This window comes from Wyeomyia smithii, chromosome 2 (genome assembly GCF_029784165.1).
Source record: "Wyeomyia smithii strain HCP4-BCI-WySm-NY-G18 chromosome 2, ASM2978416v1, whole genome shotgun sequence".
NCBI lineage: Eukaryota > Metazoa > Arthropoda > Insecta > Diptera > Culicidae > Wyeomyia > Wyeomyia smithii.
Window position 1 is genome coordinate 15,640,635 of NC_073695.1, and position 72,089 is coordinate 15,712,723.

Consider the following 72,089-nt stretch of genomic DNA (forward strand, 5'->3'; position numbering starts at 1 on the left):
GTAAGACATCAACTCAATCAGAGTTTTCGTATTGGTAATTGAAATTGTCGATATTGATCAAAACTCAGGAGTTTGAAGCCCGTTTTCATCGACTTATTAAAATAGGCGCCACTGCTTAAGCCGTCCTTACCCTACAATCAAAACATAAAACCAGTGCCGACCACGCGGTTATAACAACCTACGAACAACAGCTATAAACATGTGTCATGGCTAGTTGGCCCAGGCTTATTGCAATCAACAAAATTTCATATGCGCTCCATCATAGGACCAGATCAGGTATGCCAATGGTACAGTCTTTTTTTACTGTTTTCTGAGGATATGTTTTCTGTTGCTGTTTGTTCGTGATACCTATCCGCGCTGACAGTCCGGTAGTCACATCAAGAACGTATTGGCAACATAGCATCACAAAAGAAAACGAAAAGTGTACTCCGTGTGTCGATTCGGCATTATTCAGTCTTCGGGATTGCGGAAATAGAAAAGAGAGGAGCTGTCTTTTATACAGACGTTCACTACACAACCCTAGTAACAATACTAGTTCTATCAAAGTTTTATAGCGCTCAATACAGCCAAAATAGCATGTGTGTAACGCATACAAAATCTATACATATAAAAATGCAGTTCGGTCTGTCTGTCTGTCTGATCCAGACAGGCTCGGAAGCTACCGAACCGATCGACGTGAAAATTTGTATGTAGGGGTATTTTTGCACATCTCGAGAACTAACCAACTAATTGGAACCAACTTTTGCATGTGAATGTTTCTAGGGATAACAAATATGTCCATAGTAGTTGGACACCCCTCCCTTTTCTGGAAAGGTGTTTTTTTTTTCACAATGAGAAATAATCAAGAAATTGAACCAAATTTGATATGTTGAGGTTTTTGAGAGCAAGAAAAATTCGCATGGTGGTTCGACACCCCTTTCACTTCTGGATGGGAGGGCTCTAATACAAATCAAGCAAAAATTTCTATGGTGGTTTGACACTCCTACTTACTTTAAGGGAGGTCTCCTATACAAAATAAACAGATATTTCAACCAGGTTTTTCGGAAAACAGCCTAAAGTGATCGGGTCGATGCACAGGAGCCAAAGCTCGACCCGAGAAACAGCCGAAAATGAACAATTATCATTCAATATGAATGTTTCCGGAGCCTGAATGGTGCCCAGAGGACAGAAATTGATTTCACATGCCATTTTCAAATTCAAGATGACGACTTCCGGTTTCTGAAAAACAGCCTAAGGTGACCAAACACCAACAGTTATAATAGTATATCCGGAGCCAGGATGATGCGAGGAGCTAAAAATTGACCTCAGACACCCTTTTGAATTGTGAGATAGCAACTTCTGAGAAAAAGCCAAAAATGACCGAATAATACTTAATATGGATATTTCCGTAATCGAGATGATGCATAGGAACAAAACATTGACCCTGGACACCATTTTGAATTTAAATGAAATTATGAATTATGAAGCAGTTCGATTTTAGTTTTCACAAATGAAACAGTGGACCCTATTGCAGAAGTCGGAGCGAGCAACCTGCTTCACTCGCAATCACTGACAAAGCGAGCAAAATGTTGTAATAGAGAACGCGAGTGAAACTTGGCTGGTGACAGCTGAGTGACAGACGAGCTACTCGTCCAAATTTAGCCGACTTGCCATCTGCAATATCAAAATTGGTCAGACGAGTAAATCGCCGCTCGCCTCGTCTCCAGCAATGGGGACTAGAGTTTGATTTGAAAACACCAACGACAAAAAAAAACACTGTACACACATTCTAATGCCACTTCTGAATTATTCTTTTTTCAACTAGAGTAGCAGTGTAGTACCGCCGCACAAACGTGTTTGTTTATTTGACGACCACCTTGACAACGACGCTACCTTAACCGGACATATTCCAATTTCATAGTAATCTGATGGTGTTATTTGCGTAGCGAAAAGCGCATAAAGTCAAGAATTGGCTTTCAAAGGGGTGTTTTTTAGTGATCTCTTATCGCAGTTGAAAATTCGTAATTTTTAATAATTAGGACTTGTTTGCTTTCGCAATTAGGACTTATCATTCGAAGGGATTTAAACCTACTTGTCAAGAAAGGGAAGTAATCTTACAACTAACTTAATTACTAACTTATTGGCTATAAAGAGAGCTTATCGTAGCAATTGAGGATTGCAACAATTTTTGTCGAAAATTTTTAATAATATTATTTGACATAGTTTCTAATGTTTCAACACCAGTAAGTCTATGTAATTCGAGTGTACCAAACCAAAGAGGACGCTTCGAAATTATTTTCAGAGTTTTATTCTGAATCCTTTGAGGCGTCTTCTTCCTTGCTAAACAACATCTTGACCAGATCTGGCCTAAAAATTTGTTTGTAAATCAAAAGTTTATTCTTTAAGCAAAGTTTAGAATTCCTGTTAATGAAAGGTTATAAAAATCTCTTATATTCAACACTCTTTGCCTGTATACTCTCAATGCTTTCGAATATGAGCTTTGTATCGTGAATTAGTTCCAAGTACTTAGCCTTGTCAGACTACCCAACAAACATTTGGGCTGAATAAAACAGCTAATAATTTAAAATAGCTGAATAAAGTCTGCATACAGGTGAAACGGATTGCCACAACACTCAGGTTGATTTATCAGCTGAACAAGCGATAAATTAAGGGTTAAAAAAACTTGTGAAATACTCCACGCCATTATTCAATTGTTGACTGGTTAAGCGCTATTTAGATTTAAAAACTAGCTATTAGACAACATTAATCAAACACTAAACGAACTGGTTGAATAAACGCTTCTTGATACTTGCCAAGTAACATTTTTTGGCTAAAAAAGCGCTTTTATAACTAATCTTATTCAGCTGACGGCTGAACATAGGTCGAATAATGTATTTCTAAGTGTTTAATCAGCTTTAAATCAGTCGATTTTGGAGAACTAAATCAGCTACCTGTTACATTCGGCTTCCTAAATAGCCGAACACGGGCTAAATAAGAAATAACTCAGCCATTTGAACAACTTTTATACATGCTGATCGATTCTGTAGAAGCGATTATTCATTTTTTGTACAGCTTGTAGAAAAACTCTTTTACAGCCAACAGCAGCTGGCTTATAATATAAATAAGCGCCTATATGACAATTCCATGGCTAAAATTGTACATTCTGTTTTTCTTTAAACGTGCTTTTTCAGCTTTATTACAGCTACGATTAATATAATTCAAAATATATATTCGTCTAAATTAGACAATTTTTTTTATTGTATAGGCGAATCGAACACATCTAAATCTTTCGATTTTTTGCACTTCTGTGTGTATTTTTCATCGCTTATTTTCCTATTATTGTTAGTGAAAATTACCTTTTTAGTATCCAATTCTCCAATTCCAATTGCAAAAAAAAAAATACTCGAATCTCGAACTCATGCTCATGAGGTTCCTGGTAGAACACGTTGCCGATTCGTCTATCTTGACATACATGCATAGGTATCGATTTAACCCGTACATATATTTCCAGTTTATTTCATAAACAGTTTTACAGTGGCTGTATATATACTGAATTGTAGCTGAACAAGCGCTTAGCATTTCCATCCCTAACTGTAGAAATCATTGCTAGTGTATCCATTCCGTAAACAGAAACAAACAGTTCAAACGAAAAATAATGATAGTTTGAGCAGCACGGTTAGCCGTACCCACTAATATTAAAATTCTACAGTGTCTTGTCACAGTCACTTTGACAAAACGTGTTCTATCGTGTTCAAGGGATACGATACAAATGCTGAAGCGCTTGTTCAGCTACAATTCAGTATATGTACAGCCAATGTACAATTGTTTATGAAATAAACTAGAAATATATATACGGGTTAAATCGATACGTATGCATGTAGGTCAAGATAGACGAATCGGTACCGCGATCTACCAGGAACCTCACGAGCATGAGTTCGAGATTCGAGACTGGCAGTAAATTAATTGGATAGGTAATTTTCACTAACAATAATATAAAAATAAGCGATGAAAAATACACACAAAAGTGCAAAACATCGAAAGATTTAGATGTGTTCGAATCGCCTAAGTAAAAAAAATTCTAATTAAGACTGTTATATATTTTGAATCATAGCTGTAATAAAGCTGAAAAAGCACTTATATAGACTATAAGCCAGCTACTGTTGGCTGTTAAAGAGTTTTTCTACAAGCTTTACAAAGTATGATTATTCGCTTCTATAGAACCGATCAGCATGTATAAAAGTTGTTCAAATGGCTGAGTTATTTCTTATTAAGCCCGTGTTCGGCTATTTAGGAAGCCGAATGTAACATGTAGCTGATTTAGTTCCCCAAAACCGACTGTTTAAAAGGTGATCAAACACTTAGAAATACATTATTCGACCTATATTCAGCCGTCAGCTGAATAAATTAGTTATAAAAGCGCTTATTTAGTCAAAAAATGTTTCTTGGGTACACCTGCCTTGACAGAAAATCTATCAATTTTTGCATTCTGGTAAACAACCTGCAGAGTTTGATCAGTCTCTTTTTAAGTTCTATCCCGGCTTCTTCAAGGTGTATGTATTTATTGGTTTCTGAAGCTAATCGAGATTGGACATCGAAACCAAATGTCAGGAAAGTGATGACAACGGATCTCAATGTGACATTTGAAGGGGCCGCAAAAAGAAAAGTTTTTCAGTATGAAACAGCAAATCCTCAACAACGTCAGGATCAAAAAACAACATCGATATCGCGGTCCGTTTTTCGAATGTGCAATGGCAAACTCGCAGCCTTAGCATACACTCAGAATTTACTACCGAATCTCGGTAATTTGTTATTAAGAACGGCAATACTGAGTGCTCGGTTAAAAAAATTGAGCGAGAAATTTTTGACCCAAATGCGACTCTGTTTAAAAGATTTATTGGCCTCTACTGTTTAGTTCAATTTGTTTCGACACCATCGCCGTTTCGCCATTCGTCCATACTATTCATAAGATTGCAAACCGTTCTTCGTTAGAAAAAGTAATCTGCATTATTTGTTCCGTGCGTAGACCCTATTTTGAACTTGGTTGGAGTGGAAGTAGCTGAGTCTGGTTTGTAATCAGCGGTTATACTCCTTTTCTACTTTTTTGCAGAACCTCTCAGCTGGTTGCTTGGTTGTTTTGACCGAATCTACATAAGAGTGAACCGACCATTTTTGGCTGCTCAAGCTAGAGATGTTGATAACGCTTCAAATGCATGTTAGATGACAGGCTTGCCATTCCGGTGGATTTTATTGATAACAAAATCAGGTTTTCAGGAACTTTGAAACCTGAGACCTTTGCATTCAATATTGTTTAAACCAAACACCACACAACTCCTTCATTTGAAATCGAGCACCGAAGTGAAAGCGCTTTTCCTTTGCTGCTGCTAATATGCTTTCGGCATTTGTGAGCAAGCTGGAATTCGCTATCGTACGGTAATCACCAAATAACCCACTCTATCTGTCGCTTGTGAGTTCTATTGCGCTGGCGCACTAGTGTGAATTTTGTCGCGCACCCACACTTACGTACACGTACAGAATAGCTCGCGATGGCTACCGTCGTTGCTGTCGCCAACGCTATTTATCAGGCTCCTTCACCGAAAAATGCGGGGTTTTCCAACACATGTCCACAGGGTGGTGTGCTGCTGGGAAGCCGTTAACTACACTGACGAAGGAAAGTAAAGTGTACACAAGCGCCCCCTTTCGTTCTACGCAAGAGCTAGGCATCACAGTAGCAGACTGCAGCGGTGGAGGTTTGTTATCAAAAGGAAGATTGCCGAAGCCTACGCGATGCTGGCGAATTTGGGACTGATTAACTATTTTTGGTGTCGTTGTTTCATGTTTCACAAATAGTGCAGGTGCGTTTTGTTTCGTGATTATCCGATCTGACTTTTGGTCGTTCCATATATGTCGGAAGGTGTTAAATGCTAGAACAGAATAGTGCCACTAGTCACGAGAGCGCGACACGTACACGTACCGAAAAGGGAACCGGGCATGCGGGTGTGCGGATGGGGTTTCCTGACTGCTGCTGCTTGTGTGATTTTGTTTTGATTACTCATAACCACCGTGTGACCGTCCAACCGGGAGCCATAATCAGAGTGTTCTGTAGAAATAGTCGGAGCGGATTCTGTAAATAAATAGCAGCTTTATAGTGGAGCGCGTTTGGAGGCTGAATGTGATAAAATAAGTGCGGTCGCAGCAATTCTAAGGTAGGAAACAATTTCTGTTGTTTTTAAAGCTGTGATCAGACGTCAAGGTCAATAATTGTATTAAAAAAATTAGCGCTGTTGTTGATACACCGAGAAGAATAGAATTTTTGCAGCAGGACTCAAACATGCCTCAAAATTTAATTTGCTAGAGATGAGCATTTTTGAGCGAAAACCATTTGTATAAAAAAGTGTTTAGCACTACAATTTTAATAATTAGTAGTGAAATGTTTGCTTAGGTAGAGCATAATTCAATTTTTTTTATGCATTTATTTCTATTGCTCAGTAAAAATACATATTTTTGAAATCGAAAACTTTCCAAGAGTCTTCAATAATGACAATAATGATCGGCAAAACTAACGGCAGAAACGGACAAAATGCATAATTTGATCTATTCAAAATACAATAGTTCTTCAACGATTGCGTTTGAAATAATTAATCAAATGGTGTATTCGAATCAAAACCAGTTTTATCATCATAAAACACGGTGCACCTAGAAGAATGATTGCAAAAGAGCAGTGAAAGTGTGCTCGATTCGCAATCTTTTATTTTTCCTTTTTCTTGTGCAGTTATTACAAAGCTATTAGAAATCTTCCTCTTAATTATCGTTGCTCAGCAATGTCGCGATAACGATTGTAACCAAAAAGGTCAACAAAAATGTCAAATGTACAGAATGTAAAAATGACTATTGAAAAGCACGAAAGAGTGATAAATAAAAAACACGTTGCAATAGATAGAAAGTGTAGTGAGTACTAATAATGCATGTCTGAATATAGCAGTTTCAAAAAATGCAGAAAAGGTAGAAAATGTTTAAAGTTTCTCAGGAAAAAAAATGAAAAATTTTAAAAAAGCTCGAAGCTCATTTTTTAAAATCCTGTTTTATTTTTGTTATACAAAACAAAGGTTTGTACGTATGTATCACGTGGAATGTGGATGGCCAACGCAAATACAAGCTTCAGAACTCCTTGAAAATCTACTGATCGATTTTTTATCGGTAGCTTAAACTTAAGAATATTGACCAAAGAATATTTTAGACATGGGATATATTACTTTTTGAATAATTTCCCTCTCTCTCTCTCTCTCTCTTTCTTTCTCTCTCTCCCTCTCTATTTCTCTCTCTCTCCCTCTCTATTTCTCTCTCTCCCTCACTATTTCTCTCTCTCTCTCCCTCATTGGTTCTCCTTCTCTCTCACACAATGATTCTATTTCTTCTTCTAACTCTTTTACTTTCTCTCTCACACTCTTCCTCCCTCTTACTCTGAATCCTTCTCTCACACACTCTTTGCCTCTCTTTCACTCGTTCTCTCTCTTTCACCATGTCTCTCTCTTTCTCTTTTCTACTTCATCTTCCTCTTTTCCATTTTCTCTCTTTCTTCCTCTCTCTATTTTTTTTCTCTCGCTTTTCTCCTATAGCTATTTATTTCCCAAAAGAAACTGAGAATCATAGATAACAATTTTCATAACACAACAATATCGCACGCTTGCCTTGGGGCTAATAGCGGTCTCGATCAACTAGATTAGTTGAGAGAATTCGTTATCGATATTGTTTTTGGCACATTTTGTATGTGCAGGATGAGTACAACGATACACCGTGCCCCAGTGCTGAGTCGAGAAAGTTTCCAGCTCGAAAAGATCCTCGACTCGATCGGGAATCGAGCTAGCCGACCGACATCGCTAACCACAGAGCCACGGGGACCACAACAATTTTCATACTAAGGTGTAAATAAATGAACCTTCCATTTTGAATGGCTTATTATTACCAATTTGAAATGGACTTACAGAAAACTGCAATGTTTTTTTTTTTTTTTTAAAGGGGGGATTTGTTAGTAGCTTAAGTATTTATGATAAATATTAGTAAATAATGAGTATGTGTGTCCAATCACAAATGGTGACTTCTCAACACTGTTAGAAATTTGTAATTTTAATTGTTAGGATTTGTTTGCGTTCGCAATTAGGACTTATCATTCGTAGGGATTTAAACCTACTTGTCAGGAAAGGGGAAGTAAACTTACAACTAACTTAATTGCTAACTTATTGGCTATAAAGAGAGCTTATCGTAGCAATTGAGGATTGCAACGATTTTTGTCGAAAATTGTTAATACTTTTATTTGACATAGCTTCTAATGGTTCAACACCAGTAAGTCTATGTAATTCGAGTGTACCAAACCAAGGAGGACGCTTCAAAATCATTTTCAGAATTTTATTCTGAATCCTTTGGAGCGTTTTCTTCCTTGTTGAACAGCAACTTGACCAGATCGGTACAGCATAAAGCATTGCTGGTCTAAAAATTTGTTTGTAAATCAAAAGTTTGTTCTTTAAACAAAGTTTAGAATTCCTGTTAATGAGAGGATATAAACATCTCGTATATTTGATGCACTTGGCTTGTATACTCTCAATGTGCTCTTTGAAAATACGTTTTTTATCATAAATTAGTCCCATGTACTTAACCTTGTCAGACCAACTTAAAATAACCCAATTCATCTTGACAGCTTGATTATTGTTTGGCTTGAGGAAAGAAGCCCTAGGCTTATGCGGAAAAATTATCATTTGAGTTTTAGAAGCATTGGGAGAGATTTTCCACTTTTGCGAGTAGGAAGAAAAAATATCTAAACTTTTCTGCAATCGACTGCATATGACACGAAGACTTTTTCCTTTTGCGGAAATGCTTGTGTCATCGCAGAAAAATGACTTTGTGCATCCTGGAGGCAAATCAGGAAGATCTGAAGTAAATATGTTGTACAGGATTGGACCCAAGACTGACCCTTGAGGTACACCTGCTCTGACAGGAAATCTATCAGATTTTGAATTCTGATAGACAACCTGCAGAGTTCGATCAGTAAAATATTTTTTTAAAATTTTGATTAGGAAAATTGAAAAATTAAAAGTTTGCAATTTCGCAATCAAACCTTTATGCCAAACACTGTCGAATGCTTTTTTATGTCTAAAAGAGCAGCTCCAGTGGAATAACCTTCAGATTTGTTAGCTCGTATCATATTAGTAGCTCTGAGCAATTGATGAGTAGTGGAATGCCCATGGCGAAATCCAAACTGTTCATTTGCAAAAATTGAATTTTCGTTGATGTGTGACATCATTCGGTTAAGAATAATTCTCTCAAACAGTTTACTTATTGAAGAAAGCAAACTGATTGGTCGGTAACTTGAAACTTCAGCTGGATTCTTATCCGGCTTTAAAATTGGAGTAATTTTTGCATTTTTCCATAATTTGGGAAAATATGCAATTTTAAAGCAGCAATTGAAAATTTTCACTAAAAATTCCATTGTGCTCTCAGGGAGATGTTTGATTAGTATATTAAAGATTCCATCGTCACCAGGTGCTTTCATATTTTTGAAATTTTTAATAATTGATTTAATCTCATTCAAGTTAGTTTCAATTATTTCTGAAGGTAAAAAATTCTGGGAAGAAATTAAATCAAATTGACGTCAAATGAAGTCACCATTTTCAATTGGACTCACAAAATTCAAATTTGAGTTATGAACACTCTCAAACTGTTGAGCAAGTCTTCGAGCCTTTTGTTCATTGGATACAAGAAAACGTTCACCATCTTTTAAAACTGGAATAGGCTTTGAAGGTTTCTTAAGAATCTCCGACAGCTTCCAAAAGGGTTTTGAATATGGTTTCAATTTTTCAACTTTGGTCTCAAAATTTTGATTTCTCAGAAGAGTAAATCTATGTTTAATCTCTTTCTGTAAATCTTTATAAATAGTTTTAAAAACAGGGTCACGAGAACGATGATCTTGACGTCTGCGGACATTTTTCAAACGAATTAGAAGTTGAAGATTTTCGTCAATTATTGGTGAATCAAGTTTCACTTGAGCCTTTGGAACAGAATAATTCTGGCATCAACAATTGCACATTTTAATGCTTCCAAAGCGGAATCAATATTCACTTCGTTTTGCAAATCAAGCTCATTATTGAAATTTTTCTCAATATGAGTTTTGTATCTTTCCCAATTAGCCTTGTTATAATTAAAAACAGAGCTCATAGGGTTTAAAACTGATTCATGTGATAAAGAAAAAGTTATTGGAAGATGGTCAGAATCAAAGTCAGCATGTGTGATCAAATCACTACATACGCGACTTTGATCTGTTAGCACCAAATCAATTGTTGAAGGGTTTCTTACAGAAGAAAAGCATGTAGGACTATTTGGAGACAAAATAGAATAGTGTCCTGAAGAACAATCATTGAATAAAATTTTGCCATTGGAATTACTTCGAGAATTATTCCATGAACGATGTTTAGCGTTAAAATCGCCGATTATAAAAAATTTCGAACGATTTCTGGTGAGTTTTTGTAAATCACCTTTAAAATAATTTTTGAGCTCGCGTGTGCATTGAAATGGTAAATATGCTGCGGCAATAAATAAAATCCCAAGTTCAGTTTGAACTTCAATTCCCAAAGTTTCTATAACTTTCGTCTCAAGATGGGGAAGAGCACGATGTTTGATTCGGCGATGAATAACAATTGCAACTCCACCGCCGGAACCCTGAATCCTATCATATCTATGAACCACGTAATTGGAATCATATTTTAATTTATGTTAGGTTTCAAAAATGTTTCAGTAATAATTGCAATATGCACATTATTTACTGTTAAAAAATTAAAAAGCTCATTCTCATTGGCCTTCAATGAGCGAGCATTCCAATTTAATATTTTAATTGTTTTATTTAAAATCATTGCTAAATTTCAATTTAGAAACAATTTTAATAGTAAAATTTGTGCCTATTTGAATGGCTTCAAACATTGATTTTGCCTGCAACATGGCGTTCATAAGATCAAACATTGCCTGTTGCAAAAAAGAAAGTTTACCTGCCGTAATAGGCCCCAGGCAGTTGACATTAGAAAAAATATTTTCGGCAGCAATATTAGCTGGAGTAATAGGTGTACAATTATTTTCTAGCGTGTTTTGCTTACCCATATTAACGGTCATTTTCGAACTACCAACACTAGGCGGTATAATGTTCGAACTACCTGTAACCTGTGCATAAGTTAAACGGGTATGCAAAGGAGTAGGTAAACTAAGCGTCACTGGTACGCTTGGAGAATTTTGTTTTTAAGTTGGTTTTAATTGAGAAATTGAATTTTGTTTACCTTGCCTTGCCTTAACAATTGCTCTTTCACAGGACATGTGTCCTTTTTGTGAGCAGAGTCTCCAAAATTAAGACATTTTTGGTCCATGTTACAGAATTTGGAACCATGGCCATAACGTTGGCAAGTACGGCATTGGGTGATATGCTTTTCACCTCCGCCATACTTCCTATAAATTTCCCACTTTACACGCACATTATACAAAGCATGTGCTTTTTCAAAAAATTTTAAGTTGTTAACCACATTGCGGTTAAAATGAATTAAATAATTAACAAGGGAAATTCCAGTTCTCTGACTGTTATCGCCTCGTGATTTTTGTTTCATCAGAATTACTTGGATAGGGGCTATGCCAAGAAATTCTGTTAAAGTAAGTTTGATCTCATCAACGGTTTGATCGTTGGTGAGACCTTTCAATACGACCTTGAACGGCTTGGTGCTCTTCGTGTCATATCAAAAAAATTTATACATCTTTTCAGTTAAATGCCGATTTTAAATTCAGAACTTTGTCGAATACACTGTAGCATTTAAATGACATTTTTATACTCAAAAGGCTGACGATCAAGTTTTTCGCGTTTTAAACCACTGTGCTGCCCTTCCTATTGCACCTTCCAAAGCTATGTTGAACAGCAAGTTCGAAAGCTTCAGACCATCTAACGTCACAAACGCGTCCGAGATTTCGCCCGCTGTCCTGACGCATGATGTGAAACCGTCAAGCGTCGCATGTAACAGTTTAATCAGTTTTGTTGGGAAACCCTGTTCTAGCATTATTTGCCAAAACTCGTTGCGTTTCACTGTGCCATACGCCGCCTTAAGTTCTCGAACGCCGCAAGTTGTGTTCTCGAAACTTGTCAAGAATCTGTCTCAAGGTAAACATCTGGTCCGTTGTAGATCGCCCCACTCGAAAACCGCATTGGTATTCTCCAACAAAGGCTTCCTGCAACGGCCTCAGTCGCTGGAACAGGATACGGGAGAGAATTTTGTAAGCGGAATTGAGGAGGGTTATGCCTCGATAATTACTACACTCGAGTCTATGTCCCTTCTTGTAGATAGGGCATATGAGTCCTTCCAACCAGTCCGTAGGTCTGGTTGGAAGGTTCTAGATTATTCTAGATTATTCTAAGGGTATGGTCCTCAGACCATACCCTTAGAATAATCTGGTGAATTGCACTACACAGCCGCTCCGTCCTTCACAGCGGCTATGTGGTTCTTTAGCTTTTTGCAAGCATTCTTCCCCTCGTCCCAATGTTGGTGGGTCCACAGCTTGTCCGTCCTCCCGAATTCCTATCCTGTTCCCCTCGACGACTCTCCTATTTTCCTCACCGTTCAACACCACTTCAAAATGTTGCTTCCAACGCCTGGCCACCTGCGGTTTATCGGTAATCAGGTTCCCCTCCCTGTCATTGCACATGGCAGGTACTGGCACGGTTCGGTTTCTGATTCCATTGATCGTTCTATAGAAGCTCCTCGTGTCGTGCCTGGTGAAGCAACTCTCCGCCTCCGCGAGGACGCGATCGCGGTGCTCACGTTTCTTACGGCGATAGAGCCTCTTTTCGGCAGCTCTTGCCTCCTGGTATTTCTCCCGCATGTTACGCGTAATACGATCAGCTACTACTGTTGGTGTAAGCTCGGTTCTTCTCCTCCATCACCTCTAGGCACACAGCATTGAACCACCAGTGGTGTGGTTCCCGTTGTCATGCCTATCACTTCTCGCGCTGTTTCGCTGACCGTATCATGGATGTGCTTCCACTGCTCGTTCAGGTCCACTCGAGCTGGTTCACCGATCCGTCTATCAACTTTCCGAGTACACCCTGCAGCAACTCTTTCCGCTGATAACCTCTGGATGTCCAGACGTATCTTCCTCGCCGATCTCGATTTAAATACGTTGGACAAACGTGCGCGAATCTTGCCTACCACGAGATAGTGATCCGAGTAGATGTTTGGCCCTCGAAAGGACCGCACATCTATGACGTCTGAAAAGTACTGGCCGTCGATCAGCATGTGGTCGATCTGGGAGCAGACCTCTCCATTGGGGTGTCTCCAGGTGTGCTTCCGAATATTCAGACGTGTAAAATGGGTACTACAGATGACCATTCCCCTGGCCGCGGCGGAGTTCACTAACTTCAAGCCGTTGTCGTCGGTGGTAGAGTGAAGACTTTTCCTACCAATAACGGGACGAAAGAACTCCTCTCGTCCGACTTGTGCGTTTCAATCTCCGATGACGATCTTCATATCGTGCTGTGGGCACTCTCCATACGTTTTCTCAAGGAGCCCATAGAACTCCTCCTTTACGTCATCGGTTTTATCGTTTGTCGGCGCGTACACGTTGATAGGGCTGTAATTGAAGAATCTGCCCTTGATCCTCAATACTCATAGACGGTCATTATAGGGCTCCACCTAATAACACGCTTCATTTGGTTTCCAAGTAGCACGCAACCAACGCCCCGTTCAAGCAGTGTCCTAACATTACAAGTGCCAAGTTTCCAATCGTTGTCCTTTTTCGTTTGCCTAGGTCCGATTGTTTCGATTCGTATCATTCTCTGGATTGTTCGATTGCCTTACTAGGGCTGCGATGCCTAGTCTCGCGACGGGGCAGTCGTCTTGGGTGTAGCTGGCGAGACACCGCATTTCATTGTTCATCCATCTGCTCTGGATCAGTCGCTGTTTGAGCCGCCCCTAACCTGGGGAACAGACGCTCAGGCAAGCTGCTCTCCAAGGAGAACAGCTCCCCCTTCCCTGTCAGCATACGACCAAGTTCCCAACGGTTCACCAATCTTTTCTTGGTTGCTCGTATTCCAGTCGGCACCACGTGGAGGTAGGGATAGGAGTTGCTGGGCATTATGCTATGGACCACACTGGGGTCTATTTTGTGCCAACTAGTACGGGTGTACTGCTGGTACGCATTGCCCACCAACCACAAAATAGGTCCATATGAACAATAAATATAACATTGATCAGAGTTTGTAGACAAAAGTTCTGTTGTTATATTTTTTTTACTCACGTTCGCGAATATTGATAACGACCTCCCGAAGTTCACTACAGCGTGTTGGAAACGAATGACAGTATGCAAAAGCTTACTGTGTTGATATTCAGTACGCACTGAAGGTAAATGACTACGTGAACTTTTTGAATTGAAACAAACATTGGTGTTTTCACAATCAAAGTAACCTCCTGAGATTGCTGAAATATTGAATTCAATTTTCTACAGAGAGTATTGACAACTAAAAGCTCTGAGCACTGCAAAGGGTGAAATTGAGTGCACACTTATAGCGAATTTCTTTATTCCACCAGCTCACCTCGTTTTGACCTGGAAGCGCACTAACTGCTGTCAAAACCCTTTATTATTCGCCCGATTTTGACCCAGTTTTGACCTGCCGTGCTGCCCGAAGCGCACTGTAAGATTTGTCAGCTTCAACCAAGGGGGTGAAGTCAAGCAGTTTTATCGTAACTCAATATGGCGTCGTTTGTTTACGACAATTAGGAGAGAGCAGCTATCTGTTGTAATTTTGAATATTCTACTCGATAGATCCAACTCAGCGATGTTTTCTACAAGCTATAAACTTGGAACAGTATATTTGTAAAATACAATCGGATGTGCAGAAGAAGCGAGAACACTGATTCCTGCCGTTGTTTGGCAGATTTCATAATTTGCAGGTGGATATAATCCTGCATCACCGACGTTTTTTTTTTTTGTTCAATCGTGGGGAACCTTGAAAATTAAGCTATTAGTACGTTTTTTACTCAATATTAGCTGCATTATTCACATGTGACACCTTTACTATTTGCAAAATTGCGGCTGTATTATCCACCTGTGTGTTTAAATTCAACCTTGACTCCACGCAAAATTAACGGATGAAATAAAAAGCGCATTTTTCTTCAGATCACCTGATATGCTCAATACTCAGAAACAATAACTTAACAAACAAACTCGAAAATCTAGCTGCTAACGCGGTTATTCTCTCTCCCCTACTGTTGCTTGCGCATGCGAGAAAACGTCAAAGCACCAACGTAGGCGATGTTGGGTACGCTGGTTTAATAGGCAATCTGACAGCCACTTCTACCCCCTGGCTTCAACCCACCACCGCACGTGCTAAGTTCGTAAACAATTATCTGGCATCTCTTTTTCTTACTTGCGTCTTAAATGGCGATGACGTTTTATTATTCTTCGGCAGTTTTGCCCGCACACAGTGGATTAAGGTGAAACCTCATTGAATCCAAAAATGGCCGACTTCGAGTCACCGCTTCGAATTTTCAAAAGCACAAGACTCGGAAATACTCATTGCGTTCCCTATGATAATTCTATTTTATGTTTGCTTCACCACAGCAAACATAAAATAGCATTTCCACAGGGAACGCATTAACTATTTGAGCAATTCTCGCTGAAACTAGGCCACTAGATGCACAAGGTCTTTTAAATTTGATATAAATGCACATAGTTATTAGAAATAGAGAAAAAATGATAGTGCCATTTTTGTTTGATCGAATTTGTTGACCCCTTGGTCACCAAGGGGTGAAACAGTTTTCAGAAAAGTTGAAATTTTGACAAATCTTGATGTATTATTTGAGCTATATCTCTAAAATTCGTTATGTAAAGTACTACAAGTAGCACTTTTCTGTAAAGAGGAATGATATGGTTTTCATTTGAAGTAATCAGAATTCAGGCCGCCATCTTGAATTTGGCCGCCATCTTGGATTATATCAGAAAAATGCAATTTCGACCGAGTTCGCAACTACCGATTTTCGATTTGAGACCAGCATTGGAAAGCTGAGAAAAAATGCTATAAGATGCAAGAAAAAAATTAGGTGAGCATTAGTGTTAACCCATCAATTGAACCTATGTTCCAAGCTGAGTATTAAAATATTCAACGTACACCGCGTGATCAACGTAGTAACCTGTCTACTGCGACCCTCTACTGTTTTTTTTTTCAGTTTAGTGAGAATAATGAATACAACACTAGCATGTTTGATACTAACAAAGCGATAGGTTTTTTATTGCTGAGCAGTTCCATAAAAAATGTCCCAGTTTTAATATTTTATTTAACCGTTATGTACTCGGCAATTTTAACACACGTAAGTACTCGGCAGGGTACCCGGGTACCCACAAAATGGAATGCCTCTTGCTTTTTCATTTCTTGACCGATTTTCGATCTTGACCCGTCAAAAGATTGGAAAATTTGGCTATATTTTCAAAATTTTTAATCTTCGTAAACATTGTTTACACAAACATTGTTTGTCTGATGATGAAAAATGATTTATTAGAAGCATTCCATAAGTTTTAGCTGGCTGAGTTGAGGTTATCCTCGTTTTTTAAAGCAATAAAATCTGAAAAGGTACCCGGGTACCCTGCCGAGTACATAACGATTAAATTGTCATTTTTAATTTGGCTGAAACTTTGCATAGATATTTTTATAGGCAAAAGATGACATTTTGTGCTATTGTTTTAATTTTTTAGAGTAAGACTTATTTTTTAGAAGCTATTAAAAAATGCTTTTTTGGGAAGGTATTGATGATGACAAATATTTTTAGGGCCAGAACGGTTTGTTTGATCGGTATGACCTCTTCGATAAAGTTGTAGATAATAATTTTGTTTTTCTGAAAAAATATACACTCTATAACTTTTTCTTTGGTTGCAATGTTGAAATAATCCTTTGTAGTCTTAATAAAAAAATAGATTTTCAAAAAAATGAGCTTTTAGATAGGTATCGGCTCTATTATCGTCAAGTTTTATCGTCAAATAAATGATGTCGTAGAGCGTTAATTTTTTGCATGATGGTACTTCATGATGCAGAGCATCTTCCTACAAAATATTAGTTCTCTATGTCTTCATTAACCCCCCGGCAAAACTTGACGATAATTTTACATTTTTTTAAATTTGTTTTTCAAAAAAAATTTTTTTTTTGAGGTGTAGATTTTATCGGAGAGACAAAAATATTATCTACAACTTTATAGAAGACGTCATACCGATCAAACAAACCATTTTGGCCCTGGAAATATTTGTTATCATCAATACCTTCCCAAAATAGCATTTTTAATAGCTTCACAAAAATGAGTCGTGTTGCAAAAAATTAAACCAGCAGCACAAAATGGCATCTTTTGCGTATAGAAACGTCTATGCAAAGTTTCAGCCAAATTAAAACGACAATTTAAATAAAATATTAAAACTGGTACATTTTTGTGGAACTGCTCAGTAGTAAAAAAAAATTATCGCTTTGTTAGTATCATACATGCTAGTGTTGTATTCAGTATTCTCACTAAACTCAAAAAACAGTAGTGGCGTACTAGTTGTAGCATCAATCGATTACGATATATGGAGCTAGTAGGGTTATAACATGTGCATCCACTTGATCTCAATAGACAGGTTACTACGTTGATTGCGCTGTGTACGTTGAAAATTTTACTCAGCTTGGAAAATAGGTTAAATTGATGGATCAACACTGATGCTCACCTAATTTTTTTTCTTGCATCTTATAGCATTTTTTCTCAGCTTTCCAATGCTGGTCTCAGATCGAAAATCGGTAGTTGCGTACATGGTCGAAATTGCATTTTTCTGATATAATCCAAGATGGCGGCCAAATTCAAGATGGCGGCCTGAATTCGGATTACTTCAAATTAAAACCTATCATTCCTCTTTACAGAAAAGTGCTACTTGTAGTACTTTACATAACGAATTTTAGAGATATAGCTCAAAAAATACATCAAGAATTCCTATAATTTCAACTTTTCTGAAAACTGTTTCACCCCTTGGTGACCAAGGGGTCAACAAATTCGATCAAACAAAAATGGCATTATCATTTTTTCTCTATTTATAATAACTATGTGCATTTATACCAAATTTGAAAGACCTTGTGCATCTAGTGGCCTAGTTTCAGCGAGAATTGCTCATTTCCGAGTCTTGAATAGGTTTGCCACCTGATAGGAATATCTAGCCCGGAGTTTTTTAAAGTAGCGTGAAGGGTGGCCCCCATGTGCATTTAGGTCCGGATTTGAGGAGGGGGCAAAGAGGGCAAATGCCCCGGGCCTTCCGACATTAGAGCCCCCTCTAGGCCTGGTCCAGACGTGAAGACAGAGCTGAGACCTTCTTTTGCTCGTCACCTTCCAGCGAAGCGTCGATTATTTCAAAATTTAAAATTTCCTACCTCTAAAACTTTTCAGAAAATAGGGCCCCACGAAAATATCTGCCTCGGGCTCCCCAGCATCTAAATCCGGCCCTGTGTGCATTGACATGCTTGTTGTGATTTATTTTCACCAAATGATCTACACCATTTACATACTTTATTTATTTTAGCAATTCTTAACAGCCGATCGAATTCGGTGGTTTTGGTAACAATCGGGTCCTGAAGCTATACCAGTTTTTATATATCATATGATAAAGCCGCGTTTTCTGAGCAAGTCGTGGTTTTTGAAAATGTTTATCGTTTTCCTTCGATTTTTAAATGAAGATTAAAAAACTGCTCCAAAGGTCTTAAATGGCATTTCGCCCATGAGAGAATGAGAAATTTCACTTTCACCCAGAGACCCGGAAATTACATCCCAGACCCGGAGAAATTTCGCGTTCACCCGGAGACCTCCCAAACCCGGAGACTTCGGGTGAAGCCCGGAGAGGTGGCAACCCTAGTGTTGAAGTCGGCCATTTTTGGATTCAATGAGGTTTCACCTTAAAGAAATTCGCTATTAGCTTCACTTCAGGTGTATTTCAAGCATTGAATGTGAGATTTCGGAGCTCTGGTTCTGCCTCAACGACGATGTCATTTCCATCGCCGTTTTGGTCCTCTTGCTGTACGCCATCAAGTACTCATCGAAGTGCTGCCTTTCGGTCATCTCACGATCGTCATACATAATACTCCCTTCCATTGCGGCTCGCGGGACAAAGCCCTTGCGAGATGCGTTGAGTTTCATATCTGTTTCTGGAGGTTCATGATGAAAAAAAAAATCACAGGAGGGTTGTGTGCAAAGCCACGACCGCAAGGTTGAAGTAGAATACTTTCACACAGCTCTACTTACGGCTGTACATTAACCTACGGCCGGGCGAATCGGTTCGCGCCGCTTTTCGCGTTTAGCCTGGCAGAGGCCTAATGCGCACGGCCAACACAGTAGAAAGGTGTTTTCACATTGAAAATTAGACTCGGCTTTACTAAAGTAAGTGTTGACAAACGATCTACCGCTTATACCGCCGCTATCGTACGAAAGCGCGTCGTTTCATGTGGGGAATAATATCAACAACGAAAAATGACGCGCGTCTAAGCACACCCGACCTGTTTCGCCGTGCTGCTTCCATTTACTTCCTTATAACATCCGCCTCATGGAAGAACCGGCTGCACCTACCGCTGAGAAAACTATTAACTTTTCAAATTAAGTGTTTTATTTGTCCTCAAAAGAACAATTGTTCAATTCCATATCGGATATAATGCAATCGCATCTCTGTAATATTACCGACAGTAATATTTTTCTGAACAAAATGATCCAACTTTTCCATTAGAGGAAGTGCCGGCTGATGTACGGCAAAAATCTCGCCCGATCGCTCGCGTTGGCGTTCGTTTTCAGGCAGAGGCCTGAGACGTGGTGACCAACCACAGGGCAAGTGATTTGTGAAGTAATTTGAAGGCAGCCACAGGCGCAACCCGGACGGTCCATCCAGCTCACCTTCCGACTAATGAATGTAGCTAGTTTTCCCAGAAACACTCTTTTATAGCCGAAGGGCGCTACGAAATAGGCCACGCCTTTCAGTTCAGTTTTACCATTTCCAAATGTTCTTTAGACGAATTATTCCACATTTCGCATTTAATTTTTGTATCCAGCGAATAAACACCGATGGTGCTCTCACACACGCAACGGTTTTAACCCGTATCTTATTGCGGTTTGTAACATCAAGCGATTTCGTTTGCTCGCTGTTGCAACTTGACAGCTGGGAGACGACGAAATTCTGTTGATGCTGATTGATTGAATCGACTTCATACTAGCTCTGCATAGTCGAACTAACTGCTTTTGTGAATGCGTTCTAACAGGGCAGTTTATTATTCAAAGTCGGTTATGCTGATCGCAGCCTTTGCGTTGCCCCTACCGGGGGGGGGGGGGGGGGGGGTTTTACTGAATAAAGTAGAAATTAGACAACTACAACAGAATTTGATTGCACCCCGCACAGAATGTCCGCTTGCGTTGATGCCAGAAAATTATTAACCTTAAATTATTTGTTTATTTGCTGATCGCAACCTTTGAACTGCCCTAACAGTGGAGGAATTAGGATACACGGACAACCTGCACTGTGGAAGCTATTTAACTTTCAGTAAATTAGACGGGTGCGACAAATTTAAATTGCTAGGTTCCAACAAAGAATCTTGCTTGCGTTGTCGAAAATTATTAACTTTCAATGACTTGTTTATTTGCCTTGAAAAAGGCATTTTTATGTTCAAAATTTGATTTCCCAATGCCAATCTTCATGCTGCCCCAACACGGGGGGATAGTGGCAGTCTGGCGACACACGCTGAGAGGAACCGCGCTGCTCCTGAGACGTGGAGACCAACCACAGGGCTAATGCTGCTGCTAAGGAAGGATGACTGCTGTTGTCGCTGTCTAGAACTATTATGAGCGGCTCCGGCTGATACAGGCTCTTATATAGGCCAAATAGCATGTTTTCAATTGCAAGGTATATGATCCTGTCGACCGTGCTTGAGAAGCAATCATATAACGACCAATCAGAGGTCGAATTTTTCGTTTTGACAAGGCTTGACTATTTTCAATAGTACAATAGTGTGAATAATAAAATTACAATTATCTTATTTTGGGATGAATCTTAGAAGATTTTCCAATCTATTGCTGCAAGAACGAAGGAAATCCATCGGATACTAACCGATTTATTAGCATTTGAAATTGGACATATTTTTCACTTTTCTCGGTTTTAGATTTTCATTTCACATCCCTATGTAGCCGAACTTCCTGAGAGAAGTATTCTACTTCAAAAAACAGATGAAGCGATTGAATTTTATCCAAAGCGGATATATACACAATGTAAAAAACACGTACTGCTTAAGCTGATATTTCAAGTGTCAAACACCTTCACTTATCTCGTGCTCAAAAGTAAACTGTTCATAAAATAGGGCAACAAAAACAGCTTTTCTGCATTCTCAGGTTCATAACCGATCCATTAAATCGGTAATAAGCAGAAAACAAAAAAACTTTTTTTTTCTATTTTTGGCCTATGGGCGAACCAGGTCAGATTTTTTCATCTTAATATATTTTTTGTTGATTCTCTAGTTTATAAAGTTACTCATGGATGACCCATAGTTTAAAAATTAAAAACGTCAGCACATTCTACAGAAATAAAACTCAGCTATATCATAGATGTGACTTGTGTAATTAAGACCCATCAAGTTTGTTATAAACAAACAAACGAACAATGGTATAAGGAATGGTATGGAAAAAAAAAATCTTGAATGTCATATCAAAAAATGTGAATGTTTGTTACAGTTTGAGTTCGACCGCAATTTTCTGCTCAGAATATATCAGCACCTAGCTAGATTTCTTTAAATCTTTAAGAAATCTGGGTTATTTGTTGGCAAATTTCTTGGATTGTTATTACCAAGATTGAACTTATCTTGAATGAAAATTGCTGTTTACTCAAACCAAACCCGGGATCGATTTGGAGAACTAAAAAATGAATCAGCTGTTGAATGGTTTTGATAACGTGTTGTATATTTTAGTCAATGATAACAATTACAACAGATAGTAGAAAGTTAGATAACGAATTACAACAGATAATAGAAAGTTAGACCGAACGGTGAAGGTTGTCACTATCGATAATGATCCGATCATCGACCTTTTTTATATCATTCTGTAGCAAGTCTAATATGATTCGTTAGATTAAAGTTATCCAATTGGCACATATAAAACATTACATCGTCAGAGTTGTAACAACGTTGGACCTTTACTATGCTCAGATTCACCACGCTGCTCAAATTATACTCGATTCATCGACATGACACTGACACCTAGATAAGATAACGTTCCTTTCGCTGTGGCAATGTGTTAATTTCTTTCACTGCTGTCTATCGGTTGAGCACCCGTTTCGGCTTTTGGGCTGCTGAACCCAGCATAACCGATCATCGTAAAAAAAACTAGGTCTAGGCCTTGGAAAAATTCGTTTCACAAGGTCTCTAATGGGTGAATGTTTAATCAACCGCGAAAGCTCGGCAAGACGAAAACGACGATGACACACGCACTCCGTCTCCGTTCGACTTCTTATCAATCATCGTAACCTGGAGCTTGCTCGCGGGATGCTCTTCTCTCGGGTGAATTGAGAGTTGACGACGGTTACAAGCGTAGTACGTACGAATACGAACCTCACTCCGTTCAACGGTAGTCTTCGTGACTGCATCACTTTGTAGGTCATAGTGTTTACTTAGGGCGCCGGTTGCCCGGTTATAGCTATCAGCCCCTCAGCCTAGAATGATAGTAGTATCGTGCGGCCTGACGCTTTGTTTATCCCAACGCGTGCAAACAGAATCTTCGCAGTGATAAGCTCCGAGTGATCGGAGATTTACTGGTGTGGTGTGGTGTGTAGAAGAAAACTTAGTGCTTTGTCAGGAGTGAGAGAGAAAAAAAACGAGAAAGAAGTAAGTCAAATATGCAGATTTTCTGATAAAACTAGATGCTGCTGCGGTGCACCTTGTACAACACATTACGTTAAAATTATTTATTACCCACGGTGCACTTGAGTACAAGTGCCATAGGAGGTGAAGTCAGACGGGTCGAGGATTCTTTTATTTTGTACATGTGACGATTGCACCGTATTTCATCCGTCAGTCAACAACGGAAAAGAGAAGAAAACAGAAGAAACAGACGGAAAGATGATGACAATATAGTGAGCACTTGCACTTGCTGCTCATTCGAAATCCCAAATCCCGCGGGTTCATTCTGGTAGCGATGGTCACCAGTGTCATAACGGTTGTTTCAGCGTTCGCCTCCCGTGCAGGTGCTCTTAGTGGATACAGTGAGCTCGAACTAGAACTTGGTTCGGTGGATCGTGACGAAAACGACGACAACACCGCCAAAGGTCGAAGACGGTCGTCAGCGCTGAAGAACTGGTTCAGACGGGATACGAACGGGGCAACATTGGCGCCACAATCGAGCAAAGTTGGAACCGCGTCCAAGGTATTGTGAAGAGTGCGACTTATGCTGAGTTGAGTGATTATAGAGAGGACATTGTCTCAGTTTGTTTGTATGGTTGGAAGTCACGGCCGAGCCTATTTTTGTCCTAATCACTTGGTTCGATGCTAGTGTAGGCGAAGTGAAAAACAGTCGTTAAGTGCGATTAAAAGTGATCAAGTTAATAAACAAATAATTTATCAACTGCGAAAATATTTTACTAGTTTTAGTTTTGTTGGTATTCTCAATTAGTTCTACCATGCAGTGAAAAGATGATTCCGGTCTTGGTTGAGCAATGAAGGCGACGCATGATGATAAAGTTTGGTTGAAAATCTTATGAGTGTCGCAAAAATTCATATTTAATCAATATTTGATGCCGTACTGTTAACACAGCTCAATCTTGCCCGGTTATTTGCTATATTCTGTACTACATTCATTTTTACCCTTCTTTGAAGCTTGCTATTCTACTATACCGATATCGTTCCTCCTGCTAATGACATAACTCTTTATAATTCATTGTAGCGAGTCCTTTTTGTCCTTTCTTTGACCAGAACACCAACTTTAAGATGATCAGGTTTTATGGACATCCTGAAAATGAAACCTTGCCTCCCAAGTCAAGAATTCGAACCCATGTGGTTACGAAGGCCTCCAAGCGTATAATCATACTTTCATCGATGTTTTGGTTAGTAAAACCTACTGCAACGCCGTAATGATTTGTGGTAGCTGCATCCTTTTGAAGTTTTGTACTAATATTGGTGAAATACTTCGAACAACTGAGTAGCTCAAAACTAGCTAAATATGTAAGTTTGACAACCATTATTCAAAATCTTAAAAAACTAAAACTAAAACTCATGTTTTGTAAATGCATCAGTCCATCAATTCAAGAGATGGATTATTCTAGTGGATTTCTGGTAAATTAGGAACATAAAAAACTAACTTGAAATCTGATATAATACTCAGGCATAAACACTCAATCATTCAGTAGTCTACAAAAACATCAAAACTAAATGTTTTTAAACAGCAAACAAGTAATTTTGAATCCGACAGCACTGAAGTGGTTTGATTACGTACAACATCGGTAACCTAGGTAACCTACCTTTCTTTACGAAAAACATAAACAGTAAACGGTGTAATCGTTTACTGGTGTAAACGTTAATCATTCTCAAACAGTTATAATCCAGTTTGCAAGAAAGAGAAAAATAGGCAGAGCCGGATTCATAATTGTGGGGGCCCAGTCTTGTGTAGGGGCACCAGTATGATGTCTATATTTAGAACCTTTATTTATCTTTGCAATCTGAACACAAATTTATCACGAAATTTTAGAACTTTCAATGAGATTTCTTTGCTGAAAACTTATCAATTGCCAAATTTGACAGCCTTGCATTCTTTAAAGTCGTAAAAAAGCAAGGCCTTGGTGCTACATTCCGATTCGAAACTCGATCTTCTGTTTATATTTATACACAAGCTTCACAGCCAACTGTTTAGTGTACGAACAATTGCGGGGCTAGCGCTTCGATCCTACTGACACTAACAGTTTTTTCTCGAGCCGAGACTCGAACTCACGACGCCAGCGGACAGTGGTCCAATAAGGCAAAAAGTGGAACTTAATTCCATAGCGCCTTTCACCTTCATCCTAGCTTGAAAGTGTCTTCAGAACAATTGTTTGTATGAACGACCCACATAATCGCAAATTGTCAAAAAATATAAAAAATTTACTATACTAAAAATAAAAAAAATAAAAAAAAATGTGTTAAGAGATAGAAGAATAGTTTATTCAGCAAAGTTGTTAAAAATTCAAAAATATGAAACTTTGTTGAACAACTGAAAATCCTATCTTTTTTCGGTACAAAGTTATAAAGTGTAATACATGGGATTTACTTAAAATTTAGTTTTTCGTACTCAATTTTTATTAGTTGCATTTTACACGAAAGTATTGTTCGAAGGAATTGTTGGGGCACACAAAACACACATTTTTGCCAAAGACCATATATCACTAGGACATTTCCTTACAAAGTTTTATCATGTTTTAGCTTATTTTTTCGATAATTTCAAGAACGTATAGGTTAAAAAGGGGCAAGTGGAATCATGATGTCAATACTTTTCCTTGAAGTTAAGCTGAAGTACTATAAACTCCTTTAGATTCCTTTTGTCCCAATTCACCCATATTAAAGTACGGCGAGCATATGTTACAGTAGGTTTTCATATATCAAAAATACTAACTTTTTTGTGTTAAGAGATAGAGGAATGGATTATTCGGCAAAATTTTAGAACGTGCAAAAATATGAACAAATGAAAATCCTATCTTTTTTCGGTACAGAGTTTTTTCTGTAAAAGTTACTTAAAAGTTAATTTTTTGCACTTAATTTTTGTTAGTTACATTTCACAAGAAAACGTTATTGTAGAGAAGCATTTGGACTTACAAAACACACGTTTTTGTTGAAGGCCACACATCTCCAGGACTTTTCTTTACAAAGTAATAGCATGTTTTAGCTTATTTTTTCGTTAACTTTAAGAACGTATAAAGTAAAAGGGACAAGTAGAATTATGATGTCAATACTTTTTCTCGAAGTTTAGCTCGAGTGCTCAAGTCTGTTATAAATTCCATCCGTCCCAATCCACCTAATTTTTATTCTATACGTTGTTGAAGTTATCGAAAAAATAAGCTAAAACATGCTATAACTTTGTTATCTTTATCTTTGGTATCTTTGTTGTCATCTAAAGAAGAACCTTGAAGCAGTTTAGATGGATTTGGAGGCAAACTATTGAATACTGTTTCAAGAAACTGGGTTTCATTAAATCGCTGATGCGTGCCTGTATGTGCGAACTACGGGCAACAAACAAGTATTCACCGTATTATATGTGAACGACAAGTATTTAGGCATACAACTCCAGCGTGCAAATGATGGACGGTTTCTGTTGAACCCACAAAGCTGCATCCAGCGACTAGCATAACGATTTGGGCTCGAAATGAAAAAAACAAATGAGAAGGAAGGTCGCTTGTCGATAGCAAATTAAGGTTTGCGGAGCACATTTCTGCAGTCACGGCTAAAGCTTACTCTCTATTGTTTTTTTTGAAGCGAAATTCGAAATTCTTCGACAATATTTACACGCTGAAGATACTGTATTGCTCGTTCGTGCGCAGTGTCCTGGAATATGCGGTGCAAGTGTGGGCGCTGTATCATGCAACACACATCAACCGGTTAGAACAAGTTCAGAAACACTTTCTCCGATATGCTCTTCGATCTCTAAACTGGAGGGACAGAACTAACCTACCATCGTATGAAAGCCGCTGTATGTTGATCGATTTGCCCACGTTGTCGAGTAGACGAATTTTCCTCCAACGTATGCTAATATTTGATGTGCTAACAGATCGAATAGATTGCGCGGACATTCTTGGAAAATAGCGATTCAACACACCCCTTCGATTGCTACGTCAACCTGAGTTTTTCCGCCGACCAAATCACCGCACTCTCTATGGAATGAATAACCCATTGGATGTCTGTTGTAATTATTTTAATGATGTGATAAACATGTTTGATTTTGGTGTGTCGAAATATGTGTCTAGACTAAGAATTAGTAGGGGAACTGCTCCATTATTCATCTCAGCCCGTATATTCATCTCATTCAACATGTAAACACAATTGAAAACAGGAAAAAAACGGAGGAATGGATTCATGGAATGGATTCTTCTTAGTTCACTTTAGATTCGTCATAAAGTATAATCTTAAAAAACTCACTTAAAAGCACTAAATTTGATATTATAGTCGGGCATCAGCACTCGAAACTCATTTAATCCGCGCATCGTTCTATACGGCTACAACGGGACTCGTTCTGCAGCCAACTAAAGTTTTTTTCACAAGCGGACCACTATTCATTTTAATCACTAAACAAAATCACTCACTACACTAAGAACACTTCAATCTTTGAAATGTTCACCTCAAATTTCCTAAAACAAGCTTGAATTAGCAGAAATATATGAGATGAATTCCTGTAATTCCTAAACTTCAACTGTATGTATTTTCATCTGTTCTCACTGCGTTGAAGAAAATCAAGAGTTGCCAAATCAGTTTCTGTTAATACGAAAAAATCATACTGAAAATGTTGAATTATTCCGACATAATTGACATAAATCTACAGCACTGTAGTGGTTACCTAGGTTACCAATTTTTCACGTAAACATCTGCAGCGGATATCTATGTAACCTACTACGACGAGCTGCGGCTACGTTCATTCATGATAATGTGATTCATTCATGATTAACAGTGAGATGAATATAGGGGCATTGTGAGATGAATAATTGAGCAGTGATTCAAGTTTTGAGATACATATGGAAGCGTTGTGAAAAATGGTTTATTTTCCAAAATTCAGGATAAATCTAGCTAATTTTACTAAATATACAATGCTAAACGATTCCATAAGAGCACGTAAGCATATTTAGTTTATTTGCTCAATGATTTCTTGAAAATTTGGTGTTTTATCCGTGCATCATTCGTGAATATCGGCTTAATGAGATGAATAATGGAGCAGTTCCCCTTTAATAATAAAAGGTGGCAAGCTACTAGATAATAAATCGAACTCTAGTTTGGTTGGTAGTTTGCAGCGATGCATACAAGACCAGACGCAGCAATCAGCGAAATGAATCATGGGGTACTTTCTGGCGACAAGGCATCTCCGCCTTAATTTGGGCAACAACAATGACGACCCAAAGGAATCGTGAGTGCTGATTGGGCCGGTGATCACTGAGACCGAAAAACCAACAGCGGTTACATAATCTCTTGCGGTGTGGTGCGATTTGTTGGGCGGTCAGAAAGCGAACCTGCGTTGCATTATCATCTACCAAAGCCGAGTTCATTGCTGCAGCGTGTCAAGAACTTCTTTGGAAACGGATCAGCTACAGCGACGATCCAAACGCGTATACAGTAGAGATGTTTGGGTTTGAATTTTTGTTAAATGCCAGTTTGGTGGAAAAAGATATTCAGGCTCGGGTAGGGTTCAGGTTTTTGATTAAAACATAAATTCGGATTTGGGTCGGGTACGAGTCTTGAATCCCGATACCCTACCAAGTTGAATAAGCGTAATAATGTCTAATATCATGCAATTGATAAAACTGCTAACATTTTGATACCGTACGAAGTTCGAAGCTTTGGGGTAGGCTCAAATTAATATAAAAAATCGACCCCAAAAAAATCTCGGTCCCATTTCGAGTTCGGGTTTCACCATTTCGGGTTCAGTTTTGGATCTCTTGAAAGAACAAATTTTGGACAGTTTTTAAATTCATAGTTTTATTGTAATTTGAATGCTTTTAGTAAACACATTTCTAAGTGTAAACTTTTTTTTAAATTTTTCAGGAAACATTTAATTTACCTTATTTTTTTAATTTCACATACGCCTTTTTACATCTTTTTCCTGTTGTACCACCAGGATGTAGAAAATTATAATGATCTAACCTCTCTACGAGTTTTTTGTGTATCTAGAAGAAAAGTTTTTTGTGATTTTGGATTCATGAGCACTAATTTGAATCATATTTCGTCTTCTTCTGGAACATTTGGTTTTGTTTTCAGGGATGTATTGATTGGTAATTATCAAGCAAGCTTAGCATTCTTTTCTTAATTTTTTTCTCCTTATCTTCCCTGGGATTGTTTTTTTTTGAAGAACGTGAAATCACTTCTAGCTCTTAATTATTTCAAAATTTATATTTTTTGTCAGAGAGCCCTCAAGCCTCTTGCTGTTTTTAAAAGGTGATTCAGAAGATAATTTGAAAATATTTCACAATTTTTGATTATAAATGTATATTTTTATTTTTCTGTTTTCAGATTTTTTTGTATTCAAATGATCGAAAATAGAATTTTTCAGAAAACGTGTGGATTTTTTAATTAACGCGCAGTGACTGCTGTTTAACTAAAGCTGAAGAATTGTTGTCTCACATTATGCTGTTGGCGGTTTTTTTAGAATTTGATGCCAAGATTTGAGTAAGATTCGGTGGAAAAAATGCCCATCTACTGCGTATATATACTTATTCATAATCTTGAGTAATAATCTATGCTATCTATCTAGCTATGCTTTATTTATGTACATTTAGCGGGGTGCATATTTGTTGAAGTATATATTATCAGTGATGCAATACTGCAGCTGCACTGCACGAATGTCATCAGTCTGGGCGCATTAACCGTCCGGAATAGTCGGGAAAGATTTACCATTTGGCAGCTTATCTCTTGCCAACGAATTACAAACAAGCAACTTGGGTACTTGGTCTTAACTTTATTATAGTTTTTCTCAATCATTTTCTACATAGTTGTTCATTTACATATTATTTCGACTGATTGAGGAAAATTTGAAAGGAAATGTTTTTTTTTTATTCAATCATTCTATAATCGGTATGACTGCAGATCCCTGGGCTCAAATTCAAAACAACAAGGAAGGAAACAACGTCGGCTTAGAACAGACAATCTTTGAGTTCATTCATAAAAACAAACAAGAAACACAAAAGCTACATGCGATCATTCGCACGTTTCTTTAAAAGCGTTCAGAGTGTTCAATGTTATCAAACATGAAAGTATTAAACATCCGGAAGACTACAACGATTGCAGAGGCTACTGCAACTCTGACATCAAACACTCGCTTTCCGATGTGTTTGCCGGCTAAGCATGAAACTGCGTCACTTCATTCTTAACCCTTAAATGCGCAATGTTGTTTTAAAACAACACGACTAAAACGTCTTAAAATACACGTATTCCAGTATTTTTGGGAATACAATTCATTAGAATAGCTCTCTAGACTCTAACGAAGAAAACTTAACTGCTGGAAGTGCTGTATTTGAATGTTTTGTTTTTATTTTTGCTGTCAAAATCTCGGAAACGAAAAAAACATGGCTAGATTCTCGACTGGTGCTGACTGTCTTTGAAAATGAATTTTAAAATGAGGTTAGTTGTTAATGAAAATGTCTGAATTATCAGTAATTATACTAACAAAAGGTCACTTTTAAAGTTACTGTTAACAAAAGTAATTGTTCAGACTATATTCTGCGATAAAGCCACAACGTTGTTTAAAAACAACATGGTAATATTTGTATATTGAAAAGTAAATCTTTCAATTTTTTTATGCATATTGGTTAGTTTTAGAGCAGTAAACGTGTTAAACATAGATTTTATGGTTTAAGATGCTTTTTAACGTCGTGCGCATTTGAGGGTTAATGCTGGCTGAGGAATCTCGTTCTCAAAATACCCGCAGCCAATCGCGCTCATTTGATTAATAATGAGTTTGGAAGACAGTTCATGCGGTAAGCCACTAGGCAACAAATTACCACTGATAAGCGGCTTAAAAAAGTGTCCAGCTTGAAGTAATCACTCGTTTCGCTTGGCAGCAGTTTTTTTTTTCTCTACTGTAACCTGTACGAGTCGTACTTTCATTGGCTTCCCGGTTTGGCTTTCCAACCTTCATGCAATCGTGAAGTCGATTCATCGTGACAAATGAAATGGAAACATGTATGCATCGAAACACAAACCGCGTCTTGGAAATGCGTACTCGAAGTCGAGGCTGAGAAACTGTAGCCCGACGAACGGAGACACTCGCTGTTTACGCTTGATCCGTTCCACCGGGGCTGGTGTTGTATCGTTTACCAAGCAAGACGAAATGCCAATCCAGCGTCGGAGGATATCGCATTTCCTTTCCATTCCAGTAGAGCCCAAGGTGCACTTTTGAGCGAGAACGACAAGAAACACGCACACAGGAAGAACTTGTTTGTTTTCTTCTTGCTGTAATTTGGTTGGGGGAAAGGGGTACCGGGAGGAGTCCTTGTTCCGTGGTCTCGTGGGTCACTGCTGGAAAAGGATACAAACGGGTTCGTATGTTGCATTTTATGCAATTGGCCGCAAGGGCGCGCGAAAATGTCAAGTGAATGTGATATTCTAGTTTTTACTGACAGGGCCAGAATGCGGAAAATTGATTTAAAAAATCTTTAAACAGTTATGAAGGCCTTACCCAACAACAGAGTGCAATACCTCAACTATTTCTATCAAACGACACTTGTGTGCAGGAGTTCTGCACATGCGTTGTCCCTATTCAAAAAAATTCATCTGATTTCGCACAAAAATTGTGCCTGAAACAATTCTGGATAGTTTCTCAAGATCAGCATTATTTTTTTACCTCATACGTGTCCAAACCCAAATTTGCTGCTCTCGTGCTTTTGGTCATTTTCATCCAATTTCGAGAAATTTGGCATCATGAAACTCAGCATCACCATTAAAATCAGTGTCAACAGTGCTGCGACTATTGTTTTATTCTTTTGTGATGTTACTTAATAATAGTTTTATGTGTACAAGATTCTAAAAAACAACAACAAAGAAACAAGTATAATTTCAATTTTTTTTCTCTATGTTCAACTGACGAAAGAATCATATATTGGAGGAAATAGTACCAAGAATCAACATTTATAATCAATTTTGCAAACTCTGTTTGCTTCTTTTTTAATTTTTGTCAATGAAAATAAACGGATTATCATTAAATAGTAAACACAAATGGAACAGTGACTACATTATCAGTTAATAGTGAAACAAACGAAGAAGGTTTCGTTACTTTTGAGATTTGAGACACAAAAAATAATAAACTTTTTGTGCCTTATGACTGTGCATTAGGAAAGAAAGTAAGAAAATATATGACAGTTTTGCGCTCATTCACACATACGCAAAAGAATCCCGGAACGTCCTTGGCTCTAATTCTGAAACACCCACTGTTTAGATCCCCATTGTTTACTTGGGAATGAAAAGCTGTGATACCGTGTAACCAAAACTGAAATAAAAAAAAATTGCCTGGATGCTCTTGTCATAATTTTTCTCTACTCCGTATACGATCGACGAACAAACTGATACACGCACACCAGAAAAATTTCAGAGGGAAGAAACCAGTAACATGTGCCAAATATGTGTGACAGTATGTGTTGTTTCTTGACTGGAGATGAATGTAAGTAACAAAATTTTTACAAAAGGAAGAATTTTCCGTTATTACTTTTTTCAATTGTTTCGAAAATTTTGCGTGTGGTTGTAAAGGCCATTATAAGACAGTCATGACCTAGCAACAAAAATCATCGAGTTGAGGAAACAGCGCTTTTTCTTGTTTCGGGTATTTCACCTGTTTGGGGTGGGTTATTCTTATTTTTTCGACATAATGTCGTGAAATAGACCCTAATCATAACTTCTTCCCTGAAAAATTGCCTTTTTCGTGAAAATTACAATGAAAAATAAGAAAGAGAATGATATGCGATTATTTAGGCCATCGAGTAGCAAAATAATCGCATACCAGTCTCACTCTCAACCGCTCTGTGTAGGAGTAGTCATGTTTTTCTCAAGTATTTTGGATATGGGCACACGTTTATGACTGCAGACAGCTTCTATGCTGCATGTAGAATGACGGAAACGTCCACCTATCACTTACTCCGATTTTTAAGGTCGTCGTTGAAAAAGCGAAATATAAGGTTGTAGTCTTGGATATGCTGCTAGATAGTTTCCTTTCTTACGTCTTCGGTGTTTCGCAATACGTGCTGAATAAAATGATTTCACATTAGCCCTTGCACTTAGCATATTGGAGAAGTGGTATTGAGAAAGACAGCTTTCCAATTTCATTACAACAGTGACTCGATGGAAGACAACGGCGATGAAAAGAGGTACAAGCTGTTTTTAGCTAAGCAACTAAAAACGATTTCTTCTGAGTTCTGACAATTTCAACTCGAATGATCATTTGGAGCGAGCAGATCATCCACAGGAAATGAAACATAACTATAGGCTATTATCCCTCTGACTGACGAACCAATAACCTTTCGGGAACGAGCTTCCAGAATAGGTTGCAGTTCCAGTGTCTTAGAATAAACTTTCGTGCGGAATTGATTTGAAACAACTTTGCATTCATCAATTATCTGTAGATTTTTTTAACAGTACAGAGCTAATAAAACAACACCAAGTATTTGGATTGGAGAAAAAAAATATCGCCCATAGTCAGGAAAAACATTTGGTGGGACTGATATGCGATTATTTTTAAGATGAGACAATTTTGCCTCACATTGTTTTCTAACTTTTTCGAATAAAACATACAATTTTGTTTTCTTAATCGATAGTAAAGCAAGAAATAGATGGAATCTGATATTCAACTCAAAAACGATGAAAATCCATAGGGGGCTGATATGCGATTATAGGTAGCATATCTCATCAACAAACGCAATACACCATTCCAGTGCACATTGAAATTTGAGTGCACGCTTTGACAAATCATGTTGTGTCAAACGAGATTTGTATGGAATATGGCATATGGAAAAGTTGTATCTACCAGATACGACAGATGAAAGACTTTTTTGGTGGCGTTTACAGCGGTGTGTGTATTTTACAAAGGTGTTTACACCGACGAATTCCGAGCTATGTTGGCTTTGTATTGAATGATTTTTCGCAGCCATTTCTGAGTCAGGTTTCCTATAAAAACCAGATCGCAACTTGTCAATATTGCACTAAGGAGGTGCATTTCAGAAAAACATGCACTGAAGCAGCGACACAAAGGGCAAGAGCAGAATCCACGGCAGATCGTATCGGAGAGCAGTGAAGCTGCAGGCATGAACTCGGATATCCCATTTTCTGAGGTGATAAAAGCGAAGGCTGCCTCGCCTCTCCGGAAAAAAACCCGATCTAATAAACAACAATAGTTTTGTATCTGGCACCGTAGAACCGAGTTGCATAGTGCAGAGTTGAATAAACGATTTAACAAAACAAATATATTGTTACTTGACTGGAGAAGATTGTCACTGCTGTTTAAACAACAAATTGGTGACAAAAAGGAGAGTTTTTCGTTATTACTTTTAAAGTAACGAAGAAAAATTCTGCGTGTGATAAAAACCAGCAAAGGCTAAGTTGTTGAGCATTTAAAAAGATACATTGATGTCATGAAACGTACCATAGTCATTCTGAGTTCTCTAGAAAGGAAAAAGCAAAATGTACGTTTTTCCCATACGAATCTTACGCAAATTTAAAATGCAATAAGCGGATACAAAATCAACCATCGATATCCGATTTTTGGGGCTGGGAAAGGTTCTTATGATAGTTCGAGACCCTCCCCTACTGTAAAAAGGAGAGCTCCCATACACTCCGAAACACAAATTTCTGCTTAACGTTTGCGGTAAAAAAATGGACATTGCCGATTTTTCATGGATTTACCTTTAATCGCACTGACGAAACTACTCATGCATCATCAATCATAGTGACGCATGAGTTAGCAAAAAAAATTTGACAGCTCTATCAGTCAAACTCTAACTGTGATGGCGAAAAAAGTAAAGCTACTCTGTTCAGGAGTGTGCGCGTTTAAACAACGATACCCCGCCGCGTCAAAAACGGACATCGTGCGGCACTTTGTGGACACCGGGTAAGCCCGTTCCGGCATCTACAATATCTTGACACTATTGGACAACGATCAGAGCATCGAAAGAAAGCCCGGTTCCGGACGGCCAACGACTCTGTGCGACAAAAAGCTTCAAAGGATACTGAAGAGGAAGACGGAGGGAAAAGTGGCTAAATCGCTGCGTGCACTTGGCCGGGAGGTTGATGTATGCGGTAAAACAGTGAAAGAGTATCTGGAGAACATGGACATACATGTCAGGAAGCGGCAGTGCCGTCCACTGGTCTCAGGGCTGCAGGCAATGACGCAGCGCCAGCGGTTGAATAAAATGGTCAAGTCGATTTTCCTGGCGAATCGCGACTTGGCAGTGGTGATGGACTACGAGACCTATCTCACCCTGGATGGCAACGACTGGCAGGGTACTTCGTATTTCACTTCTACCACGAAGGAAGTGAGCTCCAAGGTAAAAGTTATTTCACACACCAAGTTCCCTTAGAGGGTGCTGCTGTGGCTGACAATCAGCGAGAATGTGTTGTCTAAGCGGCTCTTCTTTCGCTCCGGGCTGGCCGTGAACGGGGAAATTTATAGTACGAAGTGCCTGCTAGAAGTTACGTCGTTTATCAAGAAATACCATAAGGACGAAGACACGGTGTTCTGCCCAGATTTGGCGATTTTTTTGCGAGGAAGCTAACATGATTACCTTCCATAGGAAATTTATCAAACTCAATTATCTGTCTTATTTTTCTTTTAATCACCATCCGAAAAAAGTCCGTTTATTGTAAGATTTGGACAGCTGCGACCATTGCACACTGGGAAAAATGAACAAAAATTCCCACTAATTAGAAGCCACTGGGCTGACAACCTTAAATATAGCATTTCTTATTTAAAGTTGGTCAATAAATCGATTGGTAATGGTTTCTTTTAGTGCAGGGCACGGAAAATGGTCTATTTTGCCCCTTTTCACCCTAGTTTTGCGTACATTTGGAAACATAGACCTTTTCCGTGCCCTGCACTAAGAGAAACCATCACCAACCGATTTATTGACCAATTTTACATGAGAAATGCTATATTTCAGGTTGTCAGCCCAGAGGCTTCTAATTAGTGGGAATTTGGGTCCATCTTTGTGGGTGTCATGAAAAACTCATGAAAAACTGTTGTCTCGAATTAGGTAAAAATGGCATATCAGCCAATTTTTTAATCATGAGTGGCGGGGTGCTCATTAACTCAAATGTTTTTTTTTTATTCACCCATTTAACTCAAATGTTGAATGAGTTGAATTGGATGGTCGTGTATATGCCGTGCTGCATTCTGTTCTGCATGGTGTCACGCTCGCTTTTCTCCGAAGATCGCCCATAACTTTCGCCAAACATGTGAAAAGGGCCCATGTGCATTTGTAAACAAGCCAAATTTTCTCATTTTGTGATTATTACTAGCGTACTCTATCCCTACAAATAAGATTTGTTGGTAAAAGAAGTTGTTTTCAATCAACAAATCTTATTTGTATGGGCAGATTAAGCTTGTATTCGTCAAAAAACGTGAAATTGTGGCTTGTTTACATATGGCACATGGGCCCTTTTCACGTGTTTGGCGAGAACTAATTTACAGAGAATCAAATCAGAATATGTATCATACACACAAGTTCGTGATGCTTCGATAGACTTCGGTTTCGGGCAAACGATCAGTTTTGGGGCGCTTAAAAAAAACCGCATCCCTAATCACCGTCAGCAACCAAAACAGCCAATAACGAGCCTTGTTGCAACAGAATTTACTGACGCTGGTGCCAGTAACGAGAAACCGAATGCTGCGCCTCTTATATAGGTGACCGATCCTTAAATAATTTATCAAAAAGAAGAAAAAAGTACAATTTTCGTTGTAATTAATATTTTGCTGCTTGCGTACGCAACAAAACCCAATGTCTTTTTAATTGTTATTGGTTCGATGATGTTTTCAAATGACCAGATTCATGATAGTGAATTAATCAGAGTAGATTTGCATTAATTTTGTCAGTACCAAAATTATCGACATTAATTACTTGCATCGGTTAATACTCCATAAATGTAATGACTTTGAGCCATCCAATACATTAAACATTAACACACCTCCTTTGTACTGGTTCCAAAATAGCACAATAGGTGCGCTAAGTTTACACAATATTGATGTAATTCCGCACCAGCTAACTTTTGCGTGTACCCTTGAATACGAGTAACCTAAATCAATGAATTTTCTGTAGCAAAGAGGATTAGAAAAACAGTGGTTTGGCACATTTACGTCACTTAATCTCAACGCGGGTTTTGTTGTAGTAGAATGCAGGATAATATTAAAAAGAGAGAATAGGAGAGAAAAACGTAAGAGATGAAGTGTTTTCTTGCTATTTTTAGCGACACCGCTTACCGTGAAACGCACGGCCTGTTTAAATAAACCGTTGCGTAATACAGTCTATGGTCAATTCGAGAACAACATTAAATTTGTTGTTTATCGCATGACATAAAGTGTACAATAGGGTGCCAATGGAAATCGACTTTTTGAATTTCGTTTCAAAAATTTTGTCTTCTCGAAAATACTACAAGGTATACAGCCCTAGGGTTGTATGAAATGGTGACGTGGGACTAAACACTGTAATTAGGGGCCATCCACATACCACGTGGACAGATTTTTAACGATTTTGACTTGACAATTTTTTTCTTTTGCCTACAACTACATTCGCTGTATTACGAAGACAGCTTATATACGTTTATTATGGTAAAGCCTAGAATAATAATGTATCATCTAACAATTTTGAAATATAAAAAGAGATTCTGTATCAATCTTAGTAAATAAACAATAAAATCACAAGCATTCGCAGGCTCTTACTCTTTTATAAATGAATATATTTAGGAATTTACTCTTTCGATACTACCCAATCACGATTATTTAGTTAATATCGAAGATAAAATTAAATAAATATCCGTTGCAAAAATTTACAATTCTTGTTGAGTAAATTATGGTAATCATATTTATGAGATAAACTTTCAATCACCAACAACAGCAGCATTGCAGTTTTTCCTCAACTGCGCACGAATAGAAATGTACGAACAAAAGTGTACCACTGCAATACGAATAGTACCGCTGCAGTACGAATAGAAGAGTACCACTGCAATCATAGACGACGAGAGACCTGCAGTTCTTTACTGGTACTGTTGCTTTTACCGGCATGTTTTCTTTCAAGACATCAGTTTTTATTAGGTTCTTCGAAACCTACAGCGCAGGTTTAGAAATTGTTCAAGGATGGGTATTGTTTCAAACTTTTAAGAAAACTTTTACCTTCGAGACATCATATTAGTCTAAGCTCATGGAAGCAAAAATAAATTGACCTATTGGGACGGGGAGACCCTGTCAATTTTAATTTCGATATTGATACAGAGAATATCACAGGGAACGGATGGTGTCCATTCACGTCGTCTGTGCTAGGAATGCTCGCATGTAATTGGTTCATTATTCGCGCAAATTTGTTATTGAAAGTTTTTAACAATTTTACCGCTTAGCAATGAAATTAAAGTGATAACTAGTATACTGAAAAATTGTTATACATTGTATCTATCCAACAACATATTGGTTATTGTTATCCATTATGTGGTTGTGCTGTTATTAACGTTTGAAATCTGACGCAACATTTGCCAGTTTCATTTCTAATTTTACAAAATGCATCCCAGTATAGTAAACAAAGACGTAGGCCCAAGTCAAAACCTCTATGAAAATCCCAGTTCTATCGTACAGCAGCCTCCTTCCCAACACCAGGTATAGTCAGCAAATTTCATTCTACAGACGAATAACCATTCGAAGCAGCATTTTGTTGTGTAGTCTGAAAAAGGATATAAGCCTTGGTGCTACATTCCAATTCGAAACTCGACCTGCTGTTTATTTATACACAGACTTCGCAGCCAACTGTTTGGTGTATGGGATAATTGCGGGACTAATGCTACGATCCTACTGACACTAAGAGTCTCTTTCGAGCCGAGATTCGAACCTACGACGACTGGCTTATTAGGCCAGCATCGTACCTCGAGACTACCTGGGAGAAAAAGAACATTTTCTCGACATTCCTTCACCGGAATCAACTGGTGATACTAGACACCTTGCTTCCCATGGGAAAAACAGCGGCGTTCGCATGGCAGCGAAATAAGTAGGCGACAAAAAATAGCGATAGAGTTTCCTTCCTTGGTAACTATGGGTGACAGAAACAAAGCCAAGAATTAAAACGCAGAAGAATGACAGCGTGAAAATCGGACAAGAGAATTGTTACACTCTATTGTTTGAGAAAACTAGGTTCAACTAAAATTTGGGCATTAAAATCAGTGTAGCAGCCGACTTGATGCCAAACGGTCGTTATTTTCTCCGCTACGAGAACTTGTATGTATTACAAGTCTGGCACAATTTCCAAAAAAAAAAAATACTTTTTCAAATCATAACTTTTTTTCCTGATTTATTTATGATCGTACGATTCTCAATGTTTAGGTAATCATTTGTAGTTTTCATTGAACAATTAAAATTGATTTATAATTTTTTTTAACTTTTTCTCAATTTTTTTCAGAGTGTATTTTTTCTTTGAGAAGACAAATTTATTATCTACAACTTTGCTGAAGACTTTATACCGACCAAACAAACCAATTCGACTCTAGAAATACCTTCCCAAAATTGCACTTTGGATAGCTTTCGAAAAATAAGTCGTGTTCCAAACAATTAAACCAATAGTGAAATTTCAGCCAAATCAAAAATAACAATTAAAAAATATTAAAACTGGGACATTTTTTGTGGAACTGCGCACGCCGCTTTAGAAGAAAGTTTGCGAGCAGGAAGTCTTTCCCAGAGAGTTGTTTAATTTAGAGAATTTTTTTTGAAACAATACCAGATCTTAAAGTTCATGCATTTCTAAGACACTTAATTTGAAAAAAATTGATTTCGACAATTGCTGTGCATTTTTCTATCGGTCAAAAAAGTGAAACTTTGGCCGCATTGAGGCTCCACCTCACAGCCTGAAGTCCGATAAAGCTGAAATTTAAAAAAAAAAATTTAAAAATTTAAAAAAACATTGAAGATCACATACTCTTGAGGGAGGGAGGGGGAGGTTGAACCCTGAAGCTAATTCAATTACGCAGTTTCAGCATTCAACTAGGGTAACTGACGGCTTCATTGTGGGCAGGATTCAGTTTGTCAAGCTCTACTGTTTTTATTCCACTTAGAAACTCAATGTATGTTAACTTACCTTGAACGTTGAAGTTTTTCTGTTCGCATGAATGAATCACTCCATTGGAAACTCAAACATATTTATTGTTTTTTGACAAAAATTAAACTGCCACTTTTACACATCTAGCTATTTCACCCGGCCGAAGAAAACTTCCACGAACACACATCTTCGCCGCTAGCGATATTTGGTTACGATTTTCTCGAGAAATATACATTTGTTCACCCTCAAATAACCTTAGTTCCGTCGTACTAGCGAAAGCAAATAACTCATGCACTTTGAATACTCACAATTAATGGAGGATACGGGATGAATGAAACTTAAATTTATCTAACACATCCAACAGGTTGGTTTACTTCGTTAGCAGACAGCACGGCATGTTGCTGGTGTGGCAACAAGCCAGAACAAAAGAGAACTGTTTTTGTGGCAAAACGTGCCGTATCCTTTTTTGAACAGAGTTTATGACATGTGAAACCATGTTTTGATGTTTATTGAATTGCAAAAACTTTTATTGCTATTTGCATATTCCTACACAAAAAAATTACTTTATAAATCAAATAGATATAGTAATCAGATTTAGAGTACAAACATATTTTGCGGTCAATTTGAAGTCACTGCATACGCTGCGCACTGTACAAATATCTCGATCCCTTTCGTTCTGAAACAGTAAACGACAACGTGTATCAATCCCTCGACAATCGTGTGTACAGATGCGCAGCAAATACATGTACAAAAATACAAAAATGACATCACTTGTACTAATTTGCTCATACAACTTATGGCGTCAGAATTCTACTTATACTTAGAATAGCGGAATAACGAAGAACGTTTATTTGCAATTCATAGCAATGAAATTAGATGAAACGAGTGTAGTTTTACAAGTTTTCTTTCTCTCTCTGCCACTGACGAACTAAACCAAATTTTGACTACAATGGAAATGGCTTGATCAAAAAGGAAATGTAAGAGTTTCTTTTTTACAATTAAATTTAGAATCTTCGTTGAACTTTTTGTGTCTTTTCTTAATTTTTCCAATAGGATAAAAAGTAGAAAAGTATGCTAGAAAAATAATAAATGAAATTAAGCAGCTTACTAAAGAAGGATGACACTTTAAAACATGACAAACGACATAGACGGACGAGAATTGGTAATTTACCCTACATTAATTTTCTCGAAACAATTGTTAGCGATTGGTAATGGAGAAGTACCAGTTGTGATTTTCGTTTCATTGATTGCGTTCCCGCAACATTGCTGCCAATTGATATCGAGGGAATAGGAACTCAATTCGAATGTGTTTCCGAATATCGTCCAGAATCGAGAGCAATGACCAGAATTAAGTGCACAAGCAATCCTGGCGGCGGGTGTCGTTCTCATTCCGATACAACAATCATTTCAAACCAGTTGCCTTTTGAGTTTGAACGTGTTAATTACCCAATTTACCATGCATTTGCAGTGATATTAAACAAATCATATGTCCGCAATGTTCGAAATTAATTAAATCAAGAGAAGAAAATGGGCGAGACAAAGTTTGCTGGATTAGCTAGTATTTAATAAATTGTAGAATGCAGTACAGCATTTGTACATTTTAGTATAATGATAGCAGACCTTAAAAATGATAAAAATAAATATTTCATCGCTAAAATTTCGCAAACAGGTATATTAAGTGGCATTGCATTTCACTTTGTTGCGCAAATGTCTGTCGCTCGCTACAGAGCAACAACGCGTACATACCGCGTTGGCAGACTCCGCTCCGTCCGGAGTTCGGTTTCACCAATAGCCCGGCGTCTCCACTGGTTGGACAAATGCATTCCTCTTGTCGCGCTCACTTAACTTGTGCATCCACCGAGCTGCGATTAATTAATCGAAACGAAAACTCGGTTTTCAATCTTGCATTGACATTTACCGCAAAAACAAACATCCCGCAATCACTGCGAAAGGATCGACTTTCCACCACGCAACCAGCAAGCAAGATTCTTATTCTTCTATTCTCCAGTCCCACGGCATTTATGAATCGATGGTTGATCGCACGCATGACGGTTTTGCTGCTACCCTATGTTTCGTGTTAGGGATCCCCTTCAAGGTGGTCGTGCAAATCGTGCTGCTGATAGTAAGCTGAGCACGCATTTAATAAACATAATTGCTGTCCACACTTTTTCATCGCTCGTGTTTGCTCATGTTTCTAATTTCGGACGGATGATGCGCATGTTCGGAATCGCACTTTTCCGTTGAAACCTCATTATAGAACTTTTACTGTGTGGATTAGGACAAACATCAAAACAATAACCTCCGGAATTCCGACGCGATAACCTTTGATTAGGATTTAGTCGCAAAAAAGAACCGGCGAGCAATTCGACATTCAACAACAAGAACTATCTCGTTGTAAGTTTGGTTCCGATTTCGCCAAGGTGAGGAAGCAACTGGGGTTTATGTTGAATTGTACTTGTTTCTCGACTCGATCGGCTTAGCGGAGCGCATTCAGTTTGGTAAGGCCTCTAAGGGTGCAATTTGATACTCTGTTCGGTCGGTACGTTAGAGACGGAGAGGAGCATCGCTGCGGCCAGACTCGTTCTCACCGTTTGTTTTTCACAACTTTGAAGGGATATTATTATTCTTGACTCATTTCTGCGGTATCGAGCATCGGCATCGAGTAGAGGTCCGCTGTGTGGTGGTGTGAGTTATTTATGTAACGACTTAGACGACGACTTCGGTTAGGCACTGGAGTAATCAAATTAGATTTGCTACGGGTGTGCAGTATCAGTCATCAGTGAGCCACAAAAAACCGACCCGACCGTACCGTACGAGTGCTGACTGCTTCCTTTGTGAAATTGACTAACGAGAGCAAAACAAAAACATTGCTAAACGCGAGCTCGCAGTGTTTCCTGGCATTCGAGACAGACGGTCGGTTGCTCGGGCTTAGCGAGTGTCAGCATCGGACAGCATCCATGGATAGGATGGAATCCGAGGACAGTCCGGTGGAGTTTTTGGTGGAATCCTTATCACCGACTGCTTCCGAACTCGGATCTATGTCCGATTCTCCAGTCAGATCTCAGCCAAGACAGAAGAAAAAGAAGAGTGGACTGTCCTTCAAGAAGATAAGAAATAATGCGCAAAAGTTAATGCCAGGACGTAAGAAAAGCGATGAAGCGGGACATAGTGGGGAAGGTCTGCCTCCGTCTCCTCCGTCAACTCCGGCGACGGACGAGATGAAATCAACCGAAAGCCTGCCGGCCATCAATGAGGAGCAATCTGCACTGCAAGCCACCAAATCTAGTGATGAAATTTCTGGTGTAAAGAAAGGCAAAAAGATCGCCAAAGCCAACCGGGCAGCAAGTTTCGTGAAAAAGCTTGCCGGCCGAAAGGGCAAGGTGGCTCCCAATCCTACCGGCGGCAGCGCAATGGAGGACGATGTTTCCGCGTCGACCGCCGAGACTCCGCTTAGTATCAAGCGGCGAACCCCGGAGGGAGCCAATTTGAGCGTCTCCGAGACCAGTTTAAACGAGGCTGACAAACCGAGTGACACTTTCAAAATCGAACAACTCGATAGTGAGCCGAAAGTAATTCGAACAATTACACCGAAAAAGACAGAAATGAAAATCACGCTGGTCAACAAACAATCGCTGGCAGCAGAAGGCGAACGGAGTCCTAGGGCTTCTTCCGCTGCCACCGGTATTCAGTTACCCGAGAGGTCGGTTGCAGTCGTTAAATCGTCGTCGTCGGCGTTGCACTCGTCGTCATCGCCAAGCGTCGGTGATAGCGCAAAACCAACTTCAGTCGCCAGTGTTGGTGGGTCGAAGACGGTCGCACTCAGTCCTGTCGCTCCGAGTTCGAGTACTAAGCCAATTAGTCGTCCTGTAAGTCGTTCACCGCGTGTATTAACGACAGCCATTGAGGCCAACATAGCCATTTCATCGAACAAACAGATTATCGAACCCAGCCAAGCCGTTAAAAGTGTCGAACCCTCTGAAGTAACTCTACCGGAAACGACGGAATCTGATAACGCAGTAGAAACGCTGGAAGTTCATGACAACGCTGTCAAAGCTCAACCTACGCAAGACATCAAAGCCGCGGATAAATTGAAAAACTTTTTTATGAAGAAGGAAGCCCAGAAAAAGTCCGCCTCCACCACCACCGCCGCCACCGTCGCCGTTACCATCCCGGAAGAAGTCGCAACATCCTCGACGTCGTCAACGTCATCGTCAAAACCGGCCGAACCCAAAGTTACTACCGTTCGAACACAGGAAGCAGCCAAGCCCTACCAGTTAGGGAACAACCTTAAAAATCCCAATCTATCCGGCTTCAAAGCAAGTGAAGCGGAAGAAAAGTCACCCACGACACCTGGAAGCCCCCCACCAGACGCACCGGGTCAGGATGCAATAGTGTTCAATATCGGTAGCCAGGTTCGGCCGGATCGTACGTCCAGTGCTAAGCAGCAATCGACACTTCTCGCTCCGTTGGTTCCGATCGATTCGGTCCCCGGTACTAGTGCGGGCTACCCAACCGGCTACGGTGCCAGTCAGCAGAAGTCACTCGAGGAGTACAATTCGCTGGAAGGACGCGGCTCACTGGACGACGGTCAGCTGAGTGAAAATTCGCGCCGAAGGATTGCGTACGTTGCGCATCCGACGCTGTTCACCCCGGAAGAGGAAGAGCTGGTAAGCGGCCGGCCATCGTTGCTGCAGTCCGGTGAATACTCGCTGGAATCGGCTGATTTTCTCGAGTCCAAGATGCCACCGCACGGGGATCTGCTGCTGGAGAAGACCGACAACGGGGTGAGTGAGAGTGCGCGGGCGAGTTTGTTTTGTGATTATTTTCTGCTTAAATTTTTTCCGGGCTGGTGATTGGAGTCAGTAGCAGCTAGTGGGCAGTGACAACGCAGCTTTTGTTTTTGTTTTTTTTTTTTGTGTTGGAAAGGTGCTCCTAGTTAGATAGTTTTTTTGGATCACGGAAAAAGATTTAACTAATTGTTTTATCATGTGTTACTACGCCTGATGAATAAACCCTAAGGTGAATTACGATAGGCAAACCTTCAATCAGTTATCAATAATTGCACTGAAAATGTTTTGTTTTGTTTTGAATGGTTTTGTACACTACAAACTTTATTTTTTGCATTAATGTGTTCCGATGTTCTCAAAAACTGAAACATGTCTCAAACACCGCGAACGTTTGAACATTTTTTTAAATCGATAACACTGGCTAACACAAGTGCACTCCAAAAGCTCAAACCGAAAAAAAATTAAAGATTATAGCTATTCGACCATTCCTGTAAATTTTGGTGTTCCTAGCCACTAACTTTTTTTCAGCGATTTAAATGAGTTCTCTCGTAACCATAACGTTGAAACGACGAACCTCGCGCGCAATTACTATGGTGATGGAAAGGGGCACCAAAATTCATAATAATGGTTAAATACCCATAATCTTTATTTTTTCCCGGTTTAAGCTTTCAGTGCACTTTTTTTCATTTTGTCAAGTATAATCGAAGTATGTTATAAATATTCATGAAAATATATTTCTTTAATAGTTCAACTTATCGATTTATACCGATACCGATTTATAACTTTTCTCAGTTTAATTTCTAGCAATATCACATTGATGGATGATAAAAACTCTGAAGATTAAAAACGTTATTTCGATAAATTAAAGGCTACTTCGAATGAATTTATTACTAACTTTCGACAAAAATCTTTGCAATCTTCAATTGTTTTGATTATCTTTTGATAGTTAACTAGTTAGCAATTACAATAGTTTGAAGATTTGGTTGCTTAGACAACATTAAGAGACTCGGTGCTAGTAAATCGAGATCGTCAGATGGCTGTGAAAATTTTAGTGCTGATGATATAAAAAGCTACTTCTATCCAAACTTTATTCCCGAATCAAGAAGTGTCCGTATGTTGCAATCAAATTCTAGTCTTTTTCATTTCCGGTTGATTGAGGATCATGAAATTATAAATGCAATGTTTTCTGTTAAATCAAATGCTATAGGATAAATATCTCTATCAGATTCTCGAATATTATGTTACCCCTGGCTTTACCGATATACAAACATATTTTTAACTCTATTCTAAACACTGCAATATATCCAAACATATGAAAGCGTGTTAAAGTTATTTCTATCAAGAAAAAAGGCAACTCTTCTTCCTTGTCGAATCTTCGCCAAATTAGTCTTCTCTGCTCATTTTCAAAAGTTTTCGAGAAACTTATCTCTACTCAGATCTCAAGCTTCATCAATGAAATGAACTTTTTGACTCCTTATCAGTCGGGTTTTCGAAAAAATCATAGTACAAGTACTGCATTGATGAAAGTGCACAATGATATCTCTCAAACAATAGATAAAAAAGGTTTTGCTGTTCTTCTACTGATTGATTTCGCCAAGGCATTCGATAGGGTATCCCATCCAAAATTGATACATAAACCGACTATTTTTTTCCAGTTCTCTAACTCTGCCGCAAACCCAATAAGATCATATCTAGAAAATCGCTTTCAAGCTGTGTTCTTTACTAGCTCTCTGTCGTCGTTTGAACCAATTAAATCTGGTATACCTCAAGGTTCTATTCTTGGTCCACTTCTTTTTACAACCTTTACCAATGATTTGCCATCCGTATTGAAGTACTGTTCTGTACATATGTTTGCTGACGATGTTCAGCTTTACTCATGCGTTTCCAAATACACTAGTCACTCAGAAATTGCTAGTTTTTTATTTGTAGTAGGTAAAATAAAATTTAGCCCTCTTAATTGGAGTTAGGTAGGGAATTATGCGGTCGGTTTGTTTACCGTACCATGTCTGGAGTTTTTGGGAAGAAGATTGGGTAGCCATGAGAGGTGATTACCTGCGTCTTTGTTGAGAAGCGTGCATTAGTGTTGTTTTTAAATTTCTAAACTTTCAGCTACGTCTAATTTCCATAAATTATTAACGGGGCGGAGCAGGTGAATGTTATCCGAAGTTAGTGGATGTTCCTCGTTAAATATATGGTCAGCCACTTCTGATTTGAAAAGGTGTGGTGGGCCTTTTTTCGAAACTTTACTTGCTTTTGTGACTTCTGCGAAATGTTCTTTGAAACGTATTAGGGATACGGGATCCATTCGTTCCAATGTTACATTAGGTTTTCATATATTCAAAATACTAACTTGTTTTGTGTTGAGAGATAGAGGATTGGTTTATTAGGCAAAGTTTTAGAACGAGCAAAAATATGAAACATTTCTGAACAAACAAAATTCCTATCTTCATTGAGTACAAAGTTACAGAGCATTTTATATAATAGTTACTGTGAAGTTAGTTTTTTTATATTTAACTTTTGCTAGTTACATTTGGCAAGAAAACGTTGTTCTAAAGAAGCATTTGAACATACAAAAAAACGTTTTTGTTGAAAACCACACATCTCCAGGACTTTGCCTTACAAAGTTATATCATATTTTAGCTTATTTCGATTTCTTTAAGAACGTATAAGGTGAAAAGGGGCAAGTGGAATCATGATGTCAATAGCTTTTCTTAAAGTTTAGCTTGAGTGCCCAAAACTGTTGTGAGTTCCATTTCTCCCAATGCACCTAATCTCTATTCTATATGTTGTTAAAGTCATCGAAAAAAATAGCATAACTTTGTAAGGAAAAGTCTTGGAGGTATGTAGTCTTCAACAAAAACGTGTGTTTTGTATACCTAAATGCTTCTTTAGAACAACGTTTTCTTGTAAAATGTAATTAACGAAAGTTAAGTACAAAAAACCAACTTTTAAGTAACTTTTTCTGTGTCTTCTATAAAGTTGTCTGAATGCCACAATTTTTTAAAATATTTAAAGAAATCTAGTTTTAAGGACTATTCTAATTTGAAACGTGATATCTTCAAAACAACTAGCGTTAGAATGAAAGCTTTTGAGGCAAATTTGTTTGTGACAACATTATCTATAACTCTGTCGAGGACACTATTTTTCTAAAGTACATGACTAAAAAGTTGGATGTTGCAGCGCCATCAGCGGCGGAGTTTCAAACTAAAACTTATTGTCAATATGTAACGCTTTTAATATGCTAAATTTCTTCTAAAGACAACATATCAATAAAACCAGTATTTGGAGAGTAAATCAAAAAAGTTCACGAATTTGAGTTCTCGTACCACTGTGCAACTGCTAAACGAAATTCTTAAAGTTGTTTTCGAATTAATCGTTAACTGAACTACACAACGGTTAATTTAAGCAACACGTGCGTTTCATGGGAAGCGGCATCGCTAATGATAGCAGAAAAACACTTCATATCCTAAGTTGTTTTCTCCTATTCTCTCTCCTCAATATTCTCTTTCTTTCGCACTCATTTTTTCTACTGCAACACAATACTTTGTCAACCTGATTCGATCAGAAAGGAGTGCTGCATTCAAACAAAGATCATCGAATTTGTTTTGAAAGTAACACAATTAAAAAAAAAAGGATTTTGGTTCTATTATCGTCAGGTTTGTTCTATTAACATGAGTGATTAAAAAAGTCATAAAGAATCCATCACAAACACGCATATATATTAGCACGACTTATAGGAACGTAATTAATTTTATTCATTTTGATCAACAATGAAGATTCCTCAAAAGTGTAAAAAGATTCTATGTGCAAAAAACCACTAAACACTTTCATTTGAATCCCCTCCCGTCGCCTCTCACACAAAAAACAGATGGTTAATTGACACTCGCGCATCGCAGAGATGCACACTGTCATTCGTTTAGCGATGTTATTTTGGCCTATTTCTGTCTACTTCGTTCCATTTATGTTGAAAAATATTATTACAGATTACAAGAATATTATTACAAGATCAATAATATGAGTAATTTTCAAAATCTCCGCACACAACGTGCGTAATTCTCATTTGTAGAAAGAATGTCAAAGTACGTCTGAGGACAAAAAACGTCATGGTGGCGTGTACTCGTTTGACATGCTTGTTCAAGAATGTATTTAGATAGCGAGCCTTGCCACCGTCAGAAGAAAAAGAGGACGATTATCGCTGTGAAAAGTTGTTTTACCGTGACCATTTACAAACCTGGTGATGGCCTCACCGTCTTCGGTCTACCTCCACCCCATACGCTGTTTTGATGGTAGAGGAACGAGTTATCTTAGCGATAATTTTGGTTTGATTCTAGTTTCTATATTTGTTTCTCCTGCGTATGCCCATCACCTTGTAATGAAGGTTGTATCTGCAATAATCCGAATTCCCAAAATTGTAACAAAATCTTTCGTAACTTTGGTTTACAAATTCAAGGGTTCAAAACATCATTATTCTTCATTGAAGTAAAAATTTCGTACTTGCTTTACTCCATCCATTAGGTTATGCCCAGTTTCCTCGGTGATTCCAGATCCAGATTTGATGAAAATATTTGTCATCTTGAACATCCTGCTTCTTTTAGAAAAAGCGTCCGCTACACCAGAGCATACTATCTTTCGATTAGGCACAGCTGTGGACAGTTGGGAGTTTTCGATACAATATTGACATTATTGGCCTTGTACCACTCCATCACCGTATTAGCACAGAGAGTCGGTGCCAAATCAGGCCAAAAAAAAAGGATTACCATCATGGAAAGACAGCAATCGCTTTTAGGACACTCCTTCTGGCAATTTTCCTGTGATGATAAAATATGAGCTTCGTCTACCACAGGTACAAACTTTTTCCCAAATGAAATATTTCTTGGCGAATTCAGCAATCTTTTTTGTCCCGAAATACTCTTCAGTATAAATTCTGGCCAATCCTGGAAGTTATTTTAAGTCTTCCACGACGTATGTTTCATCGTCCCTTACGACGCAAAATTTTATCACAAAATCGCAATGCGATTTTCGAGCACGTGTTTTTACTGTCAAATTCTGATTATCCTCGCGGTTCCTTGACTTTGATCCGGAACACTTTTTTGATTTCTGAACGAATTCCAGTGACATTCCTACTTTTCGAGCCACAGTTTGGATAAAGAGGTTCGCATTCCTCTCCAAAATCTTCTATTAGAAATAGAACTATTCGCACGACCAATATTTTTGTGACTTCTTGGATCTTGGATCTTATTGTCGACGCCCTGCACTCATCTGTGAACGCTGGTAGTACACATTTGTTAAACGGCATGGCTTTTAACAACATGTTTCAGATCAATCCTGTTCGGAATCAGAATGGCCGGTTCCTAGATTTAATTTTTGCAAATTTGCACGCTTTGCCATCATGCTCCGTCACCACTGCACCCGATCCTCTGTGTAACATTGATGTTCATCATCCACCATTGATGGTTACCTTCAACAGACCTGTAAAGGCTCAGTTTGTAGATGAGTTCGATCCTTCCAGTTTCGACTTTCGGCGGGGAAACTATGAGGCGATAAGTTTGGCACTGAGAGGTATCGATTGGAGCTTTATCAACCAGTGTAGAAATTTGGATGAGGCCGTGTCACGATTTACTGCATTGATTCAGGAACTTATACATTCATATATTCCCAAAGTTCGTCCTCGCTATAAGCCTACCTGGGGAAACAGGCATCTTGCTAGGCTCAATCGTGCTCGCAAATCAACCCTGCGTGCCTATCAAAGAAACAGAAACCCCGTCAATAGGATCCGTCTCACCTCTGCCAGTCGATCATATAAAGCCCTAAACAGAAAACTATATTCGTCTTTCGTGCGCAGAACAGAACACAACCTACGTTCGAACCCGAAAAGCTTTTGGAGGTTTCTTAATTCGAAACGTAAGGAGGATTGATTACCATCTAGCATGTTGTTGTCAAATAGTGTAGCGTCCACGAATGACAGTAAATGCGTTCTGTTTGCCAAGTATTTTGCTGGTGTTTTCAATAGCGAGTGTGCATCCTCGGATGAAATTTCTGAAGCCATGTTTCCTGTTCCTAGTGACACATTTTGCGCCGATATCTTTACAATCTCAAACGAAGAAGTTGCTGAAGCCATTTGCAACCTGAAACAATCATTCTCTCCTGGACCCGATGGTATTCCTGCCGTTATCCTGAAGAAATGCGTTGCAGTTTTAAAGTCACCGCTAGCCGCTATTTTCAACCTTTCCCTTCAATGTCATCAATTTCCTCGCAGCTGGAAAGAATCTTTGATGTTTCCGGTTTTCAAAAAAGGTGATAAACGAAATGTGGAACACTATCGTGGGATCTCTTGTTTGTGTGCTTGTTCAAAAATTTTTGAAACGATTGTCCACAATCATCTCATGTTCAGCATAAAAATCTATATTTCTACCGCTCAGCATGGGTTTTACCCTGGTCGATCCGTTTCTACTAACTTGCTGGAATTCACTTCACTCTGCTTGCGTGGTATGGATCGAGGTCTTCAGGTTGATGCTGTTTACACGGACCTGAAAGCTGCTTTTGATCGTGTTGATCATGGATTACTTTGTGCAAAATGCGACAAGCTTGGAGCTTCAACTGGACTGGTAAAATGGCTCAGTTCTTATCTATGCAACCGACAGATCGCGGTAAAGTTGGGAACGTCGCAATCCGCTTGGTTCAGCAACAATTCTGGTGTTCCTCAAGGCAGCATTCTTGGGCCGCTGCTTTTCTCTTTGTACATTAATGATGGAACTAAAGTTCTACCACCTGGCACACGACTATTGTACGCTGATGATACTAAAATATTTCAAATTGTTGAGAATTATGATGATTGCTGTAGACTTCAAACGTTACTCGATGCTTTCAACGACTGGTGCCTACGCAACTATATGATGCTGAGCATTCCCAAATGTACCGTGATCAGCTTCCAGCGCAAAAAACAGCCGTTGCTTTTTGACTATCGTATCGCTGGCACTTATTTACATCGTAGCGACGTTGTCACTGATTTGGGTGTTTTGTTGGACACCAGTATGTCATTTAGGCAGCATTATTCTGCGATCATCAATAAAGCCAATCGTCAACTTGGTTTAATATTTAGGATTGGAAAGGAATTTAACGATCCTGGTACTATGCGCACACTCTACTGCTCTCTAGTACGCTCAGTTTTAGAAACTGCCTGCGTTGTTTGGGACCCGTACTACGATTTTTGGATACAGCGAATCGAGCGCATTCAAAAGCTCTTTATCCGAAGGATTTGTCGCAGATTGCCATGGAGGAACCCTGATAATTTGCCGCCATACGAAAACCTTTGCCTGCTGGTGGGGATAAAACCCCTTGAAGAACGTCGTAAGGACATACTGGCCAGAACTGTGCACAAAATCCTCACTGATTGCTATGACTGCCCCGCTATCTTGACAATGCTTCAGCTGCAATGCCCTCTTCGTCCACAACGTCATCAGCGATTACTGCAGAGCCAGCGATGGAAGAAAATCGTTTCTAGCGATTTTTGAATACATATAAATCTCCTTTGTGATGCATTAACATCTCTGTCAGTGTGCGATACACATTTACTCTTCTCACATTTGCAAGCAGATCTATGTGTAAGACGAGTTACGAGGATTGCAAAGGAGCACCATGTATATAGTATCCCTGCTGGCGTACTCTCTTTCTCTTCCTTCGCACTATTCGCCTCTTGTCGTGACTGCTAACAACAACATCTGTATCTAAATGTGCACAGCTGAGGATATGGGGTTAGTCGCAATATGTACATATGATGAACAAAGATCATTCATGATCATTCAGCCAATGATTGAGATTTTTGTCAAAAAGAGAGTGAAAAAAAAGTGTGTTGTCTCCTACTCCCATAATGAGATTGTTTTGGTGGCAGGTTAAAGTTCCCAGTTGGTTTAGAGATCTTGCTTGTATAAAACGTGTGTCAGGATGGACAAAAAGGTAGAAAAGGTTAACATATCCGCAAAAAGTTCGGCAAGTTTTCGCAGTAGAGAATGGCGGTTTCAGATGCGGAAGACGGAGTTCAAAATATTAAGAAATTATTTAATGAAATTGATCGCTAGTCTTTCGAAATAACCTGTATAATGATATAAACTATAACTAGCATCGAAAACATTATGTTTCATTAGGGTGGTTCATTTATTTGCCATAGAGTGGTTTATAATATTGTGTAAAAATGAGTATAAAAAGAAAAAAATCACTTTTCACTCAATACCAATAGAAAAATTCCTGAAAATATAATATTTTCTACATCATTGTCGTTAGGGTGGCAATGTTGAATTGGAAAAAAATACCATGTAAAATGGCAAGATATTTCGAAACAAATTTACAAAATGTTTCAAAAAACTACTCTGTGAAAAAAAAATAACTCAACCAAAATTAAGATTGTGTCTCGCGGAAAATGTTGAATGCTTCCATGTCATTTACAAAATCACACACGGGAGGTGCATGGAATTTGAATAATGTTTTCTATTCCAAGTGTCTTGAAAGTACATGAAACGGTGGATACTGATGGAATATGTTTTTTTGATTTTGTTTGAAAAATATACTCTCTAGGACACTTGTACTTGTTTATGCGAATGCTGTACCAGACAATTTATTCGTTTTATTTAGGGGCCGTCCACATACCACGTGGACAGATTTTTAACGATTTTGACCCCCCCTCCCCCCGTGGACACATGCACATATGAATTATAAAATATTTGTAAGGACCGTGGACATCACACAACTTTGTCGAAGACGTCACACCAATCAAACGAACCGAAGTGCTTTTTAATTTTATACTCATTTTTCACTATATTATGAATTATGATGTATTCGATGCTACTTATACAGTATATCGTTATACAGGCTATTTCGAGAGACTAGCAATCAATTTCATTAAATAAATTCTAAATGTTTTAAACTCCGCCTTCCACAATTGAAAAAACGATTAAGTCCCAGAGAGTCGATTTTTGCAATTTTTTTTTTCAGATGACACCAATTCTCGACGTTTCATGCGTTTCTAAGTCATTTGGCATCAAAAACCATCGAAAACCGATTTTTTTGGCTATGAAAATACAGTAATCACCCGATTATATCAGTACCCGATTTTATCTGCCCCCGATTTTATCACCTTTTTCACCCAATTTTATCATCATATAACATTGTATGTCCACCATCTCCGAATCTCGCAATTATTTACAAGTGCCAGTTCCACTGTCATTTAAGATACAAGCTTTCGTCTTTTAATGTCTGTAGACAGTATCCTCGATCAATTTTTATTTTTAAAATCATTGGTTTTGTTTCAACTACTTCACCGATTTTTTCCCTCTCTAGTTTTGCTCAGGCCTATCGGTCCAAAAAGCCAGGGATTGTGACTGTTAGATACGTTACGTACGTCATCGATTTGTTTCTGCTTCTGGGTGAATGAAGAAAAAGTACAAAAAGTCTCAATTTTCATGTGTTTTGAAATGTATTGAAGAGATATTTTGTGAAAGGGCTATCAGTAAACCACATAAACACATTTTGGGTCATTTCTGATCCCTCTTCCGTAACCTTAGAAAATAGCTGAAACTAATTTTTTGAGCTGCTTGAGATATGTATGACACTAAGAGAACAACTTCACAGATTAATGCAAACACTAGTACCTAACCTACGAACTAGTAGTGAAATTTATGTTTTACTTATATGAGAGCCCTCCTTCTTCCAGAGGAGGGAGGGGTGTCAAGTGACCATTGACATATTTCTTACTCCTAATAACCTCACCATGTCAAATTTGGTTCCATTTGCTTGATTAGTTTTTAAGTTACGTAGAAGTTTGTGTTATATTTGTATGGAAGCCCTCCCTTTAAGAAGAGGAAGGGGTCTCGAGCTACTCTAATAACCTTTTCCGGCCTCAAAAACCCCTACATAAAAATTTTCACGCCGATTAGTACAGTAGTTCCCACGTCTATAAGGATCAGAGAAGCAGACAGACGGATAGAACTGCTTTTTCATATGATTCGATTTCTTGTAGTAATCAAAATCGCTGATTTTACGTGTTAAATTATTGGTTTACCATCTTTTATAACAAAATAATAATAAAAAAAATTCCCGATTTTATCACTTTCCCTATTTTATCACTCCAAACATCATCAAGGGGGTGATATAATCGGGTGATCACTGTATTTGCAATGGTCGACTAAATTGATTGCCCGGTTTTGTGATGGAATTGCTCTGACATGAAACATGATGGTGCAACATCGACGTGTTATATTACAAATTACGTAACGCTGAAAATCTAGATTTCAGACCTCCCCCCCCTCCTATGTAACGATAGGTAGCGTTCGACATGACTCCCCCCCCCCCCCTAAAATTACTTACCACTAATCAGTCTGACTCCTCTCCGAAATTTTCAATTTCGAGCAAACATGATAGTTACGTAACTGTCTCTACTACCTCCCCTACCTCCCTCGCTCCCTCCTACGTAACAATAAGTAACGCAGTGATTCTTTGTAAAAAGTCAATCCGAAAGGAAACGATAAAAAAATAAAATATTACACGTAGGTACCCGAAACTTATTGTTGCTTGAAAAAAATTATTGCCATGTTTACTAAAAATCTTAGTTCAATACGACTAAAAAGAATTTAGTTTTAGGAGATATGTTCAAGCATTTGAATGTCTACTATCAATCACGCAAACTATGCCAAGCTTGCGTTTTTTAAATTTATTTATATCAGGTAGCCACCTTCTCTCTCTCTCCTCTTAACACTACCTCTGAAATTAATATGAGGAAAATGTTCCATTCACCAAACCATAACCAAAACAAGAGGTAGATAAATTCTTCGGCATAACCGCAAGCTTAACGTAGGATAATTCGGTTAATTGAATAATAGCAAAGTTTGGTACCTATTAATTTCTGTGTTACCTGCTTAAGCAGCCTTTTTTTTTAAATGAATAAAACAAAAAAATATTATATAATATCATGTTTCACACTAATCCAGCAGTTTTTCATTAATTGGTGTAGCAAACCTGCTGAAAACAATCGTTGCCCAAGTAGTCCGATAGCCTAAAATAACTCTCCCTCCCGCCGTCACCATACCACATCATTGCTACTGCGTCACTGTGATGCGAAGGGGACAAGTCAAGTTTATTATTCTCTTTTGCTATCGTTTTTCCACGTGCGACGAGCCACGTACGGAGAAAAAAACACAACGAGTTGCGCGGATCATTCTCTTCTAAGAGCTGTATATAGTCTAGTTATGAATTTATTATTTCCGACTGAGCAATGCATCAACATTTTGTTACGTACTGAGAGGATTCAAGTTTATTCATTACTTGAACACATCGCAATCTGTACACTTTGAGACAAAACGACAATCGGATCATAATCGTTTCGTTTCCATCGCATTGCAGACCAACGCACACCGCACGAATTATGGCCAGCATGAACCTGTTCGTCGGATGGCTTTGGTTTATAATCGTCAAAATGTTAATTTTAATTTCTAGTATAGTTAATTAATGTTCATTGTTTGTTTTGGCTTTATCTATGTTATCTGTATCAAATTTTTGTAATATCTCTGTATATGTTTTTTTTTAAAAAAAAAGATGCTGGGTTTTTATGCCGCCTTAATAGTCGCCTACCAGTGACTTTCAAGGTGGCTTTTTCCAGCCATACACTCGATTATTCATTAAGACTGCTAGTCGGATGAATTTATTTCAATAAATAAATAAATAAATAAATCTTTTTCGACACTCAAACGTTCAGGAAACCTTTGGGAAAATGAAGCTTTTTTACGAGTTCATGTATAAAGAGGTGAGGATTTTCGGTACTGCTGTACAAGATCCGTTCGCGCACATCTTTTTCGGTTATCAACCTTTTGAGCACTGTTCACGAAATGTCAAAACAAATCATAGTAGGCGAAAGTATAGATCCTCATCTATGTTGAATAACGGCAATGCAAAATGATACAACTCGCCCGTTTTACAACTCGCCCAGTTGCCTTAACGGTGAGTGTCTTGTCATTTCTCTAATATACAGGTTCCCTAGGTTCCCAACTTGCAATACTTGAAGAAATTGTTGTCTATCAACAGTTAAAATCAAATAATACTTTTGCTTTGTCCGAATAATCGAAAACTGGTTTTGAAATAATGGAGCGATGGATGGATAAAAGAGCTTAGATTTTTTTCTGCTTAAATCATCGTCGAAAAATCTTAATAACTCACTCTTGCATTTCATTACTCATTCCAGGCAAATATGTCAACGGCGCCGTCCGAAAAGCGGGAGCATCTATACAAAATCCTGGTGATTGGCGAGTTGGGCACCGGAAAAACGTCCTTCATCAAACGCTACGTACATCAGTTCTTCAGTCAAAATTACCGCGCGACTATCGGGGTGGATTTCGCGCTGAAAGTACTGAACTGGGATCAAAACACCATCATCCGGTTGCAGCTGTGGGACATCGCTGGTAGGCGTTGCATTAATTGTTATCACTCCGCTATGATTTCATCTAACCCGACTTTCCATCCGCAGGTCAGGAACGATTTGGCAATATGACTCGAGTTTACTACAAGGAAGCCGTCGGAGCGTTCATCGTGTTCGATGTGACGCGAAGCGCCACCTTCGATGCGGTCATCAAGTGGAAGCTGGATCTGGACTCGAAAGTGCAACTGCCAGACGGAAAACCGATTCCGTGTATATTGTTGGCAAATAAAGTGGGTTTCAAGTGGCTTTGTGTCGAAAGGAAAATTAAGCTGATGGTTGATTTTTATTTACTAGAGCGATCAACAGAAGCAAGGTATTGTCCTGACGCCGGCCAAACTGGATGAGTACGTGCATGAGAACGGCTTTGCCGGTTGGTTCGAAACGTCCGCCAAGGAAAACGTCAATATTGAAGAAGCTGCCAAATCTTTAGTCAATAAGGTAAAGTAACTGAGAGAGCGAGTTTCCCGCTAAGTAAAAATGTCTTTTCATTTTAGATCCTGACAAATGACAGGCAGATAAACACGGGAGAGATTGTGGATTCGGAACGGTTCGCCCTGGCCGGCGGCCGGACGGATTCTAGTCCGAAAAAAAATTGTGCCTGCTGACCGTATGCCGCCCCATATGTTTCAGTGTCTTTACTCGATATTTTATGTTATTGATTATTTTATACGTCTATATAATATATACAAAACAAAAAGCCCGCATTAGAGGAAAATCGAAGAAGCTGCAAAACAAGTAGGTATATAAAAATATATTTCGTTAAACGTTTTTAACGTGGTGTCATGCGAGTAAAAAAAAAAACAAAATACCAAAAAAATTGCAACCTTCGAAATCACAAAAAAGAGGGTCACAGATGCCAGCATGTATTCTAAATGAACGAAAAAAAAGATGCAAACAAAACCCCATCAATCAGTCCAATGATACTTAACCGTCTGCTTTTTACTGGTAATTGTTGCTAAAGAAAATGTCTGTACAATAAAGATAAGTATGTTGGATATGGTTTCGAGCTGATTGTAACATTATCGAATTCCAAACCAGTGATACTGGATCTATAGAACCGGCAAAAACAAAAGCTGCATCTCGTACCCTGTTATGTTTCGGCGATTATGAACAATGAACAACAGTTTGGCAAATAGTCATAATAGGCAAACGCACCGGATCTGGGCGATGTGTTTCGCAATTTGAATCGCCAATAAGCTTGCTGGCATATTTTACAGCTTCAATCTAAAAGCTCCAGTTCGCGCTAATTACCCTCAAGTACAGTGCACTTCCGGTTCCGTGCGCAGATAAGCAGCCGTTTTTCCTAAAGGTATGAGAGTATTAACGAGCAATTATAACATACTTAGAGCTTACGGTAGTCGTCCGAATCGCCCCGGAGCAGCGCTGCGCTGAGCTGGGTTTGGGTTGGGCCGTGTTTGGTTGGGGTCTTGAACCGGGATGGGAAACGATTGTTGTAGCTCTGCTGCTACTGCTGCTGGAAGCCAGGCAGAGAGCAAGAGGGGAGAGCAGGAGATTCCAGCAGAAACACTAGTTAATTTCCCCTCGTTGGGAGATCGATCGATTTCTCTGCCTCAGCTGCTGCTAGAAGGGTATTTATAAATTTTAACTAATTCCCGTTTTCCGCGGAAAAACATAAATCGGTGCTGCTTTTTTGAGCGCGGAATTACGCCCGTTTTTGCACCAGCACCAGAAGAAGAATCGCCCTCTGTTTCGGCGAAGCGGACGCAGCAAACGGAATGAAAAGAACGAGTTCGATTCCATCATTCCGGTCGGCCGGCCGGACCGGGAAGGCAAACATATGTAACGTAAATTCCCGCAGGCTCACTAGGGGTGAAAAACTACTTTGCATCCTCATCATCATCGCCATTATCGCTCGTATCGCCACTGATCTGCGATTAGCGCCACTCGCCTTTCGAGTCTCATTCCTAATAAAGTAGCACAGTTTAACGTGCAATTAATCGATCGAATCCGATACGGATCCCGAAGAAGCCAGTTGCGAAGTTGGACGAAAATTATACGGTTTTATTATAACGCTGGCTGAATGTTTAATAACATAACATCCGAGCGTGTATGTGTGTGAGAGTTTAATTGCACTATGCTAGGTATTACACATTACTCTATTTTAGTCAGTCTACCGATTTCGTGAATGAAAAACGTACACACGCGTTCGTACGGTGTGCCCGAATGATGAATGACTGTGGATTTCTTAAGCGGCCACGAGGGTAGCCATCGTGTTGTAGAGATGAAATGTGAGAGAAGACATTGCGGTTAATTTTGTGGGCCTGAACCTCGTCATGAATGAAAATGGAATTGCGCATTGATCTGATCGTCCGATCGCAGCCGTTCGGTCAGGTCAACGTAAGTATACGTCTCTATGCATTTCTTCATCACAATTTTCATACCGAAGCATCAGACTTAGAATGGACTATTGGCATTCGCCTTAAATCGAAAGAACCTATGCAATGCTTAAAATTTGGATTGAGTGGGAATTTTGGCAATCGAAACATTTTGATATGCTACCGTAAATAAAAACTAATCAAGTCTCATCCCGCTGTTGGCGACCAATGTTTGACGAATAAATATTATATAATATTGATATAAATATTTGTACACTAAAGTCGCTTTTTACGTGGGGGATACGTGCCGCGTAAAAAAAAACGCGTAAATTCCGGAATCCGTGTAAAAAAAACCAGCGTTAATTCTGCATTCCGAGTGAAGGGAAACCGAAATCCGCGCAAAAAAAAATAAATACCGCGTGAATTCCAGAATCCGCGTAAAAAAAACCGCGTAAATTCCGGAATCCGCGTAAAAAACCGCGTAAATTCCGGAATCCGCGTAAAAAAACCGCGTAAAAAGCGACCTTAGTGTATATGTATTTGGCAACAGCATACGAGTTGATACTGATACTGGTACTGATACTGGTAAAATGCTTTCTGTTACAAAATAGTCACGGGTACACTAGCGCCACGAAGTGAGAAAATTCTAAAGCAGACAGGTCTTCATCTGAAACTACTCAATCACTTGATCAACTTTACTGAAAACATGATTGTTTTATAGCCTAAGATCCTCGACTTACAATTCATCTAACATGCACAGACTGGACATGTACCACTTTTGCTCTCAACGGACAAATGAGTCTATTTCAGCTGTCCATTTATTGATTAATCGACAATATTTTATCAAAAATTGTTGATTTTTTTTTTTATTCTAATTATTATTAATAAAATAAAGGCCCAATCGCAGAGAGCATAACGGGGCCGGAATTTCTGTTGGAGTAGGGAAAAGCCTGCTTGAGTAGAATCAATAAATATTTCTGCTCAAACAGGCATAAAAACCCTCTCATCTTTTCATATATAACAATACAATTACAAATAAATAACAAATCACAGCACTTAAAACTAGAAAATCTTCAAAAATATGATTCTTGCAGCTTTAAGAGTCCAAAATAATGAATTCAGGAGCATTCACGTTCTAGTTGAGCCCGTTGAGCACATAAAATCTGAAAAGAAAACAAAAATGTACTAAATAGGAACATCAATGAATTTAAGAAAGGAATATAGAAGACGCATATAAGGGAAATCTAAATTTGCTAAGACATCACGAACAGGGACATTAGGTTGCTTATTCCGAGCTTTAAGAGAATTTTCTAAATTCGATCTAGCTTCACGATATAACGGACATGACCAAACAACATGTTCAATATCGTGGTAACCCTCGCCACAGGTGCAAAGGTGATCCTCTGTGAGTCCTATACGACGAAGGTGAGCATTGAACCAGTAATGATTGGACATAAGCTGAGACATCACACAAATGAAATCACGACCTACGTCCAATTTCTGGAACCAAGGTCTTAAAGAAACTTTAGGAATAATGGAATGACACCATCTTCCTAGTTCCCCATTGTCCCAAGTATTTTGCCAGTTCATGAGCGACCCTCGACGTATAGAACCAAAAAATTCATTAAATTGAATAGGTCTTTCATATATGTCACCATGTACCGTGCCGAACTTAGCTAATGAATCTGCCATCTCATTGCCCTCAATTAAAGAGTGAGAAGGGATCCATACTAATGTAACTTGTGATGCAATTTCGGATAAAGTACTCAAATGGTCGCGTATTCTATTTAAAAAATACGAAGAACTCTTTATACTTTTTATCGATCGGAGAGCTTCAATAGCACTGAGACTGTCCGTAAAGATGAAGTAATTGTCTTTAGGCAAATTTTCAACAAAACTTAATGTGTACTGAATAGCAGTCAGCTCTGCGACATAAACAGAAGCAGGGCTTTCGAGTTTGTAAGCGACGGATAAATTATTGTTATAAACACCGAAACCGGTAGATCCATTAAGAAAAGATCCATCAGTATAAAATGAATTATTACAGTTTATATTTTGATATTTTTCACGAAATAGATTTGGAATCTGTTGTATACGTAGTTGATCTGGGATACTACGAATTTCATTCAACATGGATGTATCAAAAAATAAGTTAGAATCAAAAGTATCTAATGAGTAAATATTATTTGAAGAATGTGATGCAGGGTTAAAATTTTGAGACTTGTAATTGAAATATACAGTCATGAAACGAGTTTGAGATTGAAGTTCTACAAGTCTTTCAAAGTTATTTATTATCATTGTGTTTAAAATTTCACTTTTCACAAGAATGCGAGAAGCGATAATTAAGAAACGTTCTTTTAAGGGGAGAACGCCCGCTAATACTTCTAAACTCATTGTATGAGTTGAGTGCATACAACCTAAAGCAATGCGCAAACAGCGATACTGTATTCGTTCCAGTTTTATTATATGAGTTTTTGCGGCAGAACAAAAACAAAAACATCCGTATTCCAGTACTGATAGAATTGTAGTTTGATATAGTTTAATAAGGTCCCCTGGGTGCGCTCCCCACCATGAACCAGTTATTGTGCGCAAAAAGTTAACTCTTTGTTGACATTTTTGAATTAAATATCGAATATGACTTTTCCAAGTGCATTTTGAGTCAAACCAAACACCAAGATATTTGTGAACTAAAACTTGAGCTATGAGTTCTCCCACTAACATAAGTTGGAGCTGAGCTGGTTCATGTTTTCTAGAAAAAACCACGAATTCAGTTTTTTCAACTGAAAATTCTATACCTAATTGTATCGCCCAATTGGTTAAGTTGTTCAAGGTATCTTGTAAAGGTCTTTGTAAATCGGATGCCCTGGGACCTGTGGCAGAAATCACACTATCATCAGCAAATTGTCTAATAGTACATGAATTTGCCAAACAGGCATCAATATCATTAACATAAAAATTGTAAAGTAGTGGACTTAAACATGAACCCTGTGGAAGACCCATGTAACTTAATCTAAACGCTGACAAACTACCATGAGAAAAGTGCATTTGTTTTTCTGATAATAGATTGTATAAAAAATTATTGAATTTGGGAGGAAGTCCTTTTTGATGAAGTTTATCAGAAAGGACATTTATAGAAACAGAATCAAAGGCTCCTTTAATGTCTAGGAATACAGAAGCCATTTGTTCTTTTTGAGCAAATGCAAGCTGGATTTCTGTTGAAAGTAAGGTTTTCCAGGTTTTTGGATAGCAATTACCTTTACTTGTCTCCAGTCATGTGGAATGATGTTTAATTCAAAATAATTGTTGTATAAATCTAACAACAGTTTTTTAGCATTGTCAGGTAAATTTTTCAGTAAATGAAATTTAATTTTATCTAGACCAGGGGCATTATTATTGCAAGTAAGAAGGGCAGTAGATAGTTCGGTAATTGAAAATGGTAGTTCCATTACTGATTGTTCAGAAAAAACATCACGAGTAATTTTTTGAGCAGAAACAGTGTCTGGACAAACTTTTTTTGCGAAATTTAATATCCATTGATTTGAATATTCTTCATTTTCATTAGCCACAACTCGATTTCTCATTCGCCTAGCAGTGTTCCAAAGAGTACTCATGGATGTTTCTCTAGAAAGCTCATTAACAAAACGTCGCCAATAACTACGTTTTTTGGCTTTGATCAAGTTTTTGAACATGGATTCTAGCTTTGTATATCGTACAAAGTCTTCGATTTTTCCTTTTTTCCGAAAAACCTTATACACCCTAGATTTTTTAATGTAAATTTTTGAGCACTCTTTGTCCCACCAAGGAGTAGGAGGTCGTCTTTTAGTTGAAACGCCAAGATATTGTTTCTTTTGGGCTAGTATTGCGGAATTCAAAATTAAACCCGCAAATAAATCATATTTTTCAAGTAGCGGAAGGTGTTGTACTGCCTCTAGAGCTTCTGTAATTTTTGTTTTATAAATTTCCCAATTAATATTTAATGTAAGGTCATACGGAATGTCGACTGATGGAGTAATTTTTGGCCCTTTGTAAATTGAAATTAAAATTGGTAAATGATCACTACCATGAGGATCGCAAACAACCTTCCAGGTGCAATCTAATCGCAATGACGTTGAACATAATGATAAATCTAATGCGCTTGGACGAGTCGGTGGTTTCGGAACACGTGTCATGTCTCCATTGTTTAAAACAGTCATATTGAAATTGTCACAAAGATTATATATCAAGGTGGAGCGATTATCGTTGTAAGATGAACCCCAAGCTACACCATGTGAGTTAAAATCTCCCAATATTAAACGCGGTGAGGGTAGAAGTTCAAAAATGTCAGAGAGCATTCGTTGTCTGATTAGTGCTTTAGGAGGGATATATACAGAAGCAATGCAGAGATCTTTGTCATGTATTTTAATTTGACAAGCTACAGACTCGATGCCTTGAATTGAAGGTAAGTTAATTTTATAAAAAGAATAACATTTTTTTATCCCTAAAAGTACACCTCCATAAGGAGCATCTCGGTCTAATCGTATGATATTGTGATTATTAAAATTGAGATTGATATCTGAAGTGAGCCATGTTTCACAAATAGAAAACACATCACATTTCAAATTATTAATCATAGCTTTAAACGAATCTAGTTTTGGTATGATACTCCTGCAATTACATTGTAAAACATGTATAAAATCATTAGTTTCGGACGATAAGTTAGTCATCGAAGGATATTAATGTTGAAATGAGGGGCCATTGAAAGGTAAGCTGCTTTAAAAATGTTTTGAAAACAGGGAGTAGTGAAAGAATAATTTTTTTTAGAGGGTCCGGTATGTTTAATGATTCAAGGATCCAATTTATTACAGTAGAAAATTTCAGAATTCCTGATTTTGTTTGATTAACTGAAGGTGTGAATGAGTTATTACAGTTTTTGGGTGATAGTGGTGGGAATTCTTGTGTTGAATTTAGGTTTAAAATTTTAGGAGGAGTTTGATTCAAATTTTCAACATCATGATTGGATTTGGGAATATTAACTTTTTTATTAAGTGTTATTTTAGGACCTTTGTTGGGAAGTTTCGTAGGAGAAAGATTTTTTCTTTTTCTAGACCCACCAGGATTAGAAAAAAAAGGACCAGCAAGAGGAATGTCACAGTCTGACTCATCAGAGGACAATAAATCATAAATATTTGAAGAAATGAGAGTACTTGCTTCGGGTTTTTTGAGGAGATAAGAATAATTACGTTTAGAGTGGTCTTTAAGAGACCGTTTCATTTTATTTTTATGATGAATGTATAATGAACATTTTGTTAGTTCATGTTGATTTTCACCACAATAATAACAATTATTATTCTCTTGATTGCAAGATTCATCAAGATGATTCCCCCCACATTTGCCGCATCGGCTTTTATTGCAACAGTAGGCAGAAGTATGGCCTAGCTGTTTGCAATTGATGCAGTTCATGACTCGTGGAATATATAGGCGAATAGGCACGAGGACATTGTGAATGGAGATGTGAGATGGTAAAGCAGATCCGGCAAAAGTGACACGGAATGAATCTGAAGGGGAATATATTTTCTTTCCTTCTACAAAGGATACGGATCTCAATTGTTGACAATCGAGAATTTTAACCGATGGAATTGAAGAGTTTTTGAAATACCCAAGTCCGTCTTTTAAAAGACATTCACTGGATAAGCTGGAATCGGTTACAACTCCGTCAATTTCTACATCTCGTGCGGGAACATAAACATGATACTCCCTGGTAAAAAATTCTGATGTAGCAATTTTATTAGCTTGAATAAGGTCCGTAGCCACAACTCTCAACTTGTTGGGTCTGACCTTAGAAATTTCAGTGATGGACTTGAAATGAGACTCTAAGTCCTTGGATATCTGAATAATGTTTAAGGGCTTTGATTTAGGCCCTATTTTAGGTCGGAAATAAATAATGAATGAACCAGTCGATCCGTCTGGATAAAGTTTAACGCGCGGGGGAATTGAGGCAACAGAGGATAGAGGGTCAGGAGGTTTTGGAGTGGCGGGAACAGGATCGTTCAAATTTTTCTCATCCACTTCCATTGTGTGTAATGCACACTATGGCAGGGCAACAAAATATGGAAATAGATTATAAATAAATGAATTAAGTCTAATACTTAGCTGTTATAAAGTTACAGAATTCTTGATTTCTATATAGCTTGATGAACTTGAGTTGTTCCTAATCTCTTGTAATCATCAAACCCCTGGAGAACTTTGAACAGGGTATCCTGAAGATCTGTGAAACTTGAATTGTTCAGGATCACTTGAAAAATTCAAACTCCTCAAAAACTCTGGTCACGGTATCCTGCAGAACTGCAAATCCTGTTATTTCCGATATTGAATAATACTTTAGATCTGAAATTATAAGAAAATTTAATGACGGTAGTAGCTGTAAATAAATGCGACACTTCCCAAGCGAAGGTTGCTGAGCTTATGAAATTGTTGATTGTTTTATTATGTATTTCGTTTAAATTTATTTACGCTTTACACTTCTGTTCTAAAGAGTTTGATTTTCTTGGAGCTTTGGACATTCGTTATTTGTAATCCTGAGTTATTTGAATTGGGTTTTAAAAATGTAGAACGCAGAAACGCACTGTAGAACAAAGAATTAATCGATGATTATAATAATCCACGCAAATTGATGCCAGACCAAAACAAAATATTGTTAATACTCAGTGGTGGGCACCGCTATCTGAAAACTTAGCGACGCTAATCGCTAATCTGCTAACTGGAAAATTTGGCTCGATAATCGCTAAACGCTAAACGCTAAACTCATAGAAGCGGAACTTTCGCTAATCGCTAACTAACTAACGAAAATAATTACTTTCGAGCGCTATTTACAGAAAAAAGTTCAAAATTCATAAAACGGTCATACTTGCGGATTTCATGAAAATACGGTGCAACAAAAATGATTCTGCTTGTATGTAAAACTATCTGACCCGGCAAACTTCGTCTCGCCCATTCTTGTGTTTAATTTAATAATTTTAAACATTCCAAATTCATCGATTCTTTGCGATTTGTTTATAGTCTAAAAATGCACGTCGAATCGGCCATAGGATATGATCAAAGTCAAAAGGCAAATCGTTTGAAATGATTGGTTTTATCGGAATGACAACATCCTCGACTTTTGGCTTCTGTACATCACCTCTTCTCTGAAAATATTCATATTGAGTGGTATTCGATCATTTTCAGCTGTTTTTCTGGCATCAATCTGATTCCGCAAATACCCATATTGGGTGGTGTTCAGTAATTTTGTTGTTTTCCAGAGGGTCATCTTTGAATTCTAAATAGTGTCCAGGGTCAATGCTCGGCTTCTATGCATCATCTCGATTACGGAAATATTTATATCAAGCAATATTTGGTCTTTTTCGGCAGTTTTTCCGAATCCGGAAGTCGCTATATTGGATATCAAAATGGCATTTGGAGACAAATTCTGGCCCCTGGGCGTCATTCTGGTTTAAGAAACACCCATATTGGGTGTTATTTGGTCTTTTTCGGCTGTTTTCCAGAAACCAAAAGTCGCCATCTTACAATTCATAATGGTGTATGTGGTAAATTTTTAGCTTCTGATTCCAGAGATACTCATAGTGGGTGGTATTTGGTCATTTTCGGCTGTTTTCCAGAAACCGAAAGTCGCCATCTTAAAATTCAAAATGGTGTATGTGATCGATTTCTAGTTTTTGTGCATCATTCTGGTTCCGGAGGTACTCATATTGGATGGAAATCGGCCATTTTCGGCTGCTTTCCAAAAACCGGAAGTTGCCATCTTACAATTCAAAATGTTGTCTGAGCTGCCTCCCCTCCCAGAGTACAGTGGTGTATCAAACCACCATAGAAGTTTATGTTTGATTTGTATAAGATCCCTCCTATCGAGAAAAAAGAGCGGTGTTGAAACACCATTAAAATATTTTTAGCCCCCAAAAACCTTCACATGCTAAATTTGGTTCCATTTACTCGATTCTGGAGATGTGAAAAAATTTAAGTGTCATTTGTAGGAAACTTCACCCCTTCCAGAAGAAGGAAATAAAAATATTCACCTGCCGAATTTGCTTCCATTTTATTTGTTAGTTCTCGAGATGTGCAGAAATTTGTGTTTCATTTCTATGGAACCCCTCCCTTCCAGAAAAGAAAGGGATCCCGAACTATCTTAGTCACCTTTCTTGGCCCCTAAAACCCCTATACACAAAAATCTCACGCCGATCGGTTTAGTCGTTTCCAGTAGTTGGATCAGACAGACAGACAGAGCTGCTTTTTTATATGTTTAGATGGTTCAACTGATTACCGTGACGGTAGCGACCAGTCGAGCGCTCTTATATTTTATTAAATTTCCGGTGGTAGCTTTCAAAGGATGCTTCCAAAATAACTGTCGATAGTCTCCTGTTTTAAATTGCTGTCATATTATTTTTGTTCATTACGCCTCCTGCGATCTCATTTCTTCGTTGTATGGAAATTCTATTTTCGTGAATTCTATCATTTTCCTTTGATTTTTCCTAGTTTTCTCACCGTAACAATTTGCCTTGGACAAAGACGAACACAACAAAACAAAGAAAACTCAAATCGGACGCTCCGTTGTATAGTTATGGGCGGTCGCACATATATGTAACTTTATTTTATATATAAGAATAGTTGCTTTTAGAAATGTTTTTAAAAACTCAAATAGGGGAACTGCTCCATTATTTATCTCAGCCCATATATTCATCTCATACAACATGAAAACACAATTGAAAACAGAAAAAACGCATATTTTCTAACCGAATCGATCTGCTAATCCATGGAATTGATTCTTCTTAGTTCACTTTAGATTTCTTATTGAGTAGAATCCTCTAAAACTCACTTAAAAGCTCTAAATTTGATATAATAGTCAGGCCTCTGCACTTGAAAACTCATTTATTTCAATCACCTACCTCAGAAAACAAAATCCTCGCATTGTTCTATACGGCTTCAACGGGACTCATTCAGCAGCCAAGTTTTCTCATCACTAGCGGACCATTTTTTATTTCAATCACTAAACAAAATCACTCACTACACTAAGAATACTTCAATCTTTGGAACGTTCTGCAACACTTGACACATGCCAAAATTTAGAGGGAGGTCCGTCACCACCATTTTTGTTTTCAATGATATCGATATGTATTTTTTTAATGAAATAGTGGCAAAAAAAAGCAAAAAACTAAAATAGACAAGCTATTCGAACAATGAATTTGATATTCATATTTCCGCATCATAATTAATTGCGTCTATGTAACTACTTTACAAAACCAATATGTAGGCGAAGATAAAGTTCATCACTACAATAGACCATTTTACGAGACGTTTCTGAACTCAATTCATGAATGAAATTTTGACAGAAAGCTCGGAACCGCTTACATAACGCAAGTAAAAGCAACATCAATGTCAGCAGGATCCGTGACACCTGTCAGTTCGTAAAATGGTCTATATAACGCTAGGTCACAAAGTATTGTTTGTGATCTACTATGCACTGCCTCGCTGAGTAGTGAACGCTAGCCAAACAATGCACAAGGGATTTTTTTTCTCTTATAATACTTACGGAAAGTGAACCACATAACATGGAGATTTTGCTTCATTGATTAATAGTGAAGATCTATGATCCCCCATCTAGAATGAAGAGACAACAAGTAAACGAAATCGAAAAAAAAAATCGAGAGAAATGAAAGTCCTTTTGAAGTGTTTCTAGAGGTTCAACAATTTTCATTTTCGAATGCATTTGGAATCCCCCCGCGAGATCTGCCACTTTAATGTCAAATATGACTTTGACATCAGATTTGACGGATTGCGGTCCGATAACTGCAAAGTTGTTGCAGTTATCGGTATTGCAGTTAAAAAACGTTGCAGTTAAAAGTCTTGCAGTTATCGAACGGCGACTGTATATGAGATGAATTTCTACAATTCCTAAATTTCAACTGTATGGATTTCCATCTGTTTTCACTGCAACTTGAAGAAAATCAAAAGTTGCCAAATCGGTTTCTGTTAATACGAACAAATCATACTGGAAATGTTGAATTATTCCGACATAATTAACATAAATGGACAGCACTGCAGTGGTTACCTAGGTTACCATATTTGCACGTAAACAACTACAGCTGATATCTACGACTACGACGGGCTGCCGCTACGTTCATTCATGATAATGTGATTCATTCATGATTAACAGTGCATTGCAGTGTGATGAATATGGGGGCGTCGTGAGATGAATAATTGAGCAGTGATTTAAGTTCTGAGATGGATATGGGAGCGTTGTGCAAAATGGTTTGTTTTACGAAATTCAGGATAAATCTAGCTAAGTTTACTGAATATACAATACTAAACGATTCTATAAGAGCACGTAAGCGTATTTTGTTTATTTGTTCAATGATTTCATGAAAATTTGTTGTTTAATCCGTGCATTCTTCGTGAATATCGGCTTAATGAGATGAATAATAGAGCAGTTCCCCTATTATCTGAATCGAAAAAGTAGAACCGAAGTTATCGTAATTTCTAGCGCATTGCAATATGCAGATATTTTGGCGTTCCAAAAATTCAATCTAGATCATCTTAAGCTTGTTATACAGAATGCTCCTGTTGCTTATACGAGACTGCAACCCTATTCTAGACTAAAAAGACTGACTTGCACTCGTGTCGTAAAGAGAGGAATTCTAGATAATAAAGACAATTGAACGTTGTTTGAATGAAACATAAGTTCCGAGAGTAACTTCGATGCTCTATAATACGTTGTCTTATTGTTAACCATCACTCATCGTCGTAGGTTCGAGTCTCGTCTCGGGAGAGACTGTTAGTGTCAGTAGGATCGTAGCGCTAGCCCCGCAATTACCCTGTACACTTAACAGCTGGCTGCGAAGTCTGTGTAAATAAACAGAAGGTCAAGTTCCGAAACGGAATGTAGCACCAAGGCTTTGCTTTGCTATTTTTAATCATCACAGAAATTTAATCTGAGGTAAACAAAGCGATAAATTAATATCGAAATGACGACAAAAAACGATTTAAGAACAGAACAGCAGAGAAGTTCTCTTCGAACGGATTTGTTTCATATGAAAGGTTAGCATAGCTCTTCAAACAGCGGAAATCACGGTTAGTGAACGCACTCAAGAAAAATTCAAATTTTCAGAACTGTTGCAGGTATTATCCTGAGATATCGAGAAATAAAGAAGAAAAATGGCAAAAAATGCACCCTTCTCGAGAAAAAGAGAATTCTAAAAATTTTTGATCGTTATGACAGAATAACTACACTGTATTTTTTATAAACGTTATTGATTAGGCTTTTTTTATTTTCAAAAAAAAACGTGTGGTTAAAAATCAATAATCTCAGCATTTTTGGTCGGTTTTTGAAATAGAATACGTCTTACGGCAACATATACAGGGGTCCAACCTCAATACAAGGATCCAATTTCGAAAACCGAAAACATCGAGAGCGTCACGAAAATTGTCCATTTTCAACCGTTTTAAACTCAGTCAGTTTTCAACCGATTTCTGTTATTTTTGCAGCAATCGATTAAAAAATCATCTAAAGACCTGTACAAATGCAGAAAATTGTAATCTGATTGTTCGAACTATTGTACTATCGGAAATTGTTGAACTTTGTCGAAACGTAAATGTAGACCTTTGATTGGTCGCTTGCTGCCTTATCCTAAAAAGGACGACAGAATGAAAGTACCTAGTTAGCCGAAAATGCACTTGTTAGGCTACATAAGAGACTGATTCTCCTCAAGCAAGCTCAGTTTAATAGCAGCGGGCAGCACCGGCGGACAAAGTGGGCAAAGGGGGCGTGGAGCAGCAGTGGGCAACAGCGACGGTGGCAGTGGTTAGCTGGAGTTCCTACCTTTTTCAGTTCGGCTCCCCTTCGATTTGAGTTGGACCCCACCAGCGGTATTCCAAATCAGATATCGTTGGGTGAATACAGCCAGAAACTGAATGAGACTTGCACCGCCAGGTGGTTTGAGAAGCCACCATCATCCAGCGTGTATGTATATATCGTCGGTTTCGTGCAACACTGGCACAATTCAAAAATCATAGTTTTGAGAAAAAGGCGTTTGAAAATTAACGTCGAAAATTTGTTTTTCAATTTTCAGGAAAACTTTATAGTTTAAAATATCCAATCCTTATCTAACACTTTTAGGTCTGTTATGCACATATTATGAGCACGTTGTACAAGTTAAAACCTTATTTTTACTAACTTTATAGAGAAATTTCGGTTTGTGCAAGAAGGGCACTTCTACTAATAACTCTGGATTTTTTGAGAATTTTGAAACGGGGTTTCGTGGGATGCAACTTAACAATATTTGGCATCATTTGCCACCAAAAACTCAAAAATGCAAAATTTTGAGTTGTGCCAGTGTTGCACGAAACCGACGATATAGGGTGTGCACATATATAACGTGTGTGAATATCTAGAGCGTGTGTCGCTAGCGTGCGTGGCTAGTCATATAGCATGTGGATGTCTATAGCGTGTGTGGCTTACTATATAGCGTGCGTGGCTTGCGTGTGCATGTTTATAGCGTGTCT

At 38.3% G+C, this 72,089-nt stretch overlaps 1 protein-coding gene across 3 annotated transcripts; it reads left to right on the plus strand.

The window, feature by feature from the left end:
• The first annotated feature begins 22,703 nt into the window (after positions 1–22,703).
• Positions 22,704–58,228, plus strand: LOC129723274 (ras-related protein Rab-32). 3 transcript variants are annotated; one of them, XM_055677393.1, is made up of 5 exons: positions 22,704–22,888; positions 56,995–57,211; positions 57,277–57,458; positions 57,523–57,666; positions 57,723–58,228. In XM_055677393.1, the coding sequence occupies exons 2-5, from the start codon at positions 57,001–57,003 to the stop codon at positions 57,831–57,833; spliced, it is 648 nt and encodes a 215-aa protein (XP_055533368.1). In that variant the 5' UTR covers positions 22,704–22,888; positions 56,995–57,000; the 3' UTR covers positions 57,834–58,228. The 3 variants fall into 3 exon arrangements, with proteins under 3 accessions (XP_055533368.1, XP_055533367.1, XP_055533366.1); XM_055677392.1 differs by lacking the exon at positions 22,704–22,888 and adding an exon at positions 22,900–23,426; XM_055677391.1 differs by lacking the exon at positions 22,704–22,888 and adding an exon at positions 42,761–44,768.
• The last annotated feature ends 13,861 nt before the right edge of the window (positions 58,229–72,089 follow it).

Excerpts from the sequence above, each read along its gene's own strand:
- LOC129723274 (XM_055677391.1), top strand. The coding sequence starts at position 42,942 with ATGGATAGGATGGAATCCGAGGACAGTCCGGTGGAGTTTTTGGTGGAA. Across the intron at positions 57,212-57,276 it reads GCAGCTGTGGGACATCGCTG|GTCAGGAACGATTTGGCAAT; the intron begins GTAGGCGTTGCA and ends TTCCATCCGCAG. Across the intron at positions 57,459-57,522 it reads GTATATTGTTGGCAAATAAA|AGCGATCAACAGAAGCAAGG; the intron begins GTGGGTTTCAAG and ends TTTATTTACTAG.